This window comes from Beta vulgaris, chromosome 6, assembly GCF_026745355.1.
Source record: "Beta vulgaris subsp. vulgaris cultivar EL10 chromosome 6, EL10.2, whole genome shotgun sequence".
Taxonomy (NCBI): Eukaryota; Viridiplantae; Streptophyta; class Magnoliopsida; order Caryophyllales; family Amaranthaceae; genus Beta; species Beta vulgaris.
In genome coordinates, this window is record NC_079207.1 from 70,475,615 (window position 1) to 70,529,511 (window position 53,897).

At 33.1% G+C, this 53,897-nt stretch overlaps 3 protein-coding genes across 3 annotated transcripts; all 3 read right to left on the reverse strand.

Moving 5' to 3' along the window:
• Positions 1–3,241: 3,241 nt before the first annotated feature.
• LOC104897904 (ribonuclease 1) lies at positions 3,242–4,963 on the reverse strand. The gene is made up of 3 exons (XM_010684871.4): positions 4,727–4,963; positions 4,346–4,501; positions 3,242–3,843 (listed from the first exon to the last, which is right to left on the reverse strand). The coding sequence occupies exons 1-3, from the start codon at positions 4,838–4,840 to the stop codon at positions 3,415–3,417; spliced, it is 699 nt and encodes a 232-aa protein (XP_010683173.2). The 5' UTR covers positions 4,841–4,963; the 3' UTR covers positions 3,242–3,414.
• Positions 4,964–25,406: 20,443 nt separating this feature from the next.
• LOC104897905 (ribonuclease 1) lies at positions 25,407–27,595 on the reverse strand. The gene is made up of 3 exons (XM_010684872.3): positions 27,432–27,595; positions 26,965–27,120; positions 25,407–26,083 (listed from the first exon to the last, which is right to left on the reverse strand). Exons 1-3 carry the CDS (start codon positions 27,543–27,545, stop codon positions 25,658–25,660), a joined length of 696 nt encoding a protein of 231 aa, XP_010683174.2. The 5' UTR covers positions 27,546–27,595; the 3' UTR covers positions 25,407–25,657.
• Positions 27,596–49,481: 21,886 nt separating this feature from the next.
• On the reverse strand, positions 49,482–52,238 carry LOC104898076 (ribonuclease 1-like). The gene is made up of 3 exons (XM_010685084.4): positions 52,108–52,238; positions 51,842–51,997; positions 49,482–50,005 (listed from the first exon to the last, which is right to left on the reverse strand). The coding sequence occupies exons 1-3, from the start codon at positions 52,210–52,212 to the stop codon at positions 49,580–49,582; spliced, it is 687 nt and encodes a 228-aa protein (XP_010683386.1). The 5' UTR covers positions 52,213–52,238; the 3' UTR covers positions 49,482–49,579.
• Positions 52,239–53,897: the final 1,659 nt, after the last annotated feature.

Sequence of the window (53,897 nt, forward strand, 5' to 3'; positions counted from 1 at the left end):
CATGGGACCTCTTGAGGAGTCCACCCTTAATCTTCTCTTATTGATAGTTCAGGGTAAAAGTAAACCCAAATCAGTCTACACAATGTTTATAAACACCCACCAACAAACCAAACAGTAAGAGATGAAAATTGAGAACAAAAGGTGTAGAAATCACCCAAAAACAGCAGGTCTCTCCAGCAGTGATTTTGATCAAACCGGAGCTCCAACTGAAGATCCAACCGTCCTAAATGAAGCCTTATGTAAGGATGATCCAACAGTGGAATTTCCGGCAATGAATAGTTTTCCGAAAATTGTCTATGAAGAAACGAAAAATTGTTTCTCCTCTTCTCAAACCCTCACTTTTGTACGTGTTTTTTTTTTTTTTCAATTGCTGCTTACCCTTATTGTCTTTTTTTTCCAGCAAGAATTAACCCACCAAAAACTTACCAAGTAAGCCAAAAATATGCCCAAAAGGCATACTCATAACAACAAGTAAAATGCATGCCTAACAAATAGGCCATTCATTAGGACCAAAACAATGAAACATTTTACCAATACTTGGGTTGGACCCACAACATAGTTATCATCCGGACATTTCTTTACCACTAACTTAGATTCCCTATTTACTTGCAACCATTGATGTCTAGACCGAATAAGTCCGAGACAATCACATTCGCATAACTACTAGCATTATTAAAACCTATGATTAATTCCTACCGAATCCACCCTTATTTGCCCTATAGTAAAACTCATATGTAAGCTATGTAAATTTTCTCTTAACATCTTAGAAATTAGGTTAAGTTTTCTCTTTATTATTTTATGTACATATATAAGATAACAAAAAGACATGGTGAAAAATTGCGTATTACGAACCATTAAAATTATGGTGTTTTGAAGAAAAAAAGGAGAGAATATATAGTTTTGACGATCCCCTAGGATGAGAATGCCCTCATATGTGAAGGTAAAAAACTAAAGACACATTCTTAACTTGAAGTAGCTACTAAGTAAAGGAACTTAACGAGGATATCAACATGGAAGACATTCACAAATCACATGCCAAGGACATTAATTACATGCAAGTTGTAGTTGGGTACGTAGATTATTCTACCAATTTTCACTTATCTCTATTATATAAGCCAAGAGAGGAGGTGTGGTGTCCTCTTTTGAAGTGACTAAAATACCCTTAATGATCTAATTAATGGAAAGAAAAAAATTACAAAAACAAATCATTTAAAAATTCTCATTCCAACTTGCCATTTAAAACAAGTTTAAAATGGTATATGCATCAAATACTTCAATCAAAAATTAAATGGATAAAATATTTATACCTTATAAAAAAAGATGGCATACATAACATGCACATGAAAAGTCTGAACATTCACTACCTTTGATATTCTTTAATTCAGTTAAACCAACTCATTATTTTTGTTTTTTATGTTCAATATTCATTCACAAAAAATTAATGTTAACAATCACTCACAACCTTTTTATTTTTTTTACATTAGCGAATTAATATATCTAAATTCATCTAACTGTTGAATTTTTCACATTTAATTTTAATCATAAATAAAGTACGAATGGAGTATCTAATAGAATAACAAATTTTGACATTAAAGCACGCATCGCGTGCATATGAAGGCTAGTATTAATGATGTCAACACCTATATGACTTATAATTTGCGATTAATGTAAGTATCTTTGCTAATTGACCAGTTTTCTTACAATTATAGGAGAGAATTTGCAGTACCTACCAAGTAAAGCTTGTTGTTGAGTTCATGGACAACCCACATATGAGTGGAAGTATTATCACACAATTATGAATTTGAACTTAAAGGGGAGTGTAAAATGTTCGGAGGAGTCCCATATTAAAGAAATATTTGAGTTGTGTCCATTTAATAAGGCTAAGGGACTCCATCTCTTATTGCCATATGATTTTAAAGTACAACTTCTTTGATTTTGTAAAGTAGATTTTTCCTCCTTTGTGGCGGGTGCAACTTAGGTCCGCTTAACATGATACCAAAGCCCATACTAAGTTTAGATTAATCTGGTCCACTATTATAGACACCATTAATGCTCGTTGGTCTTGAAAAATGTCTTGCTTGTTTTCTTTATGCAATTTGTGATATTTACTCATCGGTATTCGACAAAATTGAATTGAATGAAACCGGTTTTTGTATATTAAATTGAATATAATAATTTATTTACACTAATTGGAAGTCATATTAAATTGAATATAGTAATTTTAAAACTAAGTGAACTTTCTTTTTTGAGAATTAATACAGAAGAGAATAAGAGCATCGTCAATTAGATAATAAGTGAAAATGATGTAAAAGGGCTCGAAGGCGAATTTGATACCCTTTTTTTCTCTCTCCCCTCTCTCCCCTATCTCCTCTCTACTTTCAAAAACCCTAGCCTCCATTGTTGATTTTTAAAAGGGCTTCCATCGGTTTTTACCGTTGGAAAGCCCCCACCTTTGCTTTTTTATTTGTTTTTAGGTTTCCAATAACAATTTCTCCCTCGAAAGACAGGGTTTTCGATCTCCTTCGTAAGAAAAGGTTTTTCGATCTCCTTCGAAAGACAAGGTTTTTCGACCTCCTTCGAAAGACAGGTTTTTCTCCTCTTTTAGAGGGGGAATTTCTACAGGTTACAATCCGGGATACTAGATCTAATGGATTGCCGTGAAATTATTTTGTTGGTGAAGAATTATGCGGGATCTCAAAGGTTATCAATTTTTCGAATACGGTCAGATGAATCCGACGGAAATCATCCTCACGACTACAGGGATCGTTAGATTGTCTCTCCAACAAGGCTGTATTTTCCAGCGATATAAGCGGGAGATGTTCCACATTGCAAGATTTGTTTGACGATCGTAGTTTTTATGAAGGAAATTTTTGTTTGATTCAACTTATGTATTTGTTTGATTCGATTGCTTATGTAGATGTCGTATGACTTTTTATTAATGAATTAATTTTACTATTCAAAAAAAAAAAAAAATGTAAAAGGGCTCGATATAACACCGAATAGTATCATATTTTGTATGAGCTAGGTAAACTTGTCTAATCGTAAGAGGTGGTATCTAAGAATTAGTATTAAATTTTGCCAATATCACTATCCTTAACAACTCTCTATAGACCAAAACAATAATTATTCTATGTTTAAAAGTACATTTATTTTTAAAAACTGAATCACATGAAATGACATTTATAATAATTTTCACATTTGGATTCACCTAATAGAGAAAACTAATCTGAGCGACTCCACATATGAAATGATGAATGCTATTGAAGGTTGAATATTAATTAAATATATTGAGCATATAATATACAAGTACATGATAAAAAGTGGAAACAGTCCTTTACCTTAATGACAATTTGGATATATAGTCATAGCTTAATACTACTTGTACTTCATTATTGTTACAATAATTAATTGTCCTTAATAATAGGATGGAAATTGGATTCTGTTACCACAATTACCACGTCCTCTAGGAATGTAAGGACATTTGATGAGTTTCTTGGCAGTTTTATCTGCACACAAAGTAACCTGCCAAATTTGCTTGTGACCTTGAGCATTTGTGTTACAAACAATCCAAGGGTGAAACCCAGTGGCTCGAGCAATGGCCTTCTTGATGGACTTGAGAGAATAAAACCGGTTGTCGGGTCGGATTCCGGCTCTCAAGAGGGCTTGGAAGACGTTAACCTTGCTCTTGAGATGTAAAGCACCTTCCAAGTAGTCTATTTCACCAAGCATTGATTTGGTGCATGTTCCATGCTTATTCCACAAATGTACCCAAAATTTCCTTCCTATTTGTGGGCATGTGAAAGTTGGCCATGATTTTCGTAGCCTGTCTTGCATGTACTTAATCTGCATTAATACAAGTAATTAAAAACATAAATTAGTTGACTTTTAATAAAGAATGATAGCTATTCCTTTTATTTTCATGTTTCGTCATGCAACTCCTTTTCTAGTTTTTATTGTAAAATATATGTAGTACAAATGTTTATTCAGTTTATCAATTAAGCCTAACTAACTATTTGATTCCAATTTTTATATTAGCCGATCTAATGTGTCGTCGGGCCATTTATTGTAAGACAAAACAATATTAAACTAGTTAAGCAAAATCGCAAACAATTTACCTGACTAGCTAGCTTTTTTGCATAATTTGATCAATATTCTTTTTTATCTAGACGACACATTTATTGTAAGACAAAACAATATTATAGTTAGTTAAGCAAAATCGCAAACAATTTACCTGACTAGCTAGCTTTTTGCATAATTTGATCAACATTTTTGTATGTAACTAATACCTAATGACCAAATGCTTATATTTGACAGTCAGTGAGACCCTTTATTATCGTAGACTTACCCGGCCAACGTCGTAGTTGTCATCCCCACAATTGTAGGGGAAACTACCATCATTGTAGTAAGGCCATAGCCCATAAATTGTAAAATCTGGGTTTGGCTTTCCTGTTGGTGGGTAACAACATGGTGTGTTTCTTTGATTACAGTATGATCCCAACCACTGCATGGAATAACAAAGTTAATAGGGCACAACAATAGCTAGTGAATGAACTCGCAATGAAATTAATATAAGAAAGAGAGGTTAATTAAAGAATGCATGGTTTTACAACGAAGTAAGAATGTAATTAAGATGTTACAATTTGGTAATTTATCTCTTTTGTTCACTAGTGCTCTCCATTTAACCTTTTGACAGAGCGAAAGAATTAAAGACACAATATTAAGTTACCTGTTGCACAAAGTAAAATGCACGGAAACCACCACTTCGGTAGCCAAGAGCACCAGTTGATAAACTTAGAAGTAAAACAAGCTTTAATAACATTAAACCCCCCTTTTCTGCCATTTTTTCTCTTCCTCTTCTTTCTCTTAATATCTTGGCTTAAACTTGTGATGATGAGAAGGTTAAGCTTAGATCTGATGGAAGATAATGATGTATATGGCCGGTTATTTATAGTGTGCGCATACAACACCCACCACCCTAACAATGGTATATCAATTATGCCTTATTTATGATTCCCACATTACTTAAAATATGTTTCTTATCTAGCCTAGTGGATCAAATCATATGAGAATTTTATTATGTATTTTCTTAGAGTATTACGTTAATGTGATCCAAAACTATTACTTACATGCATTTACTCCATCTATTCGACAAAAATTTAATAATAATCTATCTCATGTTTAGTGTTTCGTAAATGTGAATAGGTGTATAAAGTATAACCGATCATTGTTTTTCATTAGGAGAGATAATTGGTTCAAGGACTCTTACTATACTATTAGACTGCATGCACACCAGTTAAAAGGCTGACTATAAGGCTTAACAGCCCAGAAGACAATAGGCCTAAGGCCCATTGCCACTATAGAAGAAATTCCCCAACTTATTGTTGGGAGTGAAATTGGGGGTGGTACAGTTAGGGCTGGCAAAATTTGATCCAACCTCATAGCTCGACCTGAACCTAACTTGAAAATTAACAATTTGGGTTGAGATTTTTGACCTGAAATAAGAAATGGATCGACCTAACTTGACCTAAAAATATAATGGGTTAGTTTAGATTGACTTTTTGAACCTGAAAACAACTTGCTTAAGCAGGCGGATCAGATTCAGGTTGGGTCAACCTGAATTTAACCCGACATTTATAATTTCTGTAACTTATTTTATGTTTTTCGAACTTGTATTGGGCCAAATCCATTTCTCGAATCTTCTAAATTTCTACACATATAAGAAAATCTTCTAAATTTGATTAAATTAGCATTTGAATTCAAGACTCACTCAGCCTATTGAATTATTGCAATGATGTTTAATTTCAGGTCATGCATGTTGGATTGGTTTCAAGTCAACCGGGATCTGGAAAGGTTAGGTTCAGGTTATAATTTTCGACCTGAAATTAGAATCCGATTGGGTTTGGGTTAGGGATAAGTGACCCGAAATAGAAATCAGGTCAACCTGAAATTGACCCAACTCGACCTTGATTGCCACTCATAGTGGTATAATCTAATCGGGTTTGGGTTAGGGGTAAGTGACTCGAAGAAATCAAGAATGGCATCAGTCACATCTTCTCCCGGCCACAATCTCCTAACAATGCTTGTAAAATTTGCTATTGAAGCCATCAGCTCCAGGATCTCTCTCATCAGGGATGCTGAACATGATCCTCTTTACATCCTCTCTGGTGAACTCATCATTGATGACTTGTAGATGCTCCTCAGAAATCCTTTTCCCCTTATTAAGAAGAGTAGGAAGCACAACTTGTTTTTTATCTCGGCAAGAAAATAGATCTTGATAATATTCAAGAAAGGCTTTCTCTACAGATGTCTACTCATTTATCCATACTCCATCAGCACTATGGATAGAATGAATCTTGTTATGAGTTCTCATGGCCTTTACTGCTTGATAAAAAGCCTGAGTGTTTTCATCCCCACATTTAAGCCAGTTAATCTTGGCCTTTTGATGCAGCAAAGAGTTTTTGTTTTGCTTAGCTCTTCTAAGCTTCTCCAATGCTACCTTTTCAGTGCTAATCAACAGAGGATCCCATGGATACTTATGCATCTCATCTTGAGCTATTTTAAGCTCCTGAGTAGCTTGAATGACAGCCACCTCAACATCACCAAAGCCCACTCTATTCAATTCTTTCAAGGCCACTTTCACATTCTTCATCTTCATACAAACTCTGAACATAGGGCACCGTGTAACTTGCTTATTCCATTCATCCCTAACAATAGATAGGAGAGTAAGATGTGTGCACCACATGTTATGAAATTTAAATGGTTTCTTTTGACTGGTCTCAGGATACACACATAACAAAACTGGAGTATGGTCAAAGTTTCCTTCAGGCAGGAAAGTAGCTTCAACAGGATCATATTTACCACACTAGAGTGAGTTAGCCAACACTCTATGAATTCTAGAGAAGACTCTTTTGTCACCATCTTGTTTATTATTCCAGGTGTAATTGCCTATTAATTGTTTCACATCAGAGAGATTACACACACACAAACAATCAACCATAGGGGCAATTTTAGAGTTCCTAACAATAGCTCCAATCATATCCTCAACATTACTTAGGGCATTAAAATCACCCATAATAACCCAAGGTTTCACATGGTTCTTAGCAATATCCTTTAATCCATTCCATAAATGCATCCTAGCTACTTGCATGGTCATTAAAATCATAGACAAAAGTACAAAGAAAAACTTCCCCATTTATAGGCTGCACACTATAGTGAATAAAAATAAACTCTCAACTTACTCAATATTAACAGTAAAAGACAAAGGACACCAAGCAATCATGATTCTACCGCTCTCATGACAACTGTTAGTATGTGTGAAACACCATCCAGGACAAAGATTAAGGTATGCATCACCTAATTTAGGGGATTTAACCCTAGTTTCTAAGAGGCTAAACAGCTTAACATGATGAGAATTAACAAAAGTTATCACCTCATTTTGTTTGGCTTTAGTGTTTAGACACCTTACGTTCCAAGTTAGGATTTTATCCATCATGGGAAGGAGATGTCACCCCCTGCCCATCATCCTTTGTTTTGCACATGATCTTGAGAAGATGAACCTCCTACATTAGTATCCCCTCCTTGCATTATGCCCTTATTTAGATCACCATTGTTGGCCTCCACTATCTCCAATGTTTCCAAATTCCCACGCAACACTGTAGAAGTGTTGTGAATTGGTATCACTGCCACATTTTGCTTTGGTGCAACCTGCCTATTCCCCACAGCAACAAAGCCTTCAGCGTTTGGGCTCACTTTCTTCTTCTGAATCCACACTCTTGTACCAATATTCTTCGTACAAATTGCAGCCTCATGCCCATACCCTGAGCACTTAGTACAAAAACTGGGTCTCCATTCATATTTAATATTTTGCTCAACAACATTTCCATGTTCATTGCAAAATGTCACCTCATCAGGATGCTCTTGGTTAATTCCAACTTCAACCATTACTCAAGCAAATGCTAGTTTATCCTTGTTCTTCGTTTCCTGATCCATCTTAACAACATTTCCCACCAATCCCGCGATCTTAAAAAGGCTCTTCTCTCCCCAGTACTTAAAAGGAAGGCCAGGTAACCTAATCCATAAAGGAACCTCCTTCAAATCAGTTTTATCCACATCATATCAGGATCCCACAATTTTGTAATAAGTGGCTTTTGATCAAAAAGCTGGAATCCCTCCATAGCCACCTTCAAACATGCCTCAGTCGAATCAAATGGAATATTAAAAATGCCTTTCCCTACAACCCCAATTTTATCAATCCCTAACTTCCCCCAAATTCGCCTAAAAAAACCTTCCATCACCGTTAATGGTGGGTTGGCTCCGAAAACATAGCACACAACAGCCGAAGACCAATATTACGCTTCATCCTGAATATCTTCTAGTTCAATTGTAACAGAAGGGCTCTACTTACTTACCTGATTCATATGAGTTCCGTTTCCATGTGCTTCTGTATCCACTCGATCTGCCCAAGAGAGTCTTGCCGGAGTATTAGCCACCTTCGAACCACTTTGGATAACATCAAGCCACTGTGACAATATCGTCTTCTCCATTGAGTGTTGGATTCGCTCCTCCAACGTAGGTGGCGGAATTACATTTGTAACATTATCAATGTCAAGATCTTCAACTGAAACATTCTCCTTAATAGGACTCGAAATCCGCAATCCCTCAAGATCTGTGACTTCGTCGACCAATTTGGACTTCCTGAACGGAGAAGAAGATGGTCCTTTAGCTTTACCTTTCCCCTTCTGTGCACTTTTTTTCACCCCACGACCTCATGGCGTTGGCGCAGTTTAAGATAGAGGAGTCTTAACATACGCTGAGAGAGAATATAGATATTAACGGGCCTATTAATACCATTATTTTTTTTCAAGTAAGTTTAGCTAATTTCCTTTAATATATATAGATTAAAACATAATTTTGGTTAAAATAGAAAAAAAGTTGATAATCACAATGTAAGATAAGGAGAAAGTTATAAATTTTCGTAAAGGTAAAGTTAAAGATAATTATGTGTTACAAATGCTATATTAATGTATATAAACTAAATATTTCAAAAGATAAATCAACACTAAACTAGTAAGATTAAAAAAATAAAATTTTCATAGAAAATAGATATTATGATAAACGGGTCGGTCGGGCTAGCCGCGATATGTTTGAGGTATTCCATATCCACCCATTAATATTAGGAGGCCGGACTTGGCCCCCCCATTAAGAATTTTTTTTCAAAATTTAATGTATAAGCCCGAAACTTTAACAGGCCAGTGTGGGCGAGCTTAACGGGCCAATTTGGACAATTTTAGCAGGTCGTCTTGCCCGTGAACCGTTCTAAATTATTGACATTTGTTGATAAAGAATGGTGGAAGTATGTACAAATACATGAAAGGAATTGAGATCGGCAAAAGTGGTGAGCTTTCCCATCTTCCCTAACAAGGTTTAAGGTTCAATTCCTACCCTCAAGCATTTGCTTGGGATTTAAGGAGGGAAGGGGATTGGATGGGAGGCATGGGAGCTCCATGCAAGAGCAGTTTAGAAGATTTCTTCCTACAATTTTTTTAAAAAAATGTACAAATACATGAAACAATTAAGGGTGCGTTCTATTCAACTTATTGGACCTGAACTTATTGGAACTTATCTGAACTGAACTTATTGAACCTGAACTGAACTTATTGGAACTTATTAAACCTGATTGGACCTGATTGGACCTGATTCAACTTATTGGACCTGATTGAACCTGATTGGAACTTATTGGACCTGATTGAACCTGATTGACCTTATTAGACCTTATTGGAACTTATTGACCCTGATTGAAACTTATTAGACCTTATTGGACCTGATTGAAACTTATTAGACCTTATTGGACCTGATTGAAATTTATTTGACCTTATTAGACAAAAACATTGACCATGAATAACATAAATATTACCACTAACGTAAATACTACCCCTCAAAATTTTTTATGGAATAATTATTATTATAATTCGTCCTTTAAAAAATAGTGATTATTACTTATCTCTTATGATAATTAATTTAACAAAAAAATTACTATTTATATATTTGCCTATACATAACTTTCATCACTAATATATCTAATAGTGTTGTTTTAATTTTATAAAACACTAGTAGAAAATCAAAAAATTAATTTTATAAAATACTAGTAGTTACTAATTTAAGCTGAGCAAAAGGCAGTGAACTTTCATTGTAAAGGGCTTGATTATGGGTCTGATTCTCCTTTTCCTAATCAATGAAAATAAGCTGAACATTTATTGCTAACAACAACTCCTTCATTCATTTCTTCAACTTTCTTCACCTTTCATTTATTTGAATGTTACTAGAAGAAAGAGAAAAAAATGTTCAAAGTCACAGTAGCTTCAACTCGGGCGAAAATTGCAGAAGAAATATGGTTGGCTGTTGATGAAGAAAACGTATTGATTGAAGAGGATGATGTAGAAGATGAAGAAATATACTCCGATAAAGAAAGATACTTCAATGATGATAATGAAGCAATCAATTAATACATTTATATCTTTCATAGTTATTAGTAACGAAAACATGTTATCTCTAGTTATTTAAAGACGAATTGCAAAATATTGTAATTATTATTATTATTATTATTATTATTGTTAACCTTAATTATTTGACCATGATTATAATATTATTCAATAGCAATATGAATAATCAAATAATAGACAATAATACAAGTATAATACTATACATTGTGGTACTTTAATAAAAAATTCTAATAATAACATAATCAGCTAATAGTAATATGAATAATAAATAATAGACATAATACAAATAAATAATAAAATAATAGACATAATACAAATAAATAATAAAATAATAGACACTAATACAAGTATAATACTATATAATCATTGTGGTACTTTAATTAAAATTCTAATAATAACATAATCCGCTAATAGTGATATGAAATTATGAATAACAAAATAGTGGACAATTACAAATGTTTATTAAACATTGACTATTCGGACTTTATTGGACCTTATTAGACCTGATTGGAACTTATTGGATCTTATTAGACCTGATTGGAACTTATTGCACCTGATTGAAACTTATTGGACCTTATTAGAACTTATTGCACTTATTAGACCTTATTGCAACTTATCTGAACTTATCTGAACTTATCTGAACTTATTGGACCTGAAACTTATTTTTTTAAGTTGAACAGAACGCTTCCTAAGTCAGATTTTTTAAACATTTTTTGGAGGCGGTGAGGGCGGGAAACATGGAATTCTGCAAGGTACGACAATGGAACGAACTTTGGGGTCCATCCGACGACATAATGTACGCAACTAGCATATAGTTTGACTTATAAATGAAATGCACATGTTATCTAATATGTACTATTACTACATCTTATAACTTAGCATATACGCACAAGTTACGGCCATCTACACATGTAAAGGCATACGTATTTGACTTGTAACACTAACACATCTATATTTTTTTAGAGCCCCAATGAAGACCCCTTGATAAGAAAAGGATCATACTGATTCAGCACCTATTGCAGCCAGTCAGCTCATCAACACAAGTCAACACTTGAGAATAGGGGGAATATAAGGAATCCCTACTACCAAGCACTGAGCAGAGGTAGGTAGTGAAGTTCGAACTTGTGACTTATCACAAGGTGAGTTCCTGTAACGTCCACCAACCAAGCTTGGTTACTAACATATATCTATATGCATGTTAGTGATAGGCTAAGAATTGAGCTACGTAGGTTATATCCTCCTCTACTTTGTATATATATTTTAATGAAAATAAATTAAAGACCAACTATGTCTAGTTATATGAAAAAAAATTTTGAACCAGATAGTCAAATGATCAGATGAAGTATTAATTCAGTGGAGCAAAAATAGCTGAAGTTGTAAAAAATTAAAAAAAATTACAGAGCAACATAAAAATCACAAATAAAAATTTAAAATTAACTTAAATTTACTTGGTCTTGCAAAAAATGTTTAAATAAACCGTCACACAAAAAACAAGTTGCTTTGGTAATTACTCATTAAACATCTTAAATCATATCATAAAACAACAATAACTAAGAAATAAAACTCTATAAACCTAGCTGGCTAAGTTATTACTATGTGTTACTTAGTATATATATATTATGAGCTAGATCCATAATCAATAGCTTAAATCTTATGATTTGGTTATAATTATGTAGGTAAGATTTTCTTTAATTTAAAATAAAATTGATTAAAACTAGTTGCTAACTTGCTATTGCATGTGGAAATGGCCGTATACCCCGGCCATTCATTCGCAATTATGTAGATATTGACGTGTTGAAACTTGAACAAATGATTAACCGAAAAAAGAAAACAAGAAAAACGACTTGGAATATCAATGGTGAGAGAGCTGGCTCTTTGAATTTATGTTCAATACCGTACACTACGGATCGGCAGTACAACTGGTACGGGTGAGCCGTAAGTGTGTGTACTCAACGCGTCGAAACTACTACTGTTGTCTATTTCATATTGAGAGAATCTATACTCTGCTGTCTCACTTTTTTCACAAGGCAAATAGAAAAATCCATTCATATAAATCGTAAACCAACAGTAAACGTAGTCTAAATAAGGTTATGACTTATATCGTAGATTGGTGAGCAATAATTAAGGTTATGGAATATTTCATGTTAGGTTTTTTATCCTTGTTTTTTAAATGGAAAGATACATAAGTTAGGGACATTTTCTCGAGAGATCAAACACTGACTTATCAAGGAAAATAAATAAGAAAATTTACTATCTAAAAACGGTCCATATTCTGGTGAAAACTGACTCAGAGATGCGATAGTGTTAGCGACAGATTTAGCTTTCTTGTAGACATTATGGAGTTTGTGGTACATATATATTATATATAAGTCAGCAGATGCGTAATATCATCCATAAGTAGCTGAACTTTCCAAGGGGATTGAGCTTTTCCCTGCAAAATCTTAAAAATAATTAAGTTATCACCTTCAATAAAAGATATGATTAAGGTTGTATATGTAATCCCCCGTGATTTATAAATTTTATATATGCATTTTAATGTATATTATATATCTCTATTACATAAGGGAAGGGGGACCAAGGATGAGGAGTTAGCTCATGTGGTAGAGCACTCCCCTCTGATCTTTGAGGTCAGGGGTTCAATCCTTACCCCCAGCATTATACTGGGATATTTCCTTGGCATGCTTTGCATGCTTTACCAGCCAATGCGCTGGTAGTTCCTACAAGGCTAGTAGCCTTGGTAGGGGTTAGCCTTTGGGCTGACTTAATTTCCCAATAAAAAAAAAAAAAAAAAAAATAAAAAAAATAAGGGAAGGGGGACCTATGGTGTCCTCTTTTGAACTGACTATTTTGCCCTCCTTTCTCTTACTAAATTACAAAATAATATCAATACCAAAATGGAGATTCAAACAAAGCTACCGGAAATTAAATTTCAACATCACTCCCAAATCACTTATGTTAGGAAACTTTACAAATCCCTTTCTAAATCACGTTCAAGAAATCCCGTAAATCACTAAACTTTACAAAAAACTAAAAATTAACTTACAAACCAAAACTAATATAGTAGGGCGTAAATACATAAAAAAACATTCACAAAATTCACTTACAAATCATTATTCTCAAGAACTCACAAATTTCACTTACAAATTATTCTTTACCTATACACGGTATGCATAAAAATCTGTAAAAAAAACATAAAATTTCGACGAGGATATCACACATTTGTCCATCGGCGATTTGCAAACTTCCAAAAAAGTACATAATTCTTTTTAATCTTCCAAGTTATTTCAAATTAGTTGAAAAAACAATAGCAATTGTTATGTAGCGATTAATAGAAAAAAGGGAGATGATAACAATTAGTTAAAAAGGACTTAAATTTAACCTTTATTTTCACATGAAATGAGAGAACAAGATAAAAGTAACAAATTTAGTTTTTTTTTAAAAAAAATTCCAATATTAAAAATTCTACTCATAACTTTTGCAAAAAAACCATTTTCATAAATAAATTTTGAAAAAAAAATAAAATCAAAGTTTTCGCGAACGGTTTTTGCAAAAATTAATTTTCAAAAAAAAAAAAATCAATTTGCTAAAATCATTTTAGAACAAAAAAATTACATTATTTTGCGAAAACAAATAGTGAAATTTAGCACCAAGACAACTGTAAAATTTTGAAATGGAATAAAAGGGATTTAATACAATTTAAATTTAATTCATTTTCATGTTAAATCAGAAAACAAGATAAAAGAAATGATTTTAGTTTTTTTAAAAAAATTCCAATATCAAATTGTGTATGAAAATTTACAATTTTATCTCAAATATAATTTTAAATATGGACTGATGAAAATTTTAAATATAAGTTTGTGAAATCATAATTTATATGTTAGGCAAGAGAGGTGACTATTTGATTGTATTTCAAAGAATCTTATTCACAAAATGGAGGTGACCGTAAAATACTAATTTGCATTTTCTTTTTGTTTACTACTTAGTAATAATTAGGCCTAAAAATGTCATCTCACGCATCGCGTGCATAAAAAGCTAGTATTTTAATATTTAAAGGATTTATTTTCTCAAAAGATTGACTATTTGAAGCCAAAAGAATTATTTAATTATTTTAAATAAGCAAATATTTTATTTTGTCATACTTTGAAAATTATTTAAATGGCTTAAAACATCTTTGAGGTTTACTAAAAAAGATTTTAAATTGGATTAGAGGAACCTGACTATGCAAAACACCAAACCATTAAATATTATTTAAGCACAAACACAAATTTCTAAGCCCAAAAAGGGATAACTATATAAACCTAAAACCCCCAATTATCATGCACTTTATTTTCTCTCTTCCTTCTCCTCTATTTTCAACCTCCTTTCTTCTTCTTTTTTTTCCCTCTCTCTCTCTCTCGGTTTCTCCCTCCTCCTCCGGTGACCTCCATCGACGGCAGCCCGCCAGCCACTACCGACCACCGCAGCGTCGCCACGCCTTTCCCCCTTGCCGCCGATTTTCTCCCTCTTCTTCTTGTGGTTATTTCTTCTTCCTCTAGTTTTATTTAATGTTTAAGTTTATATTTTTAAGGATTATTTTAATATTTTCATGAGTAAAGTTTATAGTTTGATGATTTAAATATAAATTTCAGATTATGTAATTTATATAATGAAGTAATTAAATTTAAGATTTATTTATTATATTTAAATTAAGGATTTAAGTATCAAAGCATATATTATTAGGGTTTTATGAGTTAGAAAATCATTGTAGTATATCATAATTTATGAAATCGAGTACTCTTATGATTTTGATTAAGTATGTTTTAAAGGGTTTTTAATACATTATATGTTGCTCGAATTTTTATTAGTATGCTTATAATGAAGTTTTGATTTACCAAGTATGAGTTTTGAGGGTTTCAATCACTAGTATAATAGTACTCCCTCCGTCCCAAAATATAATTTCCATTTCCATTTTGGGTGTCCCAAAATATAGTTCCCATTTTCATATTTAGTTCCACATTTTTCCGTAATTTGTCTAGAAAATCGTGTCTGATCATTTATTTCCTTCTTGAATTTTGTTTTTTTCCTTTGTTTATTCAACCAAAATGTTACAATTAATGTTCTTTCACCAATTATTCTTCATTCTCTCTCCAAAAATCATCTTTTCCCATACAACATTTATTTAAATAAACAAAAAATCTTTATTATCCCTCTTATATTCTACTTGCATAAATTACCGTGAAAAAAGGAAAATGGAAACTATATTTTGGGACGGAGGGGGTACTATATTAGGAAGTATTAATCATTGAAGTTTTAATGATGAGAAAGGTTTTTAAACAACATTTAAATTATTAACAGAGCAAAAAAGCTTCACTTCTTCTAAATCATTCTTTCTTTTACACCCCTTATGTTCCAAAAGCCCGAAGACATAGATACGTGATTTTAACCCAAATAAAAAACTACCCCCCACAGGAATACTTAAGCCTTTTATCTCTTCAAAGTAGAAGAGGCTGAATCATTCTCATTGTTCCCCTTCCTCTTCTTAGAAGCACTAGAGAAGGAGGTGGGTTCCATAAATGGTTCTTGCTCAACCCCCAAATCTGTAATATCCCAAATTTTGTAACTATTTTATAAAATTTATTTTGTTATAATAAGATTTTATAAATATAAAATTCTGAAAAATAAAGTAAAATCATAATAAATCAGATTTTTTTTAATGAAACTGTTTTATTTATTAAATCAGATTTTTATCTTTAAAAAAAAAAAATTCGAAATCAAAATTTTTTGAAATTAAATCAGATTTTCCGTTCAAAAAGGAAGATAGAGAGAAAAGAAAATTCTGAGATTGTAATTTGAGTTGGTTTTGGGAAAGGATTAAATTTTTTTAGATACTTATCTTTTAGTGAAACCCTAGTTTTACATATATATATATATCTTAAACACCCAAAATTCTCACGTAATTCACCTCCTTCATCTCTTTGGTAAGTTTCAATTTCAAATCTGAATTTCCCATCAATATCATTATTCGAGGTTGAAAAAAAAAAAAAAAGAAAAGAAAGTTTTGTCTTTAGTGTACTAGGAAACATGTTATGAATTATGGTGAATTCATACGCATGGCAAGTCATTTTTTTTTCAAGTAAATTTTGTTTCAAAACAATTCTTCTTTCTTTTGTTTTCGGATTTTGGTTATTAATCTTGTAAACTTTGGTTAATTATTTTCGGGATATTATACTAAGTGACTAACTTTAGGTAATATTATTTGTTGTAGACGGAAACTTCGTAGAAGGCGACTTTTAGTTGATATTGCTATACTTGGGAAGCGTTTGAGGTAATTCACAATGTCCATCAACAACTAGAATCCCGTTAGGAATTGTATGTGCTATGTGTAATACATGTGGTTGTGTGATTCTACGTTTATGTTAGATGTATATTATGTGACAGGAATAGTATAGTACTTTCTATGACAAATATTATATTATTATTATTATTATTATATTACTATAGTACTATTATCCCTGCGTATAATATATATGAATCTACTGGTATTGTTGTTATGAATTCGGATAATGCACCTAATTATACCATCATATTAAAATATTGATAATGTACTTAATGGGTATAACTAGTGTGTTAATGATGTAACGAACGGTATTAAAAGTTGAATATATTTGTGACTCTATGAGGCTCTAATGATGGATATATTGGTTACTGTGAATTATGGACGTTGATTATTATAATTTTATTAAGTGGCTAAGTTGTGAAAAATATTATTTGAACTAAAGACATTTCATGTTAATGTTAATGTGATTTTGATGTCCATAACTATTAAAATATATTAATCACGTAAAGTGGAAATAATATTGAGGGAATTATCCTGTGGACTTGGATCCTCCATAGGTGATGAACAGTACTTGATTTTATTCTGTTACAACTCTTTATTGTCTTCCTCCTAATACTATTGGTGCGCATTGCGGATACCCATTAGATTAGTGAGGGGTGTGCACACTAGGGACGTTCTGCAAAACGATATTGGCCACTCTTAATTATTGGGTGACGACCCATGTTGAAGTAGGTGGTTACTGGGATTAGTCCCGGCCTACTGACGTTGATTCCCTCTAATAATTAAATTTGTTGTGTATACTCATATAAACTTGATAATTGAAATGGTTAATCATATTATATACTTGTCTGTTTATTTATACTTGTCTATATATTATATTTTGTATTATGTATAAAAATTATTTTTAAAATATAACTATTATTATTATTATTTACGGGATGGAGTTGTAATTACTTAGCTTTCGCTAATTTTTGTGTTTTTGTTTTCTTTGTTCTTTCCTATTTAATTGTGCAGGTTGGTGAAAGGGACTACGTTGCAGGAATGAGTGAATTTATAGTTTTTAAGTTCACCTAGTTTAAAACATACAGTACTGCATTTGAGATTGTTTAGTTTTGTTTGGTTTAAAGTAGACAACTTAGTTTGGTTTATTTTGATACTTTGGTTTGTGAGTAAATTTTTATTTCTAATAATTAGCCTTGCATTTATTTTGAACAATAGATGCGGCGGTAACACCCTAAAGGTTTGGTCAGATATTTTAATGAAAATGAATATTTTATAAAGTTTTAGAACCAAAGTTTTGGGGTGTTACAAATTGGTATTCAGAGCTTAGGTTATAATAAATAATATAAATTAGGAGTTAATAAAATTGTTAAATAATTAGAGTCTAAGGTTAAATAATATAGGTATAATAAATTAATAATAAACATTAAATAATTGTGAGAGTGGATCGAAAAGGGTTTATGTGCCTTAATGTGAAAGCACTTATTTCAGGTGCTTATTAATTGTTTCTTTTCGTTCTTGTATGTTAGATGTTGTAACTACAAGAAAATGTTTGACCGTTTAACCATAGGATTTGAAATTTATATTTATATAAGGTCTATAGACTAAGTTCTTTAGTAGTATTGAAAATTCTCTAAGTTCCTATTATGTGTTTTTATTAGGAATTTATTACTTGCCTATTTGAGTTGAATAGAGTTTGAGTTCTGGTTATAATTTTGTTTACTTGTCAAATTTGATGGAAGCATGCAAAGATTGTCTTGCAATGTTATGATGAAATATATTTTGTTGAGGCATGTAATTTTCTTATGATGAAAGTTAGTATTGAGTAAATAAAACGATGTGCAAGACCATGTATGGGTGAATAGATGTAGTAATACCAATGCTAATGTGCAGGAATTGTATGCAAACCTATCAAGTATACACTAGATCTCGTAGGAGGACTTTTGAACAAATGGCTGAAACCCCTGAACAACTGCTTGAGAGATGAGATCTCTTGAACAACTTTCGCAACGTATGGGTTTAGTGTTACAAAACCAATTGGGAATAATGGTGGAGAGACCCACAAGCTGCTATGGCAAAGAAGTTAGCAACCCTTAAACCTCCAATCTTTGTAGGAAAGGAAGATCCCTTACTCTTAGAGAACTGGCTAAGAGACTTTGATAAGTTATTCACTGCTACTGGGACACCTGAAGCTCAAAAAGTAGACCAAGCTACCTTTTATTTGAGGGAGGATGCAGACACTTGGTGGGAGAGTCAAGGACCTATTGTTAGAGCTCAGGAAAACTTTAATTGGAATGCTTTTAAGGTTGCTATTAAGGATAGATTTTTCCCTGAACATATTAGGAGGCAGAAATACAATGAGTTCACTAGATTTAACCAGGGAGGTACTATGTCTGTGCAAGAGTATGCCCAAAAGTTCAATGAGTTAGCTAGATTTTGCCCTAATGTTGTGCCAGATGAGAGAGCAAGGCTCAAAAGTTTGAGGAGGGTTAGCATTTAGAATTCAGACCAGACTTGGGGGAGCAACTTCTGCAACTTTTCAGGAGGCTTATGCTAAGGCTTCTAATATTGAGAGGATTTTGAGGCGTGAAGAGGAAGTTATGGGGAGGAATAAGAGAAAAGACCCACCTAACAACAAAATGACCATGGAAATGACAAGAAACCTAGATATGGGGGTAATGATAGTAATGGGGGCAATGATCATAATAATGGTGGTGGTAATTATCTAGGGAACCGTAGCAATTACCAAAGTCAGGAGAGATCAAACCAGCAAGAATCCCGTACCCAAAACCTACTTGTAGGAAGTGTAACAAAAGCCACCCAGGATTTACCTGTCAAGGAGACCAATAACTTGTTATGCTTGTGGAGAGAAAGGACATAAGGCTAATCAGTGTCCCAAGCGTCAGAATAATGGACAAAATGGAACAATGGGGGAATAGAATGGTCATGGCCTAATCAGAACCAGAAAACAACAACCGCCCTAAACAAAACAACTCCCAGGTCAGGCTTCGAATGCTCAAGGGGGAAAATACTCAGCATAATGGTCAGAATAACAATCGAGCAAATGGAGGAAACAACAATCAGAACGCAATGGAAATGGTGCTCAAGGCAACAATGGAAGAATCTATGTTATGAACCGGAATGAAGCAGACACCAACGCCAATGTTGTGATGGGTACTTTCCTCGTAAACTCTAACCCTGCTTACATGCTTTTTGATTCTAGGGCGTCTCGTTCTTTCATAGCTAGTTTATCCGTTGAAAAGTTAGGAAAAGGAAGTTAGTCTGCGTTACATTAGACCATATGAGATCTTGGAGCGAATTGGGGAAGTAGCTTATAAATTAGCCTTACCAATGGAGTTAGCTCATGTTCATAATGTCTTTCATGTGTCTCAACTTCAAAATATGTCCATGATCCTACCATATCATTCAACCAAACCATTGAACTAGATGAGACCTTATCTTTTGAACAACGCCCAGTTAGGATCTTTGACACCAAAAGAGAAGTACCGGAACAAGGCGTAAAACTGGTCAAGGTGTTATGGTCAAGTCAAACTTCTGAAGAGGCTACTTGGGAAGCCGAAGATGATATGAAAAAACCGATATCCCGAACTTTTTCAGCAGGTACGCTTGAGTTTCGGGGACGAAACTCTTTAAGGGGGGTAGAATGTGATACTAATTTTTTTTTGTTTGCATATTAGCAGCGAACGTAACGTTAAAGTTCGAGGACGAACTTTCTTTTAAGGGAGAGTAGATGTAATATCCCAAATTTTGTAACTATTTTATAAAATTTATTTTGTTATAATAAGATTTTATAAATATAAAATTCTGAAAAATAAAGTAAAATCATAATAAATCAGATTTTTTTTAATGAAACTGTTTTATTTATTAAATCAGATTTTTATCTTTAAAAAAAAAAAATTCGAAATCAAAATTTTTTGAAATTAAATCAGATTTTCCGTTCAAAAAGGAAGATAGAGAGAAAAGAAAATTCTGAGATTGTAATTTGAGTTGGTTTTGGGAAAGGATTAAATTTTTTTAGATACTTATCTTTTAGTGAAACCCTAGTTTTACATATATATATATATACCTTAAACACCCAAAAATTCTCACGTAATTCACCTCCTTCATCTCTTTGGTAAGTTTCAATTTCAAATCTGAATTTCCCATCAATATCATTATTCGAGGTTGAAAAAAAAAAAAAAGGAAAAGAAAGTTTTGTCTTTAGTGTACTAGGAAACATGTTTATGAATTATGGTGAATTCATACGCATGGCAAGTCATTTTTTTTCAAGTAAATTTTAATTCAAAACAATTCTTCTTTCTTTTGTTTTCGGATTTTGGTTATTAATCTTGTAAACTTTGGTTAATTATTTTCGGGATATTATACTAAGTGACTAACTTTAGGTAATATTATTTGTTGTAGACGGAAACTTCGTAGAAGGCGACTTTTAGTTGATATTGCTATACTTGGGAAGCGTTTGAGGTAATTCACAATGTCCATCAACAACTAGAATCCCGCTAGGAATTGTATGTGCTATGTGTAATACATGTGGTTGTGTGATTCTACGTTTATGTTAGATGTATATTATGTGACACGAATAGTATAGTACTTTCTATGACTAAATATTATATTATATTAATTATTATTATTATTATATTATTATTACTATAGTACTATTATCCCTGCGTATAATATATATGTATCTACTGGTATTGTTGTTATGAAATTGGATTTTTAATGTACCTACTTATACCATGTAAAAATTATACTAATTAGTATAATGTACTTAATGGGTATAACTAGTGTGTTAATGATGTAACGAACGGTATTATAAGTTGATACATATTTTGTGACTCTATGAGGCTCTAATGATGGATATATTGGTTACTGTGAATTATGGACGTTGATTATTATAATTTTATTAAGTGGCTAAGTTGTGAAAAATATTATTTGAACTAAAGACATTCATGTTAATGTTAATGTGATATTTGATGTGCCATAACTATTAAAATATATTAATCACGTAAAGTGGAAATAATATTGAGGGAATAATCCTGTGGACTTGGATCCTCCATAGGTGATGAACAGTACTTGATTTTATTCTGTTACAACTCTTTATTGTCTTCCTCCTAATACTATTGGTGCGCATTGCGGATACCCATTAGATTAGTGAGGGGTGTGCACACTAGGGACGTTCTGCAAAACGATATTGGCCATTACTCTTAATTATCTGGGTGACGACCCATGTTGAAGTAGGTGGTTACTGGGATTAGTCCCGGCCTACTGACGTTCAATTCCCTTCTAATAAATAAATTTTGTGTATGACTCATATAAACTTATAATTGAAATGGTTAATCATATTATATACTTGTCTGTATTATGTTATACTTGTCTATATTACGTTATATTTGTCTGTATTATGCTATAAAAATTATTTTTAAAATATAACTATTATTATTATTATTTTACGGGATGGAGTTGTAATTACTTAGCTTTCGCTAATTTTTGTGTTTTTGTTTTTCTTTGCTCTTTTCCTATTTATATTGTGCAGGTTGGTGAAAGGGACTACGTTGTAGGAATGAGTGAATTTATAGTTTTTAAGTTCACCTAGTTTAATAAACACTACAGTACTGCATTTGAGATTGTTTAGTTTTGTTTTGGTATAAAGTAGACAACTTAGTTTGGTTTATTTTGATACTTTGTTTGTGAGTAAAATTTTTATTTCTAATAATTAGCCTTGCATTTATTTTAACAATAGATGCGGCGGTAACACCCTAAAGGTTTGGTCAGATATTTTAATGAAAAGTGAATATTTTATAAGGTTTTAGAACCAAAGTTTTGGGGTGTTACAGGAATACTTAAGCCTTTGATCTCTTCAAAGTAGAAGAGGCTGAATCATTCTCATTGTTCCCCTTCCTCTTCTTAGAAGCACTAGAGAAGGAGGTGGGTTCCATAAATGGTTCTTGCTCAACCCCCAAATCCCCAATGTGTCTAATGATAGAACTCTCTGAATCAACTGAATGAAATGAATTATCAGGTTGAGTATGCAACTCAACAACAATTTATCCTCATAATGCAAAATCATAGTAGTATTCTCAATCTCAGAGTCATAATAGGAAGCAACATCAAAATTATGATTAGGGCACGTAGTCAAGGAGGGGATCAAACTAATTACCTTGAAGTGAATAAGAAGGATAGACCACTTGAAGAAGGACTGGAGACATTACCATAACAATAGACAAGGGGGGAGCAGAAACCATCCTTACACCCTCACCTCCCACATAAAGCGAGTAATCTATCAGAGTTGCTTGAAAACAGGCATCTGAAAGGGGAAACTGAGGCTTACAAGCACTCATTTCCACCTCATCATCAAAGTCACTTACCTCCACCTGAGCTGGAGCTGCAGCAAACAAAAGAGCCTTTCCTTTTCCTTTACCATAGACAGGCACATTAGACATAGGGTTATAAGTATTCACATTTTCTTTCAAGATAATACCAACTTCTTGATTTTTGACAGGTAAATCAACAGATTGATAATTATGATTCACAGAAGAATGAGCAACAAATTTCTTTTTCGAAGAAGATCTAGGAACTGACTTAGGCTTAGCTTGAACTACAATGGCCTCCAGCCCTGGTATCACGCTTATTCTGCCTAGTTGCTAGTGAAAGAGCTTCAACAAGACACTTTTTGTTTAGGATTCTTCAGTAAAGAGATAGTAATTTCGTTCTTAGGAGCATGAAGAAGAGAATGAGTATCAATAACATGATCTTCAGACCCACAAAATGAGCGTCCAGTTGAAAATTTTCATACCAAACATTATAACCACACACTTGACCACTAGCACGAGTCAACTCAGCATACTCAAGCAAATGCTTAGTACTATCCACCCAAGCCCTAGAAAATCTAATCTTGTTTCGAAGCAAAGAATTCGAGTCAAGCTTACTTAGCGTTCCAATACCATTAGCAGCAAAATTTAAAAGTTTGGTAGGGATTCTAGGGAGACGCACCCAAAGATCAACCCACTTGATCTATTCAAGAAAAAGATCAAAATTAGGGCACCAAGTTTGAAGCACAAACAACTCACCTTGGACATGCCAAGGACGTTCTAACCAAACCAGATACAGTTCATTAGGGTTTGAAAACCTAAGATGGATCCAATGATTACCCAAATCCAAAAACTCATTATCCCCTTTAACAAAGGACCACTTAGCTCTAGTACGAGAAATACTAGTATGAATGTCTAAAAGTTCACCAAGCATCTTACCTAGAATAGAAGGCAAGACTTAAAAAGTTCTTCACTGTCCTTCTGAACTTGGACTAGGTCATCCATAACTATGGCCTCAAGGAAGGCAACATCAGCAGGGGGTTCAAGAAAACAGTCAACAAGAGGTGCTGCATTAGCTTAAGAAGAGGCTCAGAGCCACTCACAAGGGGAGGAACACTAGCAGACCCATAATTAGGGCTAGTTCCACCCTGATTATTACCAGAAGACAAGATATCATCTTTGAAAGACTTTGAGAGAAATTTAGTTTCACTAGCACACAAGCAACAATAGAAGATCAGAGTGAAAAAGAGACTAAAGCAAACAAACACAAAAAATGAAGGATTGAGGAATGAACATAAGCAACTAACCCTCAATCTTCTTTTATAGTACTCAAGAGGCACACGAGCTAAAATATGAGCTAGCCACAAACAAACATTACGTTTGATACTTACCATCGCCATAAATGAAAGGTATATGAACTGAAGTAAGTCTCTAAGAAATTGATTAACAACACACCAACAAGAGATGAAATTTATGAATAAAATCTCATAGAAAAATAAATACTCCATGCTAAGAGCACCTACTCTCTCACACCTCATTCTGGATATCTACCACTCATTAAATTAAGAGAGAGAAAGCCCCCAATTAAAACTCCCAATTTGCAAAGGAAACCCTAGCACTGAGGAGATTAAGAGGGAAAACTGAAGAAGATTATGAATTCCAACATGGAAACGCATGCAAAACAAGCAAACTAATAGCTTTAATTGAGTACTAACCCTATAACTATAGGGTATAGATGCATCATTACGTCTAAAACCCAAAACTTTACCAACTCTAAACCAGACGAATACATAAAGAATCCACCCGAAGATCTTAATTGAACTTTGAGATTGACGAAAGAAGATTACTTCAACTCGGTTAATGCTATGCCAGAGATAGCAATTAATTGGGGTTGGACTGAGCAAATTTTCAAGGAAGTTAGGGTTTCTTGAGGGTTCAATTGGGGCTTTTTCGTTTCTTTCTCTTTCTATCTTTCTCTCTCATCTTTTTTTCCTCCAATATATATAATCATTTGATATTTGTTAGAAATAATATTATATATATGAAATATTGATTTTCTCTATTCATTGGCTATGCGCGATACCTTTTGTCTCGATGTTTTGAAATTATATTAATAAGAACATACAAATTTGATTGTCCTCTTGTCATCATATAGGTACCTTTTCCGTCTCACCTTATCTCTTCTTGTCATATGTTTCTCTCAGATTAATATGCATCGCCCTTACATTACAACTCACATAACAAAGAAAAGGCTATGGGCATCAATAGCAAAAAGAAAAACTCTTCAATCTATATCAAGTACGTACGGTGTTACATATACGGCCACCACGGATTGAATTATGTTACAAAACCGGGTTGCTATTTGATTTGATACAATTTAGGACGACGCTAATACACATGATAGTTGTTGCTTCGTTAAAAAAGAGAGCAACAAGAGTAAGCACTTAAAAATAAACAAGCATATATGGAGCACTAAAAATGGCCACACTTGCTACTATAGTACGTACTAGATATTACTAAAAAGAAGGGAACTTAATTTTGGAGGCACAACTACCACGTCCTTTTGGAATATAAGGGCAATTGATGAGCTTCCTCCCATTTCTATCCGCACACAATGTGACTTGCCAAAGCTGGCTTTTACCTTGACTATTGTGGTTACATTCAATCCATGGATGAAATCCAATGGATCGAGTGATCGCCCTCTTGATCGATTTGAGAGAATAGAACTGGTTGTTTGGCCTGATTCCGGCGCTTGCTAGAGCATGGAGGACGTTTGCCCTGCTCTTGAGGTTTAGAGCAGCCTGAAAATAAGGGATTTCACCTAGGGATGATTTTGAGCAAGTTCCATGTTTGTTCCATTCATGCACCCAAAACTTCCTTCCTATTTGTGGGCATGTGAAAGATGGCCATGCCTGTCTTAGCCTGCTCTCCAAGGGCTTGAGCTGCTTACACAAAGTGGATCGAACTTGGAGCCTTAAAATATTTAGTCTAGGAAATGGAGATAATATTATTCTCAAATGCATATTACTATTGCCATCCAAAAAATGGTTGTGTTGTAGAAAATCCGATATGTAATTTGTCTACATCTGCTATCATGATTATTTTAAGAAGTTGTGCTCTTTATATGGTTTAATTTATTCTCACATAACTATACTAATTAAAGAAACTAATATTTACTTCTTTGGTTTTTTCTTAACACTTTAACTTTCGTATGATTCACATATTAACCGATAATCATAATATTATTTATTTATATATACAACAAATGTTAGTCTTCTGTTGGATTAATTTCAAAGTACATTATCAATAGTATCGATTTTGTATTTAATAATTAGAACAATAAGTACATTATAGGTTGAAATTGTGTATTGCAAACTTGAAGAGTTAGAAAGTGAAAATGTCATGAAGAATTGATAAGAAAACAAGAGAGCATGGACTGGAGTAATCATTATTATTCATGGAACTAATGTTTACTTATTACAGTTGATTTTACCCATACAAGTGTTTTTCCTTAAAAAAATATTTTTGGTATAAAGGTACGTTAAAACGAACATGGAATATTTGAGGATGCCGGCAACCCATTCAAGTTACATCTAAAAGTTTATAAAAAGAAACAATATTATGGGTTCCTTCAAAATTAATATACTGACAGCTACATATACACATAAATGTCATATTATGAAATGTTAAATTAAGGAGAATACTTTAATCCTATTAAATAAAACACATTATTGTACAACTTGAAGGTCCAAAAATATTTTAAAAAGAAAAAAAACAAAATACAAGAAATATAATGTGATGTAAGAAAAATAGAAAATCATACCCGAGCAACATCGTAGTTGTCATCGCCACAATTGTAAGGGAAACTACCATCATTGTAATAAGGCCAAAACCCATAAATCGTAAAATCTGGTCTAGGCTTTCCTGTGGGCGGGTAGCAACATCTTGTGCCTCTCTGATCACAGTAAGATCCTAACCACTGCACCAAATAGAAAAAAGGTTTAGCATCATAACTTCGTTCATGATTGCATTGATCAACGGCAAAAGAAAAAAACAAAAACGTTTTATTTACCAAACCAATCGCCACTTATTACAGAGTATGTCGACATTCTTACCCTTTATTTTTTAAACTTTGGTAAAATTAGTAACAGTTAAATCGATACTCTTACCATTTGTTTTTTAAACTTAGGTAGAACTAGTAAGAGTTAAATCGACATTCTTACCCTTTATTTGTTAAACTCACGGCAAAACGAAGAAAAAGAATTGAAACTAATAAACAAAATAATGTACCTGTTGCACCAGATAAAAGGCACGTAAACCACTGTTGGTATTTCCAAGAGCTACCACTGCTAAACTTAGGAACACGACGAGTTTCGTCAACAATGAGTTTCCACTTTTCCCCATTTTTTTCTCTTACAGAAGTGTGATGGTTATTGGTTATGTTTGAAGAATAATCCGTAGATATAGGTCCATTATATAGTATCTTTCCTTCATTAATAATTCCTAATTTGTTTGCTATTTATTATTTCTATGACTTTTATAAGATTATCAACCTTATTATTGCTCATTGGCTTGTTTCAGAAGTTATTGCGTACAAGGATACCACGTGAAAGTATATAAGCTAGTTACGTTTTTATAACATGGTGACATGGTGTATTAAATTTAAAGATGTGTATAGTATAAAGTTGGAAGAGATCACCTCAACAGAAAAAGCAAAAATTACAAACAGAGAGGTTGAAGTGGATAGATTAGCTACTAATCAGGAAATTTTTTGAGCATATGCATGACTTTTTTCCAAATTCTATAAATAGTACTCCCTCTGTTTCAAAATATAAGGCATTCACACTTTACGAAAATTTACTTTGACCACAAATATCTCTCAAATACGATAAATGAAAATTATAAAAATTATACCGTTGGATTCGTCTTGAAAAATACTATAACAATATTATTTTTTAAAATTTTCTATCAACATAAATTGAGAGTAATTAATGGTCATATTTCGACCTCGAACATCGTGCGTGCCTTATATTATGAAACGGAGGGAGTAACATTTTAATGGTCATGCTTTATAAGACGTAACAACTTTAATCGAGATTTTTTAATATTTTTGATAAAATATTAATAAAAATTATAAAATGTTAATATTCGATAAATAGTGATAAGTATAATGGAATATTCTTTATAACATAAATAACATTATTATATATTAAAGTTCTCGTGTGAAAGGGATACCTGTTTTTTCGTCGAGGGCTACTTCTCCTCCCTTTGGTTCTTCAAAAATTATTAAAAGAGTTGGTCTAATTTTAATATAAAATTAGACATGGTCACTAAATGGATTAAATTAGTTCCCGAAAGAAATTAATCTAGTCACTATTGAGCTAATTTTCTTTTTAATATTGGACTTACCATTGCCTAATCTTAATTTAAAAGTAGGTGGTCTCTTACAAGACAAACTCTTGGTTCTTAATAAAATCTCCTAATTATAAAAAAAAGCATTATTATATATTTATATCAATATGAAAAAGTACATTTAAGATTAGCAATCCGTCTTGCATGGACCCGATTCACACTAAAAATAGTGTGGACCAGGCCCAGGCACGTGACCGGTTAAGAAGTACTCACTTATACACTATATCAAAAATAGATACACTATATGATACATAGGTACACTATATCAAAAATAGATACACTATATCATAACTACGTACACTATATCATACAGAGATACACTTTATCATAACTAGATACACTATATCCTATAGGAATATTATATCATAACTAGGTACACTATATCCTATAAGAAAATATTTACTTAAACGCATTACAGAAACATACACTATATCAAAAATAGATACACTATATCAAAAATAGATATACTATATTATACATAGGTACACTATATCATTTTAACATATACTATATCATTTTAACATACACTATATCATTTTAACATATATTATATCATTTTAACATACACTATATCATACAAATATACACTATCCTAAACTCGCGTGATATAGATCGGGTGCACACTAATTAGTGTGCACCGGGTTCATATTAGTTTTTTTATAAGATTTGCAAATAGCATAAAAACTAAGATATTATAATTTGTCATAAAAAATTGTTATATTTAAAACAAAGCTAAAAAAGGAACTTCCTTTGCGTATATATAAAAAAAACTATAGTAAGATTCTATTGAGTCGAAAATATGAAAACATTGACTCTACTAGTCTACTCTCAACAAACTTGTTCAAGTACAATGTATACAAATTATATGCCATTATACTTGTTCGAATCTAAATAACGCAGGTAAGTAAAATAGTAAATGAACGACACAACAATACATCATGTTCCACAACATCTTTGCATGCTCCCTTTGTCTCGGAGGGATGGTGAAATTAAAGCAATCTTCATATTGTGCTTTGTTCATCACAAATTAAAGGTCAAAGGTATACACAGTGGCTGATTCAAAATATTTGAAATTGGAGATGCAAATTAAAACCAAGTTGTCTTTTTTACTTCTAATTTCATAGCTTTACGGCTGTACCTTTTGAATTTTTGTACATGGAGAGTCCAACATTTATTTCCTTGAAGAACATCAATATCAAGCCACTTCAAAAATAATGAACATTTATTTCCTTGAAGAACATCAATATCAAGCCAAGAATAGTGGTGTCAAACTGTGTCACTAGGTGAGTTTGGATTGATCCAATCTGGGTCGGAATAATCTGGGTGAGAGTGTGTCATGGGTCGGAATTGGATGGACTTGGATCGGGTTCAACTGGGTAAGCGAGCTCTCGAAACTGAATTAGTTGGGGCTGGGTCGGCTGGTGGCTGTGTTGGGTGAATTTGAGTCATAATGGAATAAGGTGAAGTCGGGCCAAATCGACTCTTGGATGGACTTGGGTCGCAATAAATCGGCTCTCAGAATGAGTTGGGTAGGAAGAACTCGACTCTCGGAAGGAATTGGGTCGGAATTTAGGCTCTCGGAAGGACTTGGGTCGGCTCAAGCCGGAGCCAGATTGACTTGGATCTGAAGAAATCGATTGTTGGAAGGACTTAGGTCAGAACAAATCGACTCTTGAAACAAGGCAACATCTGGTGGAGTTGGGTCGACTTGATTTGGCTTTTAGTATAACTTGGGTCGGAACAAATCGACATCGGGTGGAGTTTGGTTAGGCTCCATTCGTCTTTTGCGTGGAGTTGGCGACTTAGGGATGATCGATAGATACAGGATTAACTAAAAGAGACATGATTCAAACTATTTTTATAATTTGGTAAGATGAACGACACTAATGAACTAGTACCTCGCACGGGTATAATCAGTCATATTTGCAGGTCAGACTCCTTAAAGAGAGTGGGGGATGGTAAGGGAAACCTCATCCCGAAAAGCCCCTAGTGGGATTTGATCCCATGACGACCTTGAAATCTTGAGCCCAAATCTTTAACACTAATCCAAACCTTACTTGATAACAGGAGTCAAACATGTTAGAAAGATTTAAAAAGAAGTATTGGTAAATTTTTTTGTTTTGTTTTTAAAAGTAAATAAATAAGAATTGGGATGACATTGATGTTTCAAACTAGTAGGATTAAGTGGATCATGTGATGATAGTTAAATATAGGATTCAGACTCCTTTCATATATGCACATTAGTACATACTACATTGGGGCGTACGTGCAAAGACTAGGGTCGAGGACTGGACTGAATCGGACTGGACAAAAATTTCAGGTCTGATCGTCGGTCCACAAAAACAGCGATTTTGGATTCTTGGTGGTCGAGGATTGGACCGGACAAAAAATTCAGGTTTGGTCATCGATCCGCGTAAATAACGAATTTGGGTTCTTGGTCTCCCTACTACTGTTGCTTATTACTACTTATTAGTATATTTGTTCAAAATTATTATTATTATTATTGTCGTCGTTGTTGGACTACTTATTAATTATTAATATTGGTAATTAATATCGTTGCTATTATTATAAATGTCATTCATATCACTATTTCTGTTCAATAACAAGAATGTTCTTTTGGCATTTGTACATGTTCCTTTTTGTATTTCTACTAATTAACAATTTTGATATGTGATATTCTTTTTCATGTTGTACATATCAATAGCATGACAATAGTATATGATGTTTATTTATTTTTTTATGTTGGACATGTAAATAACATGATAATAGTATATATTACTAGTTTATATAAAATATGAATGGCATGGAATAGTCTAATGGTGTTGGCATCACCTTTAAAATTTTCCGTACAAGGAATTTCAACTTATATTTTCTATATATATCTCCTTACCTTCCTTTTCCTTCCTCTAAAAGGTCCAAAATGATCAAGAAGATTAAAATCGAAAAATAAGTTCGAAAATTTTCTAATTTCCTAATTTTTTTTTTTCTCAAAACAGGTCTAGATCTAGACCAGATATGCAAGAGTTGGTCTGGTCCCAACCAAGAGATAATTACAGAATTTCAGTCCACATATCCAACCGATTCTAATTAGGCCCTGTCCATGCACTCTTAACTACTCCCTCCGTTTTCTAAAAATCTTCCCTCTTTCCATTTAAGTGCGTTTCTAAAAGATTTTCCCTCTTTTACTTTATTCTTTATTTGAAATTATTTTTCCCCTTTTTACCCTTTCATGTCCCTATCATATGGTCCACCATTACATTATTAATTCAATTTTACTCTCTTTGTCTCTCTTACTTTAACCCATTTTTATTTGTTTATTTATCTTAACCCCTTTCTCTCTCCTACTTTACCCACCCCATACCCCACACAAATTGATTCTCATTGGTATTTGTAGTAACAATAACCAGAAAGATCTTTAGAAAATGGAGGGAATACATTATACTCGGAGTGTTGAAGGTATCCTAAATAGGAGTTTTTATCTAAGATAAAACATCGACTAATACTAATCATGCGCAGACAGGACTAAATTACTTGTAGATGGTGCTTAAACAATTGAAGATATCAAAATAATCAAACATTTACAGTTAACTGACAGTTTGGATTTTATGTAGATTAACAGTTGCCCCAAATATTCCACTATCCCGTAGATAAGCCATGTATGATTCGTTACACAACCTCTTGTATAAACAAGTAAGCTCTTCCCAGCTCTCTTTTTTTTTTTTTTCCAACACTCTCCCTCTCTTTTTTGGGATAAACAAGTCAGCTCTATCAAGTATAGCACTTTCTAAAACGATCAATAATTACTTCCTTTTAATTATCAATAATTATACTCCATGCATCAATAATTACCCCATTTTATCTAAAATAAATTATCACATAGCTCTAATGTTTTATGGATATATCATAGTTTTTCTAAAAGATTCTTTATAATTAATGATTGGAGTAGGTCCTATCAACAAATGAAATTTGAGTTGCATCATCCCCATTTTCCATACTTAATCTTAGTATGATACTGGCTTTAATCCGGTGCAATTATTCGATATGAGACCTTTTCTCTCTCTCACACACATATATATAGTATGGTTGGGTTCCAATGAGAACCCTCTTATGGTGAGAATCGTGATAACCACGAAAAATGAGCAAAAACTTCATAAGATGAGCCAAAAAATAAAAATAAGCAAAAGCATTAAATGGGTAGAAATATCAAATAGGCGAAAACGTAAAACGAACAAAACGTAAAATGAGCAAAAACATTGTATGTTTGACTATGTGTGCTATTTTGAAAGGGTTATTATAGAATATGACATCATTATATTTATTTAATTTTATTGAGCTAGTAAAATAAATAAACACAATAATAAAAATTACATAAAATTCCTTTGAAATAAAAAGCGGATTTCGAAAATCTGAATTTTCTTATAAAGAAACAAGATTTGTTACGGAAAAGAAATTAATATCTTGCCAAAAATTTCTTCCAAAAGATAACTTTCTAAAAAGATAATTGTTCAAGAATATTTAAAAAAAGTAATTAACCTTATTTCAAGGTATTATAAATCCTTGAAATATGATGTTTTAACATGGAAATCGGTCTTCAATAATATGTTTCAAAAGGAGTTCATCCATCTCATTTGAAGATGCGTTTTTCAAGCAATTATCTTAAGCATTTTAAGAAAGACGAAATTTTTAGCAGCACAAAGTATAGCACAATATTTTGGTATTTCTAATTAAGTTGGTTACCTAAGAGTTTATCCGAAACCTTTATTTGCTTATTTGAGAAGCACTTGCTTCATAATAAATTTTTCATGTATTTTTTACATTATTATGGAGCGTGTTGAGTTGAGTTCGAGAGTGTATCCAAATCAATTAGGTAGAATTCACTTTTAGTTGATTGATGGATACAAATCTCGAAGTAAAGATTGAACCACATTAAAAAATTTGTGTGTCTCATTTATCTTTTCAACTGCTTTATCCGCCATATATGCATCCTGGTTCAACTTAATCTCGAAATCAATATTACATTTGAAATATAATTCATGTTATAGTGCGTAACAACGGTCAGATTCTAAAAGTCGTTTTTTTTTTTAAAAAAAAAAATTACCTACTCAATCTTCCCCTTTCTTAAGTTATTTCTTGCCAACCAACAAAATCATAATAGAAGGAATATGAACTCGATAGTTGGTAGAATTTCAAACTAATAAATTATTAAAATTTGATGTCGGAAACTTGGTGCTTTTTCGTCCTCTTTCACTCGTTTCGTTTTCTTTAAACTCTTTCATTCGTTTCACATAATGCTTTCTTTTTTGGGGAGTGATTTGTATTGGAGACACATGAAGAACTTAATAACATGGGAGCATGCTTTACGGGTCACTTCACATGCCGCACCATTATAACATATGGTTGACTTCTTGATCACTAAAGAATGCACATGTACGTTAATAATATGGAGATTAGCTATTGGTTAGTTTAACATAAAAGCTAGCTTAGATACCAAGTCATTCCCTAACCTTCATGAAATTACTTATTTGGTTAATTACTCGTAGAAACATCAAGAACACCATATAATAGTACTAATAGTAAGGGACGTAAATTAATTGAGGTAAAAGGTGTTAGTTGACACCTCAAATAAATAGTAATTGAATATTGTATGAGACTGTCTTATAATAAAATTATGGTAAAATCACATTATTTTGTTCCTTAATAAAATCACTTTATAAATTAAAAGATTCACTCTTAACTAATAGGTCACTCTGTATTTTGAAGGGATCACTTACATTATAAATGACCCCTTTGTGACAGCAAATTATCCTCGTCTTATCATAAATCATGGTAAGATAAATTTGAAAAAAATTTGTACCAAATAAAAAAGTATTTATTTACCTTTCCCTCCTACCTTTAAAAAGAAATTAGGTTGATTACCAATTTCATAACCCCAAATTTACAGTTCAAAAACCTATATTGACAATCCAAAACTAGAATTTTAAGTATGCTGCCGAATTTCATAATAACAATTACAAGCATGTATTACAATACTATTTTGTCATAGAATCCCAAAAAAACTATTTAGTTACTACATCTATGCATAGTATCATTATGGTTATTTGATCAACATATAACTAATAAATTATAATTGTAAGTTTATACATTTTAATATATATTGTTTAATTATTAAGTTTGTTTATTGATCATATTTAGATGTCCCACACTAAGGCTATGTTCAGTTCACCTTACTTTTGCTTATTTCAGATCAGATCAGAAAAAATAAGTTCAGATCAGTTAGTTTTAAAAACTCATTTTTACTATTAAATATCTTTCATTACATATTAGTAAAAATTATAATAATTGAATATTAATAAAGTACTCATTGAGACGAATCAAACAAGACCCGACATGACTATATTTTTTCTTATATATTGAGAAAAATCTAAAAGATAAGATCTTGTAATCAGATCAGATCAGAAAAAATAAGTTCAGATCATATCAGATCAGAAAAAATAAGTTCAGATCAGATCAGATAAGTTCAGATCAGAAAATTTCAAGTGAACTAAACATAGCCTAAGAGCACTCCCAATGGTGATATAATCCATCACCAAAATCAGAAATTTTGGGTTAAACAAAAAAAAACAAGCATCCCATTGGTAATACAAAACCTATCACCAAGTGACATATCATGTCATTGCTCACCATGTGAAAAAACTCATCACCATGTGAACCGTGCAAATTGAAGACAAAAGGAGCATTGTCACACACAGCCAGTCAGTGGCAAGCTGCCACGTGGCTGCTATTGTGTTTTTTTGGGAAATTTCGTGGAAATTTCCACGGAATTTCCCAAAAAAATCCTTTTTCAAAAAAAAATAAATACCAAAATTCATATTTTTTTTCTCCTCTATAAAATGATACCCATACTGATATATTTCAAAAAAAAAAAAAAACAATTCTCCTTCTTACCTTTCTCTCTCTAATAACCCAATAATGATAATTAATTTTGGTAATTAATTATTATAATTTTAAGTAATCATAAGATGATTCGTTTTTATTTTTAATATGTAAATTATATTCTTTATTGAAGTAGGAAAGAGAAATAGGGGAGAGAAAGTTGAGGTGGGGTAGTGAAAAGTAGGAGAGATAAAGTGGAGTTTGATGATTTTTTTGTTCATGAGTGGGATGAAGGTAATACATTTGATCATGAAATGATCAAAATATGAATAAGTAGGAAAATTTGGTGATCAAACCAATCACCATAAGGAATGCTCTAAGTGAGAACTAAAATTGCAATGCGACGCGTGAAATAATGAATAATGATCCTCCGTGTTCAGTTTCCTGTGTGCGGTGCAATTATGGATTCTCCCTTTACATAATTAAAATATGAACACTCAATTAATCCACCGCTACTTCTTTGCATTAACTTCCAACGGCCTTACACTACGGATCACGGACTGTACTACGGTAATCCGGCTATGCCGTCTAAGTTGATGCCAAAATTTTCAGAACTTTTTTTTTCTTGTCAATAAAGTAAGATCTAACCCCATTCGGCAATAATGATTCTTGTACTAGTTACTATTGAAAAAACATTAACTACACTTTGGAAATAAAGAAAATAACAACATTCACAACTTGTAATAACTACCCTTTATATACGCTATGGTAAGGTTAATTTTTTTTTTTTTAAGAGAAATTTCATTAATTGAAGGTCAAACGACATCTACAATAGGTATTAAAGTAAAATAAGATACAATTAAACAAGACTAAATCAAATTCGTCTTCGAAAAAACTACAATGAACCAGATCGAACAATACAGTACGGCCCTCTTGTATTTGCTGAATCAAGCAACTATTGATGAGGAAGTCTATCATTCTGATATAGTTTGGGAAGAACATTCTTGATCGAGTCAGGTTGACCGCATCCGAGATTCTAATACCTTCATGTCGAGTCTCGAACTTCAACCAATGAGAATAATTTCTCATACCTAAAAACAAAAAAACCTTACTCACAACTCCCATTGGGAAGAAGGAGATTTCCAAAACAGAAACTAAAAACCCCATAGCAGGGTTTGACAAACTCTCATAAAGAGAGACTAATTTATTGAACAAAACAAGAAAATGAAATAAAAACTGGAAATAAAAGGGGAAAAGGGGCTTACCATGGATGAAAACATCCATGGCAACCCCTAATTGATGAAGAAAGGGTAGGGGAGGCTAGGGTTTGAGAGAGAGAAAAAGAGAAGGGAGGCTAGGGTTTTATGGTAAGGTTAACTTAATTGGTGAGCTTTCCTATCTTCTCTATAAAGGTCTAGGGTTTAATTCCTACCTCAAGCATTTTTTCTTACCAATTTTTAATGAAGCTTGCTTCGTGGAGGTAGTGAGGAACTTATCTTGTGACTTTGAAGGTCACAAGTTCGAACCCCACTACCTACTTATGCTTGATACCTGGGAGTAGGGATTCCCTTATATCCCCTACTCTCAAGCGTTGACTTGTGTAGCTGGGCTGACTGACCTTATATATAAGCAATGTGTGCAAAAACATGTAAAAATTAAATTAATTGTTAATTATATTTCATTAATTAGAGATTATTAAATTATTAGTTTATCCTAGAAAACTAGAGATGTTTAATTTTTAATTTTTTCATAAATTTACTAACTATGATGTAAATTCCAACTTTTTCTTTTTCTTGTGTCTTTTCTATCTTTAATTTTTTTTTATTTTTTTAAAATTAATTAGATAGTTACATCTTTTTTTTTTTACTTTCTTTTTTATATTTCGGGTTATATTATATATTTAGGACCATTCCCTATAGTAGAGAAAAAATATCAAAGCATCACATAAGCTTAGAAACTGAAAAAATTAGCATGAGTCTGAGGCACAGAGGAACGAAAAAAATGATCAACACTAAGCAAGGAATCCATCACACCTTCTTAGGCCTTGTTTAGCCAACGAGTCCGCAACTCCATTTCAATCACACCCCTTGTGAATTATAAAGAGAATAAACCATGATTTTCGGGAATTTCTTATGAAGTAAAGCATGAAGTTGAGATTCCAAGGACCATTATTCTCTTGATTGCACCAAAGCACTAGATTTGTCGAGTCTGAAACAAGGGTGATGTGATGGTGCTTAATTTGATCATTGCTCAAATAATTGATTTTGATTACCCTAAAAATGGCGAAAACTTTTGCCGAATTGATCTCCAATAGGGGGATGGGGCATAAGAAAAGGCACACAAAAGTTGTTGCGTCATTGTGCAATACACCACCCACAGTCATGTGCAGTAGACGAGGGTCGAATTAGGTGTCTACATTCTATTCTAAATGCCCGAGTGAAGGTGGAGACCTAATGAGGGGAGAGCTTGGCTTACCTGAAGCAGCAACAAGGGAAGTTTTGGGGATTGACCTTTGAGACAGAGATCTTATGCAACACTTTGGATGAGGAATATCGAACTCCAACCTTTAATCCACCAACATAGCCTAACGAGAACCAAATCTTGTAATTCCTCAATAGATGAAGAAGAATGGTTGAAAATCCTTGCATTCTGTTCTTTTCATAATGACCAATGATGATGAGAAATACAGCATTTCAAATTTTCTTGAAAATAGTACCAACCCCGCTATAGTGCCATTGATGGTATGCATCAAAGAGAAAAGATAGGAAAGGCCATTTAACATCCCATAATTCGAGCCACCATATTTGCCATGACACCTCATATAATAGGAGAAAATGATCATGTTTTTCCAGCGAGGAGTTACACAACACACAGGAGGTCTCTGAGATTGGAATAATGCCAAGTTGAGCCAGTTTAACTTTTGTGTTGGTTTTGCCTATGAGAGATAACCAAGTGAAAACTTCAATTCTATGAGGGACCAAGCCTTTCCGAAAACCTTTTATATCATCCTAGTGGGCAAAAGTTGAACTATTGGCAAGTTCTAATGAAAACTGATTTGATAAAAAAAAAAATTCAGCCTTGTGACGAGTCCATGCCAAACTATCATAGGTTGATAGATCAAGGGTCACATTCATCAAGAGGTAAAACATTGAGTTCCTTTCTTAAATTAAAGGTCTTAAAGTCTCAAAGAGCTGCGCTAAGAGAATGTCCAGTGCCACTCAAAACCATTCCATACACCGAGAAAGGCAATGGAAGCACGAGGATTAATTGCAACTGAGTATAATCTGGGGAATAACGATTTCAGAGTAGCATATCCCACCCATATTTCATGCCAAAATAGGGTTTGAGTTCCATAACCAACATGCTAGTGAACTTTTGTCAACCCAAATGATTTTGCCACTGGGTGATTTAGGATCGAATTACATATACTTTCTATAAGTCCCCGGTAGGTTGGATGAGGAGATCAAGGAAGGTAAGGTTAGGGGTTACCCGTATTTATCAGCCACTATTAATCTCCAAAGGGCCTTGGGCTCAACAGAATACCCCCCACAACCATTTAACAAGCAGTGGTAAATTCCTATGAAGCGAATTCCCAATGCCTAGCCTACCCCAAGATTTTCGACAATTCCAGACGGGCCCAAGCAATAAGAGGAAAGGCTGTGTTTCATACTCAAACCACTCCAAATGAAAGTTTCTTTGGATTTTAATCATATTTTCCATCACACCCTAGGTATAGGATACAACGACATAAGCATTATGGTAGGCTAGCTAGACGACAAAGATAATTTAATCAAAGTGATATCCCTCCTATTGATAACATCTTCCCTTTCCAAGTTACAAGTTTTTGTTCACACGATCAATAATAGGATCCCAAGCATCAATATGATTACCACCTATAGGGAGCCCAAGATATGCCAATGGAAATGATCCAACACGACAAAGAAGCGAGTTTGCCGCTATAGACAACCATGAGTCTTTCACATTGATTCTAAAAATTGCAATTTTATGGAATATGCAAGAATGCAATGAGAGCTTTCTTGTTGTTGCATGGAAATTTGATGTTAGACAGACAAAAAACATTGGTATCATCGACATATTGAAAGTACAAAAAAACAATTCCATTTTCTCGAGTAGCAATGCCTTCCCAAAGATGTTTTTGGACCCTTCTTTAAGCACTAGATTTAATGTTTCCACTGCCATATTATTGAAGAGAAAAGGTGAGAGGGGATCACCATGGCGAAGGCCTCTTTGCAATTTAAAAGAGGGTGTTAGAGAGCTGTTAATCAGAATTGAAGTTGAGTCCGACATAACACAAGCTTTCATCCAAGCACACCATTGCATAGGAAAGCCCATCTGATCAAGTACCTAATCCAAAAAGTCCCACGATACACTGTCAAAAGCTTTGTGGCATTCAAGCATTAAAACTGTATATTAGGTTTTTCTTCTTTTACATGAGTCGATGATTTCATAGTTACTAAGGCTAACCCTTTTTTGTTTTTCTTTTCTTCTTTTTTCTATTTTTTCGTGTCCCAACTAACACTGTTGCCATATGTAGATTTTTTATAATCTTCAATAGTACTATTATAACAGTTTCATAGGAAAAATATATGGTTAGCATGAGCCTCTCTACAAGACGTGCTAACCATCTATTCATGCTCAACTAAGGTATGGTCCGCTAGGGCCATAACATTCGTTGTGCTCTTTATAGAGCGTAGAAGGAACTTATCTTCAGAGCTTGAAAATCATTGAGATCGAATAGTGTATTAGTATATTATACATATTAATGCTAAAAAAATCCTAACATACATAGATCAATACAGAAGCAATCTAACTTTTGATCTACTTACGAGTAGGCGTGTTCACAAAAAATTGAAACCGAAAATATGTATCAAACAACTGAAATATTGGTTTAAATGAGTGGCAATCGTACCGATAAAGAATTTTTAATGGTATGGTGATAAGTGTGTTTCTAACGCACTTTATGACCTCCTTATGGTTTAGTTTTGTCCTCTTTATTCTCTTTTCTCCCCTCTTTTCTCCTCATTTCCCTTTCTACTTCTTCACTTGATCATTGATTGATCATAGTGACATTTTGCTAGATTTTCGATCTATTTTGATCGAATTTCTAGTACATATGTTTTTACCATGTTTTCTCATGTTTTCATTGCAGGTATGACCCTTTTCGGGGACGAATATTGTGAGATATGGCATAAGGGATGAGCTAGAGAAACCGAGTGAGCTTGAGGTGCGCCCGCTTTGAGCTGGAGACGCCCGCCCACCCAAGTGGTGCACCCGCACCTTCAGCAGATTCAGAGGAAAAAACACAGACATACATGGTGCACCCGCGCCCTCACAAAGGTGCGCCCGCACCATTTGACGAGAGATCCTGATTTTGAGGCAGAAGGGTGAGGTGCGCCCGCACCTGCTTGTGGTTCTCCCGCACCTCCTTTTGGTGCGCCCGCACCCTTCGTTTGCTGAAAGAAAAAAAATTGAGCCTTCATTAAAAACGATAGTTTTTGTTTTATTAGTTTAACTTATGCTTTATTATTCTAGTTCATAGAGAGTTATTCTAGTGTTTATACTAGAGAGATAAACACTTTGGTTTTGTCTAGTGACGGATCCAGAATTTTTGTATTAGGTGGGCCATAAGTCTTTAACTAAAAATTTTATTTTCTCTAAATAATAATTTTTCAAATCTTACATGTACCAAGGAACAATGCAAAAAAAAATGGAGACAGAATCACAAAGATATTGTTGTGTGACAAGAAAACAAAACAACGAAGAAGAACAAGAGAAAAATCCGGAAAAAGAAAGAGAGAAAAAAAATAACGGAGCATTATTTTTCACTATTATATTACCTTAAAAAGTCTACTAAAGATTTCGTTCTCTCCACCTTATTTTTTCTCAAACTTATTGGAATTAAATAAAAGCTATCTGAACTAATATGAGCTTATGAACTTATTGAAACTTATATTAGAAAATGTGAGAACTTACAAAAACTTATTGGAACCTATTTGAACTTATTATTGAACTTGAAGTATTTTTTTTTGAAAGGGGAGAATGAAGACAATGCACCCTAAATTAAATGGTATTTGAATTTACAGTATCAAGCAATTATATATATATATAATTTGTAGCAAAGAAATATAAAATAAACAACAATACTATATTAATTGTGATGATGATAATTTAGTGAAGTTCATCGAGTAGTTGAAAGTGTTAGTTTAGTCTAGCATCGTAAAATTAAAAGAGAAATAAAATGGAAAAGAATCGAAGGAAGTAAAATGCAAGAGTTGTGGCAACTGGCAAGCAGAAACTGCATTAGAAAATTTGTTGTATTAGGGATTCGAACATCGCACCAGCAGTCCAGCACATGCATTAAAATCAGGTAAAGACCATCTAAGCTACATATGTTTTTCATTATACTATTGCGAATTTAATACTTAGTCGTATTTTCAGTGCTGGGGAGGGTCAAGGCCCGGGTAGGCCCGCCCCCTGGATTTTCCCTTGGTTTTGTCTAGATTTGAGATTCATTTATCATAGTTTGTGATTCCTACAACATTAAATGTACTTTTCATTCAATTTAATTGAAAGTTTCAGTTTTTATTTCATCTTTTCGTGGTTGTTCTTGTTCTTCGTTGTTATTAATTCTCCATTCTTATAGTCTTATAATTGTTATTTCTATTAGTTTTAATTTTCTCTTAATCATGTTTAGCCCTAGATTAGTCATAGATTTCATGTTTAATTGTTTAGAATCCATGATTAGTGAGTAGTTTCTTATCTAGGGTTAGGGTGAAAGTATGGATTAGGGTTATACCATTCGAGAGAGGACTTGAGTATTTTAGAGGAAAGTTAAGCCTTGCGTAATCGTCTCTTTTGCTTCACAATCGCATTAACAATCATTGTCCATTCTTATTCATACTAGTAACCGTAGCTCTAGTGTCTTCCTATTTGATATTTTAACTTGCTTTATTTGATAGTTCTCTGATATTATCTAGTAGTTGTTACCAAATCATTTCAAACCCCCAAATACCCTTCAATTAGGTAGTCTAGACGTAATAGACTTTAATTAGTCCCTTTTCCCCTGTGGATCGACCTTGACTTGCCTTTACTATTTTCTTAGTAATTTAAAAACTTTTTATCATATGGTTGCCGAATCGATGAAAGTAACGATTAAATAGTACGGTTATGGTTATGATTTTTGATTAAACGATTAATAGAAAAACAAACATATTTTTTTCTCTATTTAATTAGTGTGAAACATTTTCCAACAATTACATTAAATTTAATATTTCTTACAAAGTAACTATAGCTGAAGGAAGTATGTGGTTCTTTGGAAACTTTAATACTAATATAAACACTATAATTAGGAATGGAGTGAATTTTCAGTGTAAGTTATGTTTTTTAACGGATTTATCCTCCTCTTTATAATACATCTTATATCAAAGTATATATAATATTGAATTATATGCAAAAAAATAGAAAATATATATGTACATTAAGTAAAATATTATAGTATAACTTGAATAACATTTAATGATTTACCGAAATAGGCGGTAACCGGTCTAAACGATTATGACCCATAAAAAAAGTGAATCAAAACTTTCGGTTGCCCAATGGAATTGTTGTTTTGGGACGATTAACCACCATAAACAACCCTAGTTACGGGTAAAATTCATATTCCTGATTAGCTTGGAAGAGGTAGTTAGGTCTATTGATATAGAGGGACGATAAAGAGTCCCAATTAGGGCCTTCTACTAATTGTTCATCATGTGTTTTTCTAAAGGCAACTCTGCATCGAGCCTTGGTGGTTCGTAATATTTTTTCATTGTCAACTCGAGGATGTTAAGAAGTGATCATGGGCTGGGATTTGAACAAAAAAAAGTGGCCCATTTCGAACCAAAGCCTCGAGTTTGACCGAGCCAAGTTTCGGGCCGAAATTCACACGTGATAGGCATGTCACGCACCTAACAAAAATATATTCCTAACTGACCTCTTAACTATGTAGCAAGACGATTCAAGGTCGGATCCACAGACACAAACAACATCAAACACTAGAAATCTTAACTCAAATTAACTAAACAAGTGACAAACAATGGTGAAAAAGATATTGAACTAATAATAACGCTATTTATGACAACTAGTAAAACACACGAGGTAAAATCAATCAATAAAAGCACCTAGAATTAAGTATCCCCGGCCCACTAGCACGAATAATACATGAATAATTCTCATCCCAATAAACATAATCAATGATCCAAAAGGAGTAATAATGCACCCTATAAATACCAAAGACCTCTCCCGAGTACCTATGGCTACTCTGAACAAGCAATCATATGTATCCCATGGAATCATGCAAGAAAGAGACATTAAACATGGAATTACAAACAAATTCCTAGTAATCCTATCTACTTATAGTCATAGAGATATTCATACTCTTAATTGAATCAATAAATCCATTTAGATTCAATTCCCATTGAAAACAAGACATAAGGAATCAATTCAAAATCACGTATCCCTAGTATGATAATGAAAAAAAGCACAATTTAATCAAACAAGTACAATTAATCACATCAAATTAGGATTATGGAAGGGATTCATGCATTAATCATTGCTAGGGTTCAACTTAACCCTAGATTATATAACTACCCACTCATAATTGAACTAACAAAGAAATTGAGAAATAAATTAAAAGACATAACAATAAAGGACGAGAGGAAAATTAGAAGAACTTAATCTTACTTGAATAAATCAAACTTGTAGAACTCAAGATTCAATAATGGAGTTTACTCCAAAAAAACTCTCTAAAAAGTGATACCCTCTTTCTTTAATAATAAACTACTCAAAAGTATGTTTAATAAAACCTAACATCGCTTACAAAAACAAGAAAAGGAAATAAATTAAGTCGCGAAAATTAGGCGAGTAACAGCTTGCACGGGCAAGCAGAAAACCGCACAGGCGAACATCATAGTGCACGGGCAAGCGAGATCCTGCTTCGGCATGCACGCGAGATAGAAAGTTTAGGTGATTTCGCTCACAGTACTGCACAAGCAAGCGGAATCTCGCTTCGGCGTGTGCCTTGGTGCATGGGCAAGCGAGATCCTGGTTGGGCGTGCACGCGAGACAACAAGTTTTGTTGTTGTCGTTCACAAATCTGCACGGGCAAACAGATATCCTCTTGGGCATGCACCTTGGTGCATGGGCAAGCAAAATTTTGCTTGGTGCCCTAGAGAGAATATTCTTCGATATCATCATTCCTTCAACCCCAAAGCACTCAAACTCATCTTCTCGCATCTGAAAATCGCCAAGTAGACCATCTTCGAACCATATTAGCTTCTCTTAGTCACAACTGGCCACAAGAACCTAAAAATCACATAGAAAAGCCAAAAGTATCTCGAAATAATACAATGGTTGAAAAGAATGCTCAAATTATGCAATTAGATATAAGATGCACTAAAAACTTCATGAAAGTGAGACTTTACCTATATGCAACTAAAAACTAACTTATCAACACGCTAAAACCCGCTAATTTGGGGCGGACCGGGCCAAAGTTTAGCCTTATTTTCCATATTATACTTACCCGTGGCCCGGTTTTTTGCATAAAATTTGGGTTAGGCCAGGCCAGGACCAAACCACAGGTCATAAAATATTTTTCCAAAGTTAGCCCATTTAAGGGTCGTGTCGAGCCCACAAGTCGGACCCATGTTGATCAACTTTAATAAAGTTCACTGAATTATGTTGATCCCCGTCAGCAAGACTAGGTCATGTATTAACTAAGACTATTGTCCTCGACTATCCCAAAAATTCCTGTATTAACATAAACAGTCTTAGAAGCATAGTCAACACAAAGTTGGAGTTAAGCGAATAAGAAGGACCCAATGTTTGCAGTTTTTCACCGTTTGGGACCTGTTCTTTTTTTTTGCACCGTTTGGGACCCAAAACGGGATTATGAGCATAAAAGTTAACCTTGGTTAACTTGTGGGGCCAGTTGACAATTAAAACCCCCAAAAAGCTATCATTTGTTGTTTTTCCCAAAAAAAATTATGTCAGTTGAGAGAGAAAAAAACGCTAAAGAAATCTTTTACCTGTACTTGGCGCCATTCTATCTTCCACTCCACTACACTCCACTCCCCTGTTTCTTTCAGAACTCTCATTCATCTTTCTCTCAAAGGCGAAAACAAGGGCTTAGTAGAAGAAGCTTCATCTCCAAAATTTTCGGATTTTTCTTGCTTATATCTTTGTGGTAATCATCTAAACTCTATTATTTTTGTCTTTTTTAGCAAAATTCAGTTTTTTTTTGGGTCAGTTGGAGGGTTTTTGGTTCTTGTAGGTTTGGAAATTCAAAATTCTGAAATTTGTTTTTGTTCATGTTTGTTGTTTTTTTGTTCGGATTATACTTTGTGTGGTGGTTTTATTTTGTTTTGCATGTTTATCTGCTAAAAATTATGAACACTTAGGGTTTGTTTGATTTTAGTTATGAAATGAACTAACTACAACAGAGGGTATTAGGTTTTTTTTTATTTAGTCCATATTTAACTTTAGATGTTATTTTTTAAAGGATAAAATGGCTGAAGAAAGTGAAGCTACCCACCCAGTGTTGTTGATGCCTGAGATTATGACTTTTCATGTGTTCCCAAAGCTGAGCAGACGTGACAAGGGGGTAGTCTCACTTGTATGTAGGGAATGGAGGGACATGTGGAATTGGAAGTGGTGGATTCCTGAAAGGACTGCTGTTTGGGCTAACCGTTTACGCAATTGGATATGCTGGGACATAATCGAGAACAATTCTGCTTATTTGTATGAATAGTTGGCTGAATATGATGCTGATTTTTTCTTGGATGAAGAAGATTATGAGTGATTGGTCGAAGTCCCCTGCTTGCAAGTAGTACATGTAGGTTTTTTTTTGGGTTATTTGGTTGTTGTAGCAGGGAGTTTGGGTTGGTAGTATAGGGCTTCTTGTTGTTTTTTGGTGATAGATAGCCCTGATTTAAATATCAGAATGATGTGAAGTTGCACTTAATGATGGAAATGGATTCCTTTTGTAATTGTAAGAATCCATTTCCAATAGTAAGTGAATTGATATGTATTCTAACTTCTAAATGGAATGAATTCATTGGAAATCTCATATTGTGTTTAATTATTACTTATTTTGTTCACCTGTTTTGTTAATTTGTAGTTTTGTGGACTAAAAACATGGAAATAAGTATGTGCATTGTGGTCCATCATGGTGGAAGATGGGTGCATAAACCAGATTTGGTATATGAAGGGGGTGAGGTGAGGATTATAGATGATTTACCATATGATCTAGATGTTAATTATCTTAGGTCCCTGATAAACTCTCTAGGACATAAGAATGTGATAAAGTTACACTATCTTATCAGGGCCTTCTTGACCACAACTTCAGTGTGTGATAGCATTGATAACAACATGAATGAGGTGTTCAATGCATACATCTTATCTTCAAGGCACAAACCTATAATAACAATGTTGGAAGACATTAGAGAAGGTTTGATGGAGAGGTTGCACAAGAAGAGAGACTTCATCTCAAAGAAGGAAGTTGAAATCTGCCCTAGGATTCAATTAAGGCTGGAAAAATCAAAGGTTGATGCAAGAGGTTGGTCTGCATTTTGGGATGGACACTTCTCTTATGGAGTTAGAGAAGGAGCTACACAAACAAGGTATGTTGTCAGCTTGTTAGATAGAACATGCAGTTGCTATGCTTGGCAACTCAGTGGTGTTCCATGCAACCATGCAGTGGCTGCAATATGGAAAGCACATGAGCTGCCTGAACACTATGTGTCCCATTATTTCTCTAAAGAAACCTACCTCAAAGCTTACCAATTCCCACTAGAGCCACTAAATGGACCTCAACAATGGCCTACATCACCCTACCAACCTATCATTGCACCACCACTGAAAAAAATTCACAACAAACGCGCAACTAAAAGAAAGCCATTCTTAGGAGAGGTAACTACTTGTGGCACAAAGTTGTCAAAGAAAGGAGTGATTAATAGGTGCAGTAATTGTGGGGAACAAGGACACAATAAGAGAAAGTGTCAAGGCACACCTAAGGAACACAGCATCCCCTCAACCACCAACTCAACAGAAGAAACAAAAGCAAGGTGGAAATGGATTCCAGACAGAAGCAAGGGTAAGAACTGTATGCTTGTGTTCATTTTTTTTTTGCAAGAGAATATTTTTTTTAATTTGCAACAGACTAATTAGTTATCATTTGGCAGGTGTTTAATTTAAGTCAATCACAATCACAGTCAAATGCATCAAACATAACTCAATCACAGTCAAGCAATGCAAGGACATTTGGTTCATTATACAAAGGACCAACTCAGTTATTTTGAAAGATAAGCTTACAAGGTAATCACTACATTTCTACTTCACATTTTCTTAACAAACACTGCAATTATCAACCCTAACACTACAATAAACACTCTCATTTTCTTAATCTTTCTTTTCAGCTCTTGCACTTCATCCTCAAGCTGCATCCTCTTCCTCATATATGCCACCATTTCGTTGCTCAATTCAATATGGTGAGGACTGTCTATCCATTCAAAGAACTCACACCCATGTCTTGTTCTAAAATTCTCACAAATATAAAACCTCATGAATGGATTTCTGAGGGTTTTTAACACCCTTTTTTTGGCAACCTTAGCACAGTAGCATAATACTTGACTGTGATTCATCTTCTTCACTGCAGGACTGTCAATACTAATTCAAAGATGCTGCAATGGAGTTTTTTTTTTGGTTATAGGTTATACAGTTTTTTTGGGAAGAATTAACATGGTGTTTTTGATTTTTTTGGATGAAGAAAACTGGTTCATTTGTTCCATGTTCCATGGAACCCATGTATTTATGCATTGAATGAAGCAACGGTTACTTTTTTGGATTTTACTGAATATTTAATGCTTTTGTTTTTTTTTATTATTATTATTATACCTCCGGTGGGTTAAAGTCTGGTTAACTTACCGGATTCCTTAACCCATGTCCCAAATGGTGCACAAAAAAAGATAGGTCCCAAAGGGTGAAAAAGTGCAAACTTGGGGTCCTTCTTATTCGCTTAACTCCACAAAGTTGGGTAATGTATCGAAGATAATTCTGTTCAAAGCCAAGAGCTATTTCATTGTAACCATTACGTATATGACCGAAACATGTTATGGTGCTATCCAAAATGCAAAATTGACATCTAATGCGCGAAGTCGGATCTTTTCAATTGACAGTTATCTTCCTTTCCCAAGTTAAAAACCAGAATTATGGACTGTCAGCTGCACTAAAACTCATTCATAGAACCGGAAATTGGATGCTTTTGTGAAAATATTCGTGAGATTGATGAATTTTGTGAAAATGTTCGAAATTGGGAGTTACCAAGAAGATGAAGAATGTGAGTTACGTGAGAATTTTTTTGAGTGATTTGGGTATAAGTAGGTAAGTGAATCTAGGGTTTTTTTTCCAAAAGATAACTATTGAAATCTTGATCTTTTCCTATCCACTCAAATTAGACTTCTCATAATTTTCTTTTGAATGAAGAAAAAGTCTGACTTATAAAAATGATTACGCTTTTTTCAAAAAAAAGGAAAATATTAACAAACGAATTTTCTATAAAAAAAATCTGATTATTATAATTTATTTTATTTTTTAGAATTTTATAATTATAAAATCTTGCTATAAGAAAAACTTAATAAAAAAAGTTATAAAAATTTAGGATATTACATTGCCTAGTTTTTATAAGTCTATTTTCGCATATAATAAAGTATAATGTCATATATTATAAGGTTTATTTTCGCATATTATAAAGTATAATTTCATATCTTATAAGGTTTATATTTCGTATATAATGTATGTTTTTTGTACAGTATATTGTATTGTATAAATTTCGTATATAATTTTGTTTAAGAAAAAAAACAAAAAAAAAGCAGCATAAACATAAATTAAGAATAATTTCGTTTTTAGCATTATTCAATGTATATATACCTAAAATAAGAACCAGGTGACATGACATAATTCATGGTTGACATTCATTTGTTATGGTAGCTTTTTTTTTTTAATGAGAAATCCATCATAAAAATATCGAATATAATATACAAGTGAGACCTCAAATGTGCTATTAGACAAATCACATAAAAACATCTAGCTTTGAAGAGTTAGTAAGAAGGAAACTTGATGGTAGAAGCACAATCTCCTAGTCCCTGGGGAGGGGTAGAGCAATTGATGAGTTCCATCCCATTTTTATCCACACACAGCAGAACTTGCCACAACTGACTATCCCCTTGAGCATCATGGTTACAGAAAATCGAAGGGCGAAATCCAACGGCTTGAGAGATTGTCGTTGTTATGCTATCAAGAGAGTAAAATTGATTATTAGGTAAGATCATATCTTTGGCCAAGATTTGTAGGATATTGATCTTGTTTTTGACGTTTAGAGCTGCATGAAAATATGCCATTTCATCTAAGATGGATTTTGAGCATGTTCCACGCTTGTTCCACTCATGGAGCCAAAATTTTCTTCCAATTTGTGGGCATGTAAAAGATGGCCACTCCTTTCGAAGAATGCTCTCTATAGGTTTAAGCTGCATTGTTGGAATGGCAAAGTTGATTAGTTTGCATTAGACAACGTAAAGACAACTGGAAACTTATAAGCTAACAAATATTTGCATTTACACCTTTAATTTGCTTCTGGTTGAATATGGTAATATTATTGCATATTGGCTAAAGGGGCATTAAAATTTAGGTAGCTAAATGTCATCAATAAGATACAACCTATGTAATGTGTTTCTTCTTAATTGTTACTCCCTCTGTTTTTTTTATCTTTCTCACTTAGAATCTTGGCACTATTCATACATAGAGAGAATCTTCTCAATTGTTTTTAATCTATAAGAAAAAATATAGTCATGTGGGGTCTTGTTTGATTCGTCTCAATTAATACATTATTAATATTCAATCGTTATAATTTTTACTAATATATAATGAAAGATATTTAAGTTCAAAAAAGTGCATTGGGAGACGCACACAGAGAAAGTGAGAATGATAAAAAAAAAAAAACAGAGGGAGTACATTTTATTTTTTTTGTTATCAAACTTCAATTTGTATATACATAGTCAAAGATATTGATGGTCTGCTGCATATATTAAAAAAAATTGTGAGAAAGTAAAGTTACGTCAAATAGAAAGTGCACCATAAATAAATAGATAGAATATAGTCTATGATCATCATTAACAAAAAAATAAAAACAAAATTTTAGAATGATGAAATTGAATCAATATATATACTTAGAAGAAGAAAAGATCATGCATAAACTCTATTGCATCAAGTTTATCGTGATTGGTTGCGCCCTTCGCTCTCTTCACTACTCTGAACCTAGAAACTACTCGTAATTTTGTAGGTTAATTATAATTTTGTTCCTTCATACTTGTGTTTGGCCTTTTGTTTTGTAATTCATGCTCTCTATCTCTCCCTATCAACTTAAATATAACAAAGAAATCATATGCCTAGCTAATTTCTTTACAACATATCCTCTCTGACTTTGTCCTCGCTCTCATATAAAAATGTGTTTGTGTCTACTCTCTAGAAATTCTCTTTTATGGAACATATACTTCCACGGTTTCTTTTTTAATTACTTGTAATGATTTAAATTGACTTTTACATTATTCACCAACTTTACTTTTAATTTATTAATGTTTGGTGATTTATAGTTAAGAAAAAACATATTGATGTCGGATCTTATAATATTCTTTTCAATGTATACTTTTCGAATATCTACTTTTTATAATTTTTAATTATCGAGAATTTAATAATTGAAATAATGCATTGACAAACGTAAAAGTTCAATGGTTGCAAGTCAAAAGAAACAGAGAAAGTATGAGTTAATACATATATTTTTGAAATTTTTTTAATAAAAGGAACACTATTGAAAGTTTGTAAATAAAAGATCTCATTGTAAAAACAATAATCATGCAGCTCTTTATGGAAAAGACCGAAAAGAAAAGGAATAGGTAAGAAGACTACTCCCTCCGTCCCATAATATAGTGCCTACTTCATTTTTGATGGGTCAAATTTTAAAATCTTTGACCAAATATTCTCATTTGTATGTATAAAAAAATATATTCATGTGGGATCTTGTTAGATTCGTCTCAATGTGTAGTTTTATAATATCAACTTTTTATATTTTTTATTAATACGGAATTGAAGATATTAAAGGTCAAAGTTACGTCTTGGAGATCGTGGAAAAAAGATACAAGCATTATATTATGGGACGGAGGGAGTATAAATTATCAATTCAAAATGTTAAATAAAAGAACTAATAATAGTATCAACTATACATATAACATTTGGCGAAAAATTATATGACATGCATGGATGTAAATTAAACTTGTGTACTCCTTGTCTCCTTGAAAGTTAAAACTTACCATGGATACATTAAAAGTTGAACCTGAACAATTTTCAAGGGAGCTACCATCCTTTTGGTAAGGCCAAAGCCCATATATCGAAAAATTTGCGGCTGGTTTTCCCGTTGGTGGATAGCAACAACTTGTTCCCTTTTGGTTACAGTATGATGGTAACCACTGCATTTCCAAAGAAAAATAAAAATATTTAATCTAGAAATCTTCTTCTATAATTAAACTACATGCCAAAAAATTAAAGCCAATTTTTTTTTTTCAAAAAAAAAAATAACCTCTTGGATGAAGTAAAATGCACGAAAATCAGTACTAGAACTGGCATTGGCTAGAGCTGCTAAATGAAGAAGTAACACGAACAAAGTGATCAAACATTTCGCCATTATTCTCTCTTTTATTTGGTTATGGCAATGTTAACCAAATAGTTTAGCTTCGAAGAAGGATACGCATTATATCTATATATATGCACAAACAAACAAAAAAGTCAAAGGAAAAATAGTGAAAACAAATTGGGTTTTATTTATTTATGATTTCCTTTATCGTCCGTGAGATTATTGTTTACCTTGTCAATGTCAACAAGACAACAACTTGAATAGAAGACGATTATTGAAGAGGCGATGATTAAGAAGTTATAATAAACAAGTTTAGAGTATGATCATGTAATAATCGGGAACCTAATAAATCATGTCCAATTGTAAATTATTAGAGGTTCTAGAGTTGGAATACGTCGAACCTAACCGAAAAACCTAACCTTATTTATGTTATTGGAATTTATTTTCCTTATCAAATAATTTTTAGTTCGAAATTTTTATTTTTTCAAGCCGATTAATCACATATAATAGAGCCCATCAACTTTAGCCTTAAACTTTGTGGTAAACAGGGCCGTCTTGAAGATTTTGGGGCCCCGATTCTAACATGAAAATTGGGCCCCTAAATTTATAGAACATGAAGATGGAAGGTTAGAGTCCTAAAGATGGCAAGAAGAAAATCTAAAGATAAATCATTGACAAATTTATTAAGGGTAGGAAACAAGGGTGATTTCTATAAATATGAAGTAAAATTGTCAAAATAATATATTTCAAAGCTTTTATAATTTTGGGGGCCCTGTGCTATTGGGCTCCTTGCACACCCTCATCTAACCCCTCTGGTAGTAAACGTATGGTATGCAACTTAGAATATAAATTATAAGCCATTGATATTCAATTTTTGTAACAAAAATTTCAAAATGAAGAATTTTGTAGTAGATATTTGAGAATTGAACTTTATATTCATTTTTACATGTGTGGATGAGAAAATTTAGAGGGAAGGCATAGGAAGGAAAGAACAAAATAAAGAGCAATTGTGCTTATGGTTGTGTTGTTGTCTTCTAATGTTTTCAGCCTTTGTATTTATAGACCTTCGTGGAAGCTATTTCTCCTCTCACATTAATTCTTTACTTCAACTATTTTTAACACTAACTAGGTTTTAGGCCCGTGCATAATGCACGGGAACTATTTAGTTTTTATATATCAGCTACAATGAAAACGTGTAAACGATTCTTACGTTAACTTGATAAAAAATTGTGTTTAAGAGATATACACTTTTATATTAATTATAAAGTTGTTTAACATATACATGATACTCATATGTTTTGGAAGACTTCTTTTTAGTGCAAAACGAAATTTATTAAGAAGTTACTCCCTCCGTTCTATTTCTATAATATTGCAAAATGAGATTTTTACACTATCCATTCACCATCATAACCTTTCACTGTATATTATGATTTTTATGTAAGGAAAAATATTATCATGTGGGGTCTTGTTAGATTATATTCGTCTCGATATATACTTTCAGAATATCATTTTTGTATAATTTTACTAAAAAGTAATTAAAAATATTAATAGTTTAAATAGTGCATTGGCAAACGTGAACAGTACTCAATTGTTGCAGTAGAAAAAGAACGGAGGTTGTATAACATAGCCATAAGCAAAGCCAACAACACCTTAAGAGAAACTTTGGAATTCCATATTTTCTCCACACTTTCGATACAATTGAACCGCTAATAACTTATATATGGGAATTCTTTGAA

Bases quoted from the DNA above. Each gene is read 5' to 3' on its own strand.
- LOC104897905 (XM_010684872.3), bottom strand. From the start codon at position 27,545: ATGGGGAAAAGTGGAAACTCATTGTTGACGAAACTCGTCGTGTTCCTA. The intron at 27,121-27,431 runs GTACATTATTTT...TATTTGGTGCAG, and splicing joins CCTTTTATCTGGTGCAACAG to TGGTTAGGATCTTACTGTGA. The intron at 26,084-26,964 runs GTATGATTTTCT...TTGTGTAAGCAG, and splicing joins ACAACTACGATGTTGCTCGG to CTCAAGCCCTTGGAGAGCAG.
- LOC104897904 (XM_010684871.4), bottom strand. From the start codon at position 4,840: ATGGCAGAAAAGGGGGGTTTAATGTTATTAAAGCTTGTTTTACTTCTA. The intron at 4,502-4,726 runs GTAACTTAATAT...TATTCCATGCAG, and splicing joins CATTTTACTTTGTGCAACAG to TGGTTGGGATCATACTGTAA. The intron at 3,844-4,345 runs GTAAGTCTACGA...GTATTAATGCAG, and splicing joins ACAACTACGACGTTGGCCGG to ATTAAGTACATGCAAGACAG.
- LOC104898076 (XM_010685084.4), bottom strand. From the start codon at position 52,212: ATGGCGAAATGTTTGATCACTTTGTTCGTGTTACTTCTTCATTTAGCA. The intron at 51,998-52,107 runs GTTATTTTTTTT...TTGGAAATGCAG, and splicing joins CATTTTACTTCATCCAAGAG to TGGTTACCATCATACTGTAA. The intron at 50,006-51,841 runs GTAAGTTTTAAC...CCAACAATGCAG, and splicing joins CAACTTTTAATGTATCCATG to CTTAAACCTATAGAGAGCAT.